The sequence below is a fragment of the Quercus suber genome, unplaced genomic scaffold (genome assembly GCF_002906115.3).
Source record: "Quercus suber isolate HL8 unplaced genomic scaffold, Cork oak 2.0 scaffold_1010, whole genome shotgun sequence".
In the NCBI taxonomy this organism is placed as follows: domain Eukaryota; kingdom Viridiplantae; phylum Streptophyta; class Magnoliopsida; order Fagales; family Fagaceae; genus Quercus; species Quercus suber.
The window spans coordinates 87,947-156,610 of record NW_027070423.1 but is presented as its reverse complement, the minus strand read 5'-3'; the positions used below and the strand labels follow the sequence as shown (position 1 = coordinate 156,610).

Genomic DNA, 68,664 nt, shown 5'->3' with positions numbered 1-68,664 from the left:
TTATGTCATCGCTTACACGTGCGATGATGTGTGATTGGTTTTTGCATGACACTTGGCAAATTTCTATTGGTTTCTGAATAGCAATAGTAAAACCTAGCAGTAGCATGTGGCGCTTTGTAATTGGCCGTATTTTGTGGACTTGATAGTGTGACGTGTCAGCTTGTGATAGGTCGGGAATTTTCCCTGTCTACAATAACCTCTACAGTGAAAGTCACGGCAAACCTAAGTAGCTAAATATACAATCAAAATTTGTCTTGCTTCCTTACGAGTTGTTTGCACAAGAGCAAGAAGATTATGTGAGAGAGGAAGAAGATGATGGCGTAGCGAGGGAGAGTTAATGCCCTTTTTCTTTTTCTTTTTCTTTTTCTTTTCATTTGATAAGAAGAGTAACTGCCTAAATCACTAATTTCTAGAGAATAATAATGATATTACCTTGAGTGTGTTTTTACCCTTAAATCTAATAATAATCAATGGTCCAAAAAATGTGTAATTTTTTTGAAGTTACACTAGGTGTAACTTGAATCCATCTCTCTCTCTCTCTCTCTCTCTCTCTCTCTCTCTCTCTCTCTCTCTCTCTCTCTCTCTCTCTATATATATATATATATATATAAGAAATTTTATTTATTATGTTAATAAATAATTTGTGAATCTTTTAACTTAAAATTGGTAGTAGATTAACATTTTCTTTTCTACTCTGTCTTTACTGCTAAATTATGAAACAAGATCCTAGTAAGGAAATCGAATATATATATATATATAGAGAGAGAGAGAGAGAGAGAGAGAGAGAGAGAGAGAGAGAGAGAGAGAGAGATTTAACAGTGTTACAACACTCAACAAATTTTTTTTTTTTTATTGAATACATATTTTGACAATCTGCTATTTGATTAAAAAATTTCTCTTATACCTTATCTACATGAAAAATATCAAGACAATCATAGATCAATAATTAACTCATCAAAAAATACAATATACGAAACTCAAAAAAAAAATTGAGTTTAATAAAGAAAGTTGTTTAAATTTCAAGCTTTTTTTGTATTTTAAAATTGGGAAAGGTTTTGTTGTATACTAGTATGCAGCAATTGCTGCATAATGGGTTATGAGGCAGCAAAAAAAAAGTAACATACATGCAATGCACATGATCAAGTGGGCTCCTGGATACATGTTACTTTCTTTTTATTGCCACATAATCCATTATGCAGCAATTGTTGCATACTAGTATGTAGCAAATCTTTTCCCTTTAAAATTATACATAAGAAATGGGCTTATGGATCGAATACTAATTAAAAAAATAGAGTATGTAATCCAATAGTGACATTTTCATTTTTCATAATATTAATATATATATACTTGTTTTAAGTTAGGCTAAGTCTTCTTTCTCAAAAAAAAAAAAAAAAAAGTTAGGCTAAGTATTCAATAGGAGGATTTTGGAAAGCCTGGCCCAATATTTAGTTGCACAAACTAGGCTCTCACTTTACCAATTGGGTCATGTTATATATATAAACAAACATGATTGAAGTTGGATTAAATCTTATATTAACGGATTTTGGAAAGCCCAGCCCAACATTTAGAAAGGTTGGAAAACAAGACCCTCAGTTTACTCATTGGGCCATTTTACAGTCAACATCTCTCTCTCTCTCTCTCTCTCTCTCTATATATATATGTGTGTGTGTGTGTGTGCATGCCAAATCTGTTTTAAGTTGGGCTAATTAAGTCTTCAATGGGAGGATTTTAGAAAGCCTTGCCCAGCATTTATTTGTGCAAACTAGGCTCTCAATTTACCTGTTGGGCCATGTTATATATATAATCAAACCTCTTTTAAGTGGGTTAAGTCTTCAATTAGTAGATTTTAGAAAGCCTAGCTCGACATTTAGAAAGGTTGGGCAAACAAGGCCCTCAGTTTACTAATTGGGTCTCGTTACAACCAACATCTCTCTCTCTCCCTCTCTCTCTCAATGGGTGGATTTTAGGAAACCACTAGCCGACATTTAGAAAGCCCAACCCATCATTTTCAAAAATTGGGCAAACGAAACTCTCAGTTAACTAATTGAAGAAGTGATTTTAGCGTAGACAATTATCTTTTGAGAAAATTGCATTGACCTTGTTTAAGGCTTCCTAAAATTACATTAACTTATTTCAAACTGTAAATGGACTTCTATTTAAAAAAAAAAAAAAAAAAAAAGAAGGGTAAGCTACAGTCACCTCACCTCCCTTATAGCTTAACACCGTTAAATCTACTAAAGAAAATTGAAAAAAAAAATCTAAATAAATAAACTAACATTTTCGATGCAAAAATAATAACAGATATGAAAGAGTTGAAAAATGCAAATGCTTTAAAAGTGGAAACGAAAAATAAATTAACAAAAAAACAAGAAGCAAAACTTATGGCTTGTTTAGATGGAGGGGGGAAGGAGGGGGAGTGGAGGAGAGTAGAGTAGAGTTTGTTAAAAATAAGTTAATTTTGAGTTAAATCTACTCTACTCACCGCCCCTCCCCCTCAATCCAAACGGACCATTGGAGTGAAGGTTAAGAATCCCAAATCATTTCATGCAAAAGTGGGGATTGAAGGAAGCCAAAGGGCAAATGAGCAAAACCCACTAACTAGGAAATGAACCATATCGCTGATCGAGTGTGAGGTTGAAACTTGAAAGGTTGTGACAACAATATGGACAAGGAATCATCTATGGCTATGCTCTAGAAAGAGGTATGAAATGGAGGGTGGGAAACGAAGAAAAAAATACTACAAATTTAGAGAGCTAGGCGGCTTCCTGTTCAAAACATTTATACTTTTTACTGTATTACAAAGTAATGTTTCCGAAAGAAATATGTTGAAACAAAAAAAATTCAAAAATCTGATATTTCCAGTTAACTTCCTTCAAAGTGAACTTTTCCTTTTACCCTCCTTGAAAATTGGGTTAAAATTACATCTTGTTTAATGTTAAACAATGTTATAGTGTTATGCTACTCAACAATCTTTATTGGATGTGCATTTTTAGAAACCCACGGTTGGACAACATTTCTCTTTTGATACCTTTCATTCTTGCAAAATTTCAAGATAACAAAAAATTGATAGCTATCTCATTTATAAAGTTTTAATTTTAAGTTTATTTTTATATTATGTATAAAAGATGAGATTATGAATCAAATAATAATAAGAATATAGAAAATAGGTTATAAAGGTTATTAGGTTATTAATATAATCGATTCTAAAAAATAAAAAAAAGTTATTAATATAATAAAGATTATTAGGTTGTTTAACATTAAGAAAATAAAGATTATTAGGTAGTTTAACATTAAGAAAAAGTTTTTTATTTTTTAATATATATTTATATATATCAACAAATTTGAGCTTCCTTGGTTGCGGTGTTTTGTTACACCTGGTCTAACTAAATCCATATAAAACAAAACACCCCATGATGGCAACCTTTGTGGCACTGTTTTGGTTTGGTCACAATAGATCTAATCTTCCTTGGTGGAGACTTTGACTAGCCAGCCAATCCCATGGTGTTGCGAGCTAGGCATGAAACCGGCCACCTTACGAGTTATGTTGGTCAATGAATTTGGTGAGAGATGCCAAGGATTTGTGATTGTTGTTTTGACAGATTGATGGTGCAAGGTTTGATGGTGATAGTCGTGGTAGTTGTAGTTGACTAGTGAGGTACAACATGATTGCATGGGTAACTAGTTTTTTGGTATATTAAAGCATTGACCAAGATCGAATTTGGCTATGGTACTGTGTCAAGGTTGTTGAGAGAGAGAGAGAGAAGCATGAGCTAGAATTTTACGTGATTCTTCTTGATGACCTATGTTTGCAAGACTGCAATAGAAAACCCTTGACAGTTATATCTTTGTTATTGAAGTATGTCTTACAATGAATTTAATGTAGAGTTTATTTGCTCTACAAGTACATAGACTTGCAACAGTATTTGGGCCTTAAATAGTAATATCTCTAGCAGCATGTAAGATATTAGAAGACAATAGTATTGTCAAAAAAATATAGTCGCTCTAAAGTTATTAAGTGATATGACAATATTGAATTATTGATAAAAGTTACATTATATATAACTTGAACTCTAACTTATGCTCGTGGATAATTACTATATATACATACACACCCTAATATTAATTAGGAGAAAATGTGTGGGCTGAATTTGTTTAAAAATGAAGGATAATAGTACAATATTCTAGACATGGTTGTCTACACTTAAAAAAGAAACGTAACACTAAAAAGAATGGGAATAATAGGCTCTATTTGATATAAAAGGAGGATAGAAAAGTGAAAGAAAAGATATGATATCAATTTTGCAAAAGTGAAAGAAAAGAGATTATATCAATTTTGCATCTTGTATCTTTGACAGCGAATATAGAAAAGTAGTGATCAAGGCCATTGCATCTTCTGGGTTCCAAGCAAACACCCAATTGGAAAGAACTGAAGTTGATGTTTAAAAGTATCCATGTTAATATTAATTATTCGAAGGTTCCAGAAACCTGAAGGACATGTTTTTCCCTTTATAAAATTGGCAGTGTTTGTTTCTAGAAAAAAAAAAACTGATACATGTAAATAAGAAAGTTAATCCAGTGTATTTTGGAGAGAGACGAAACTCTCAAAGAGAAATTACAAACCCAATCCATATTACAAGAATCAGCAATACAAGAGCAGAGTAATCAAACCACAAAAGAGAAACAAAATACAAAACTGAAACAGAACAAAACCATGCTCTCTAAGAATCCATCTCCAGGGCACTGGCCTCTCAAGGAGCAAGGTTGTCAAAATGTAGGATTATAGGAGGTAGGTGGGATTGTGGATCGTAAAATTAGATTATGGATCATAAAATCCTACATTATTTAAGGAAAAAAAAAAAACAAAAAATACATATTAGCATGTTAAATAATCACATAAATTATACATTTATTTATAAAAAACCAAAAATTTGCATCAATTTAATGTAATTACCATATATCACTACATCCATTTGTAAGCACCATTTAAAGACACCATAAACCTCAAAACGTGACACTCTATTGGAATGTTATTTTTTATTTAGGTCCAACTAACACTCTATTTCTCTACATGAGAATAACAAAACTTGGCCTATTGGGATGTTATTTTTCATTTGAGTCCAACTGAGTCTTCTGTCAAGTTAAAGAATAGGGTAAATTCCATTAATCTCCCCTGAGTTTGGGCAAATACCACTCAGGTCCAAAACATTTCAAAATTGACCAATTAAGTCCGTAAAAGACATATTAGTCCCTAACACCCTTAACACCATTACCCCTCCGTCATTTTTCTTTCCCTCACTCAAAACTCTCTCTAGTCTCTTCTCTCTAGTTCCTCTCCCTCTTTCAATCCCAACCAAAGCCATAACAAAAAAAAAACCCAAATCTTACCACAAAACTCAAATCCAAATTTGAGTTTTGTTAACATAAAATTAAAAAATCATTCACTTTGTTTTTTTACTAGAACGAACTGCCAAAACAAGGAAAAAATGTATGATGAACTATGATTTGATTCAAAACAAAAACAAAGAACAAAAGTCACAAATTCATGTCATTAACAAATCCAAACCAGCAACATCTTTTCATTTCATTTCCACCCTCAACGCAAACAACAAAAAACCCAAAAAAAAAATATATATATATATATATATGAGGGTGGATATTGTAAATACCATGGAAAACGAGGGGCAGTGAGTGAGTGAGTGAGAGTGAGAATTCAGATGGGCTTGGCAGAAGAATCGTAGGAAGCGGTGGAAGATGCAACAACAACAACAAGATCATTAGATTTAGAGGTGATGAGAGAGGCACGAATGTTTTGTTGTCGTCTGGATCATAATCGGGATTGAGGGAGCAATCGATGCCTTCGTAGCCTTGTTCAAGGCAAGGCTTGCAAGCGATCTCAATGGCGATCTAACCCAGCACCACTCCTGCTTTTGCTATCAATGCGCTTGTTACTGTTGCCATCTGATCTATCTCTTTCTCAAATCTACATTTTTCTGAGTCCTTGATCAATTTCAATTGTAGTGGTGTTTTCGAGTTTTTAGTGGGACCCACCATGTGTGACCCTAGCTTGAAAGAGGGAGAAGAACTAGAGAGGAGACTAGAGAGAGTTCTAAGTGAGGGAAAGAAAAATGACGGAGGGGTAACGGTGTTAATGGTGTTAGGGACTAATACATCTTTTAGGAACCTAATTGGTCAATTTTGAAATGATTTGGACTTGAGTGGTATTTGTCCAAACCTTAGAGGAGGTTAATGAAATTTACCTTAAAAAATATTATAAGAAACCAGGATCATTTGGGATCGTCAGAATCATAAAATCCTACCAATCCTAAATGATCGCAAAGATCCTTGAAAGATCTGGATCTTTTGGGCAGATGAGATTGTAAAATCGTAGAATCTAGATCTAAATTTTGACAACCATACAACAGAGACACCAAATCTTTGAGATGAGATAAACCAACCCCTCCTGTGTAGACATAGGGACTCAACAGCCAAGAGGAACCTTTATCCATTTGGAAACGATCAGGACTCAGCAACCAAGAGGAACCTTTATCTATTTGGAAACCCCGTAGTTTCAATAGTTTATTTACTTAGTGTATCAAAATTTATAGTTTTTGATAGCTTTTATGTTAATTATGTGACAAAAAGTTGAAAGTTAACCCCCACCCGTCTCATCAAAGCAGGAACGACTCTAAACACCACTGACTAGGAAATGAGCCATACCGCCAATTAAGTGTGAAGTTGAAAGGCTGTGACAACAATGGGGACAAGAAATTGGGCAAATGGAACTCGTAACCACATGGTTGACAGTGTCTCTCTTCCCATTGAAGAAACTACATATGGCCAAAAGATCAATCGATATGGTACCATCCTCCCCTGACTAAGAACTTTCAAAGAGCATGTATTGGCGTACTTAGCTCAGCACTGTCCAAGAGAGGAGGGCAAAGCTTTGGACACTCATCAGACATACAGAAACCTGTGGAGATATGCTGATCTAACACCAACATTAGTTACAAGAAAATGTGCTTGCCTGATTTAATTAAAAACCAAGGATATAATACAAAAGAAAACTGGTTGACTTTACATCTTCCGGATTCAAAGCAGACACCCAATCGAAAAGAAATTATGTACATTTAACAGTGTCAATGCTGCTATAAATTAATTCAAAGGTTCTAGAATCCCACAGGCTAACATTTATATTTTATAATACTAATTGAAGGAAAATATTTTAAAATAAAATTAAATACAAAGCAAATATACTAGTTGTAGATATGAAGAGAAAATATTTTGGAGATGCAAAGGCTTTAAAACTGAAACGAAGATTAGAGTTTTTTTAGAGTTCCAAGGGCAGAACCCAAAACCTGTTGTAAATGCTGAATAGTAAATAGTTCATAAGCAAACTCTTTCCCTAGATTGGATTTCACTATCATTTTCCTTCCATTTTGCCTAGCTTTGATCTGAACAAGGGCAGAGTCACCGTGCAAAAAGATCACGTGAGTACCACCACCCTCACTTTTCAGGCAAAACCAAAATCCAAAATGTAAAATGTGTTCTGAAACAAAACTAGGCAATAATGAATTGTAGTCATAAGTAAATGGTCTCATATGCCCCAATGTCTCAAAAACAGTAAAACAAAGCATACCAATTAAAAGAAAAGAAAAGAAAAGAAAAGAAAAGAAAAACTACAGGGGAACATATGAAGAGCAACCTGAAATTTACATTTTAAGGCATAAAATTTTAAAAATACAGGAAATCCAATTATTGAGTCATTTTCCTGCTTAGACCAAAGAACCCAAAAATGTAAAAACCATTGAGATTGTTATCGTAGGGCCTTGGAGAATCTCACTTGCCACCTAAGGTTGGGAATTGACTAGGATCTTCAATAGATGGGGCTGCCACATTGCTTATTGTTGTGTTTCCACTGAACCCTCCTCTTGAACCACGACCACGACCCCGACCCCGACCACCGTCAACAAAAAACCCAAAAAAAAAATATATATATATATATATATGAGGGTGGATATTGTAAATACCATGGAAAACGAGGGGCAGTGAGTGAGTGAGTGAGAGTGAGAATTCAGATGGGCTTGGCAGAAGAATCGTAGGAAGCGGTGGAAGATGCAACAACAACAACAAGATCATTAGATTTAGAGGTGATGAGAGAGGCACGAATGTTTTGTTGTCGTCTGGATCATAATCGGGATTGAGGGAGCAATCGATGCCTTCGTAGCCTTGTTCAAGGCAAGGCTTGCAAGCGATCTCAATGGCGATCTAACCCAGCACCACTCCTGCTTTTGCTATCAATGCGCTTGTTACTGTTGCCATCTGATCTATCTCTTTCTCAAATCTACATTTTTCTGAGTCCTTGATCAATTTCAATTGTAGTGGTGTTTTCGAGTTTTTAGTGGGACCCACCATGTGTGACCCTAGCTTGAAAGAGGGAGAAGAACTAGAGAGGAGACTAGAGAGAGTTCTAAGTGAGGGAAAGAAAAATGACGGAGGGGTAACGGTGTTAATGGTGTTAGGGACTAATACATCTTTTAGGAACCTAATTGGTCAATTTTGAAATGATTTGGACTTGAGTGGTATTTGTCCAAACCTTAGAGGAGGTTAATGAAATTTACCTTAAAAAATATTATAAGAAACCAGGATCATTTGGGATCGTCAGAATCATAAAATCCTACCAATCCTAAATGATCGCAAAGATCCTTGAAAGATCTGGATCTTTTGGGCAGATGAGATTGTAAAATCGTAGAATCTAGATCTAAATTTTGACAACCATACAACAGAGACACCAAATCTTTGAGATGAGATAAACCAACCCCTCCTGTGTAGACATAGGGACTCAACAGCCAAGAGGAACCTTTATCCATTTGGAAACGATCAGGACTCAGCAACCAAGAGGAACCTTTATCTATTTGGAAACCCCGTAGTTTCAATAGTTTATTTACTTGGTGTATCAAAATTTATAGTTTTTGATAGCTTTTATGTTAATTATGTGACAAAAAGTTGAAAGTTAACCCCCACCCGTCTCATCAAAGCAGGAACGACTCTAAACACCACTGACTAGGAAATGAGCCATACCGCCAATTAAGTGTGAGGTTGAAAGGCTGTGACAACAATGGGTACAGGAAATTGGGCAAATGGAACTCGTAACCACATGGTTGACAGTGTCTCTCTTCCCATTGAAGAAACTACATATGGCCAAAAGATCAATCGATATGGTACCATCCTCCCCTGACTAAGAACTTTCAAAGAGCATGTATTGGCGTACTTAGCTCAGCACTGTCCAAGAGAGGAGGGCAAAGCTTTGGACACTCATCAGACATACAGAAACCTGTGGAGATATGCTGATCTAACACCAACATTAGTTACAAGAAAATGTGCTTGCCTGATTTAATTAAAAACCAAGGATATAATACAAAAGAAAACTGGTTGACTTTACATCTTCCGGATTCAAAGCAGACACCCAATCGAAAAGAAATTATGTACATTTAAGAGTGTCAATGCTGCTATAAATTAATTCAAAGGTTCTAGAATCCCACAGGCTAACATTTATATTTTATAATACTAATTGAAGGAAAATATTTTAAAATAAAATTAAATACAAAGCAAATATACTAGTTATAGATATGAAGAGAAAATATTTTGGAGATGCAAAGGCTTTAAAACTGGAAACGAAGATTAGAGTTTTTTGAGAGTTCCAAGGGCAGAACCCAAAACCTGTTGTAAATGCTGAATAGTAAATAGTTCATAAGCAAACTCTTTCCCTAGATTGGATTTCACTATCATTTTCCTTCCATTTTGCCTAGCTTTGATCTGAACAAGGGCAGAGTCACCGTGCAAAAAGATCACGTGAGTACCACCACCCTCACTTTTCAGGCAAAACCAAAATCCAAAATGTAAAATGTGTTCTGAAACAAAACTAGGCAATAATGAATTGTAGTCATAAGTAAATGGTCTCATATGCCCCAATGTCTCAAAAACAGTAAAACAAAGCATACCAATTAAAAGAAAAGAAAAGAAAAGAAAAGAAAAGAAAAACTACAGGGGAACATATGAAGAGCAACCTGAAATTTACATTTTAAGGCATAAAATTTTAAAAATACAGGAAATCCAATTATTGAGTCATTTTCCTGCTTAGACCAAAGAACCCAAAAATGTAAAAACCATTGAGATTGTTATCGTAGGGCCTTGGAGAATCTCACTTGCCACCTAAGGTTGGGAATTGACTAGGATCTTCAATAGATGGGGCTGCCACATTGCTTATTGTTGTGTTTCCACTGAACCCTCCTCTTGAACCACGACCACGACCCCGACCCCGACCACCGGGGGTGAAGTGCTTTTCTCCTTCAGTAGGCTTCAAGAACTCATTGATGCTGACCGACTATAACCACCATACCACATAATAAGAGAGTTCAGTATTAACCTCAAAGAAGAAACAGAAACCCAGAAAGAATGAAAAACAAGAAAATTTATTCAAGATAGCAGCAATAGCAAAACATAGGAAAGATGAACAATGATGTCTCAAAAGGCATTAAGCCTGAATCTGTTTTAGCCTAGCTCTGTTAGTTGGCTGACTGTTGGTTTGTTTGCATCTTTGATGCTTGTTCTGTAAACCTGTGTCTTTAGTTGTCCGTAAATAAATTGAAAAGACATGTTAAATACCTTGCAAACATAGGCAACTTATCATCAAGACAGTAAATTGTAAAATTAGCAAAGAAGAGGAACATCTTTCCTTTATTTTATTTTTTTGATTCGTAAATTACTTGTGCACCCAATGGCTCTGAATCCATGGCCTTATGCCCCACCCATTCTTATAAGGGAAAGTGTCATTTGAGTAAGATCTCATTGTCCATAAAAGGTCTTTATTAATACATTACAACGTAAAATTGAAAGTTCCTAGCCACATTAAATTCAGAAATAGACAAAAAATCAAACATTAGGTTGTCCAGTGCACAAGCCACAAAACACCATTTTCAAAGAAGAGGGCAGCCAACCAAAAAGAATCCACAATTGATGAGCACATATTCAAACCTCGTGTACAATGCTTTCTAAAGTAGAAATTAGACGGAAAGAGGGAATCTTTGAAAATCTTTGAAATGAATTTTAATCTGATATAGCAACAATTTGGGGTATGAAAGAAAGTAGGGGAGGAGTTATACATGACATGCTCTGATCCAATACAAAATTTTGGCAAATCAATATGCCAAAACAAAAGAAGAAGCCAATTAAGCTCTACTACCTAAAGTCTAAACTGAAAACATAATGAATTGGAAATGAGAGAATAAGTGGGCAAAGTATGATTACCTTTTTGGCTTTCTCTTCCTTCTCAAGAGCCTCTCGCCGCTTATCCTTTTCAGAGCCCTGAAAAGATAAAAACATCAAACGGCAAAAGATAATTAATATACTGGTGCTGATTACATAGATCAATTAAAACTGAAAAACTTCTTATGAGGGTATAAAGATTTCACCAATTTAATAAAGATGTCATTATTTTCCTTCTTGTTTGAAAGCTGTTGCATGGATTCAAACTCTTTAGCATCAACCTTTCTTTCCTCAGTCTTAAGTGTCAGCAGGGCCTTCCTCTTCTCTTCCAGCACCTTTTCATACTCCTCCAGAGTCATCTCCTATTATAATGGAAACAAACTATAAGCTATAGCTTTCCCTTTTTACTATTAAAATTTTCTTATTGGTAAGTATGACTGTAGCACCAAGAAGTAGCACAATTATCCAAGGACAAAATTCATTGGTTCGAATCTCCCCATTCACATATTTTGGGGTCAAACTCACTCATCCAAAATAGAAAAATGACAAAAGGCCATATCTTCAACAGATGGGGGGAAAATACACTTACAATATCAACATACAACAACAACCCAGACTTAATCCCAAATTTGTGGATCAAGATAAATAGTAAAAATGCCAAATCTGTTTGTATTTCAGAAAACTGAAGTTCTGGCAGCAAAAGATTTCACATCAATAAGATGTGAATCAATTGAATATAACAAGATCTATAGATGAAAAACAGCACATTTTAGAAGCTACTTTATCAACCACAGTAACAAATACTCTCCAAATCAAATTATGAATGTTTATGACAAATACATGAAATTCCCGAGTAAAATACACTCACTTCCAGGATTCCAGTACAAAAGACAGATCATCTACCAACCTAAAGAAATCTGGCGATTTCTAATCGATGAAAATTAACTGCTAGAAGTTATATTTCTTGCAATTATGAAGAACTCAAAATAGAGCACCAGAATTCTTTCAGATAAAGAATATATAATATCTAAATTAGGATAACAAGAGACTATTGACACATCCTTTGTTGTGCTTTTTAGTAACAGTGAAAAGATACAGAAATCATCCAAGGAAACTACAATAAGGTCTACACTCTACATGGTAGGCATTGAGCATCCATATTAAAACATGAATACAAAAGGAACAGATATTGACTATGTTTTGAATTGAAGAAAATCACCTTCTCCTCGGCTTCTTTTTCTTCAGTTTCGTTAGCAGGAGTCTCCTTGCTGGCATCTGCTGCCTCTCCCTCTCCCACTGGCTTTTCATCACCCACATTCTTCTCAGTTTCATTGGCTTCTTCAGCTACCCTGAGCATAACAAAACGTGGCAAACAAGCAATGTTACTAATTTATAAAACTAAACATATTTATCTTAACAACAAATTATAACTTAATCTTAAAAGATGGCTATTTAATCATTTAGCAACCAAAGACATGCTGTAAAGAATGAACATACGGAGCAACTTCATCAGTCTGAGTTCCCCAGTTCCCACGACCAGCTCCATCACGTTTGACCTCACCTCTACACAGAAATACGTTAGGTACAAGGCAGTTGTTATGGAGAAACATTTTGAAGACAAACATAACATATACTAAAATGAGAAGTTCTACTAAAATGAGATGTTCAAGAAGTATTCACCCGCGCCCAGTTCCGCTACGGCGTTCAAATGCCCTTCGAGGGCGTTCCACATCACCAGCTTCTCCATTACTGAAACCAACACGGCGACCACCGCCGCCGCCGCCACTGCCAGCACGATAAGGTCCTCGAGGTCCACCATAGCCACGCCTCTCACCAGACCTCCCAGAATCCCCTCCTTCAACGGCACCTTGACCGGCAGGAGCCCCACTGTCAGGGAACGATCCCTCATTGTTGGCAGAGTCACGACTGTATCCACCGCCACCACCACGGCCGCGTCCATATCCGCGTCCACCACCACGACCACCTCCACGAGGCTCACTCCTTGCCTCCCTCACTACAACAAAGACAAATACCCAAATCATTAAATACACCAAGAAGTACAATTTTAATAAACACCATGTAAATATAATAGCAATAAACAAACAAGCCTTAGTCCAAAATATTTAGATTAAGCTAACGATCCTCAACACATAAGTAAGAATTAACCATTCGTATACTTTTATAGCATTCTATTCTATCCGAAGTCAATACTTTTACTAACGTTATTTTGCATCTTCCCCTACCTTTTTTTTCATTTCCACAAAATTCAAAACCCGTTGTAAATTTAACAAAATCATTGAAAATACAATCACCAACCCCAACATTATATATACAGATAAACACATCAAAACCCAGAAACATCCACAACCATTCCACAGCAAAATTCACATTTCTCATTAATAATACCCATTTCCCATTTCAAAAATAGCAAATTAATCAAATCAAAAACAAAAACCACATACACCGCATCAAAAACCCATTACACTTATCGTACGTATACGTATACGTAGACTATAAACCAAACAAAACCAATCTAAATAAAAAAGAGCGAAAAAGCAATCAAAACGACGACGAATCGAGAAGGACAAACCAGCTTGAGCTGGAGGGAGAGGCTTGGAGGGAAGCTTAGCGGCGGGCTGAGCCACCACCGCGGCCGGCTTGGACTGAGCCGGCGACGGCTTCTTCGACTGCGACCCCGCGGCGGCGGCGGAGGCGGCAGCTGGCTTAGGCTGGTGAGCTGCGACCAGCTGCAACGGGTCCTCGGCGTCGTCGTCACCCAACAAATCAAAGGGATTCATGGTCGCCATTATTCTCTCTCTCTAAAAAAAATTAGAGAAAAAAATGGTAACAAATATAAAGAGAGAGAGGTTGGGGTTTGGGGTTTGTGTGAGATTTGGGGTTAGGACAAAAACCCTAGCGTAACAACTCCTTCGCCATCGGAGAATATAGATCTATGAGAGTGTGTGTGTGTGTGTGTCTCTCTGAGAGAGTGAGAGAGAGAGAGAGAGAGACAAAACCCTAGCCGCAAGAGTGAGAAAGAGAGAGAGAGAGAAATGAACCTAATCTAAATGCTCAATTTATTGTGACAATGGTGCTCGTGTGGTGTGTGAAAAATTATTTTTTTATTTTTATTTTTTGTTTTTTTGTTTTTTGCGTTTTACTTTTTGTGTTGTAGAACAATAATTTTCTAGAAAGAATTGAAGAGATAGGAAGGGACTTGGTTTTTGGGTTTTTTACCAATGTGCACTTAAGGGCGGCCGGCTTTATAGCCACTAGGGTTTTTTGATTTGTAACCCCCTCAAGACCAAGGGTTTTGGGCTTTGGGGTAATAATAATGTCCAAAACCCCTCTCTTTAATTTTTTCTTTTTTATACCAAAAAATATACTAATAATATGGTATTATTAAATTTTTATTGGAGCAAAAAATCTACCTATAATCTATCTATGATATCCATGTCTATATTTATTTGATAGGAAAATACTTCTTACCATCTTATAAATATATATATATTAGCATATAGCATATTCTTTAATGTTATAATATAACAATAATGTTATAATATATAGTTCCATAGATAAACACAGTCATAATAAATATTTAATACTAAAATATGAAAAATGCTAGAGATACAAATTGTTTTACAAATAGTTATTGTAGTCAATTTTAATTGGTTCTCTCATTTGAGCCCACCACTATCACTAACATCATTTTTTTTTTCATTTATCAATAATCACTCACCACATTAGTAATTTGTAAAATATTTTCTAAAAAAATTTGTATCTTTAGTATTTTTCCTCGCGAAATAGTGTTTGTTCATCTTAAATTATATTCTAAATTTAAATCCCCCTTTAGAATCTTACCTTATCATGTTTTCTTTAAATGGTAGACTAGATTCTTCCATATACTAAAACAATAATAATAAACGTTTATTAATAATACATAATTATCATATTTCATATTTAGACAAAAATAAAAGAGTGCCAAAAATCATATTTTGTTGAATTTTTTAAAGCATTGCACAAGTTATCAACTACTATATATACTATAACAAAGACATTTGATCTTTGCCAAAAGTCTTGTAACTCAACTAATTGGCATCTCTTAAGATACATTTGGTAGATTATAATAGGCACTATAATGTAATAGTTATTCCAATAACTTAGCTATTCGGTAGTTTGATTATGTTTTTATTATAAGGAATAGACATTCATTATGAATAGCTATTTTTTAAAATGTTGAATAACTATCCCTCTCTAAAAGGGTCATAATAGCTATTCATTACTAGGTGTAATAATTTCTAAAATTAATATATTTCCAAATAAAAAAACTTTCCATATATACATAATAATTATGAAAATAAAAAATATTAAAAAATAACTAATATCTCTCTCAAATTAAACTTTTTTTTTAAGAAATATAATTGTATAAGTAAGATATTTCCTAAAATATATCTTAAGTTTTATTCTAATGTTACAACTCACAACCAAACTTAAAAATAGGTTTAGTTATTCCATTACAACACATTTTATTTCTAGTAATAAGGATTACCATTCTTGTCATAATCCCTATTCAATATTTCCAAAAAAGACATCTAGGATTCAAATCTATCCACCACTATTATAATTATCAAATTATCAACAAAACAAATGTTTGAATTTTGATTGACCTCCTAATATTTCGTCTCATAAGCTTTTAAGGGAAAACAAATCGTATCCCACTTTGTACTCCACCAATCATGGCAAGCTATGTATTTGATTTTTTTTTTTTTCCCATTTTAAACCATTAAGGCCTTATATCTTTTCACGTCGTTATTATAATATATATTTGAATTGATTTAAAATTTATCTTATATTTAAACTCATTGTTAGTCATTTGTAAATTTGTTGTAAAATAATTTATACTTGTAGCATTACTCTTTTATTTAAATTGTAGAATATATATGTAGGGACTCAGTTTGGATTGACCCTGAGTATGAATGGGTTTTCAGCCCAACAAGCTCAAACAATAAATTTATAGAGAGTGGCTTAAAGGTTTAGGCGCTGGCCGTCGTTCATCAAGCATCAACTCTCATTTATGAAAAGATACTTAGAGTTTCTTTACAACTGGGAGGATGCTCCTCGGCCATGGGCCGAGGAGGCCTTTTGCTTCTCTTTTTTTTTCCCCCCCCCCTCTTTTTTTACTTTACTTGCTTTCCTTATATAGTCTTCATCTTCCTATCTCCTTATTCCATCTGTTGATCATTCATTTGCCTCTCTTCTGGCCGTCCGTCCCATCAGAGGCCTTATCAGTACTCGAGTGGTTCACTTTGATCAACATTGCCCTGCTAAGGGGTTATATCCCCATTAATGCTCCCCCTCTTTTTTTTACTTTACTTGCTTTCCTTATATAGTCTTCATCTTCCTATCTCCTTATTCCATCTGTTGATCATTCATTTGCCTCTCTTCTGGCCGTCCGTCCTATCAGAGGCCTTATCAGTACTCGAGTGGTTCACTCTGATCAACATTGCCCTGCTAAGGGGTTATATCCCCATTAATGCGACCAGGGGGGGTTAGGTGAATGCATTAAATGCGAGAGTGACAGCTTACTTTGGGCCTGGTCTTTTCCGAAAATCACCCTTGTCAGGCCGAGGACGAGGAGGTTCTCGGCGTGGATTGGGAAAAGAGGCTTTCCCCAATTTAGCCTTGAATAGTCAGTGTTCCTCGGCATGGGCCTTGGGCCTGCTACCCGATGGGCCGAGGCTATCAGGCCCACGGGCCCCACAATATATTTCCATATGTAAACATTATAAAAAATGTCTACTAGTAGTAATAATTACTATACTTATCCAACTAAAAAAAATCAACAATAATTATCAAATTTCATATTTTAAAAAAATAAAATAAAAGAGAGAAAGAATTATATTTGTAAGGATTAGATTTGAATTCCTAGCCCAACAGGTGGATGGATTTGGGTCCAAAAAGCCCAAAACAATAAATTTGTAGGGAGTAGGTTGAAAAACTGGGTTTTAATGAATTAGACAGGTGCTTAGGTAGATTTGGATGACAAGAGAATGTGATTAAACTAGTTTACGCTAAAGTAAATCGTCCTCGGCAAAATCTAAGAAGATCTGTTCTTATATATTTCTCACAGGTTCGATTACACAGTTAGTTCTTGATTCTATAGTGTTTTCTATGTGTTTTTCTCGATCCCCTTGTCTCATTGCCCCATTCTTCTTTTATACTATCTTTCCTCTTCATCTTCGCCTTCCATATGCATGCTAGATGGTTGGTGTTGATACTTGTCTCATCAGCGCCTCCCATAAATCCTCATGTAATAGTTGTAAGGCTGAAAACCACTGTTCAGATATTACTTCCACATTAATGCGGTTAGAGAGTTAGCTGCAGAGCATTTAATGCGTTGGCAGCAGTTTTCTCCTGAGATATTTCAGGACTTTTCCCTGTCTGTTGTCTCTACAATGCTTATCAGTAGCAATGAGATTTCCTGGAACGTCACCTTGAGTGATAGACAACCTATTTAGACCTCGGCATTGGTAAGCCGATGATGCATTTATCCTCGGCCCACCCTCTTGAGTCATTATGATCAAAACTAACTTGTATTTACTAATACAGTCTTTTTTTAATAAAGATTTCTTTTCCTTGGACGACCCATCGTCCTCGGATTGGGCCACAGTCCTGAAAAGCAAACAAATGATGAACTCCTGGACCCAATATTCCTACAATATTTTATGGAACTTTAGCATGCATTGCATGGGTTATTGAGTAGTTAACATGCTACGCAGTCTATTATATCTCTTAATGTGGCAAGCCAAATTATAAGTCATTTATGCCAATTTTTAGGGTCTCACTCAACTCCCAACCTTAAGGAGATATCTTGATTCCTTGAATTTCCTATCATGCTAAGAAAATCAGCTGCCAGGCTGCTATCCTTTGCATGCATAATGGTGCTTATGCAAGCAATCATTTCAGCCATCCCCTCATGTGATGCAGAGCACTGTGTTACCTAACAAAATACTGAAAATTGTGAATAAGGTCAACTGAAACTTTACAACAAATGTAAACTTTATATGGTAAGTCCAAGAAATAAGGTGGATTGGGAATCCATCCGGCTAAAGGTAAGAACTTAACCCTGCTAAAAATGGAGGTTCCACAAAGAAAATCAAGCCGAATGGGCTTAGCCAGTTAGGTCCTTGTGAAAAAGTATCTGAAACTAATGAGGATAGTTTTTAGCCACAATATAGGCCTTCCTTGCTCTTGAACTTGGTCTTTCATGCACTAGGTTGAGGATGTCTTTCGTATATGAGTTAAATGGCTTACTGGAAATCATATTACTCTTAGATTTTGGAGAGACAAATGGTTTGAGTACCTTTTATCAATAATCACTCACCACATTAGTAATTTGTAAAATATTTTCTAAAAAAATTTGTATCTTTAGTATTTTTCCTCGCGAAATAGTGTTTGTTGATCTTAAATTATATTCTAAATTTAAATCCCCCTTTAGAATCTTACCTTATCATGTTTTCTTTAAATGGTAGACTAGATTCTTCCATATACTAAAACAATAATAATAAACGTTTATTAATAATACATAATTATCATATTTCATATTTAGACAAAAATAAAAGAGTGCCAAAAATCATATTTTGTTGAATTTTTTAAAGCATTGCACAAGTTATCAACTACTATATATACTATAACAAAGACATTTGATCTTTGCCAAAAGTCTTGTAACTCAACTAATTGGCATCTCTTAAGATACATTTGGTAGATTATAATAGGCACTATAATGTAATAGTTATTCCAATAACTTAGCTATTCGGTAGTTTGATTATGTTTTTATTATAAGGAATAGACATTCATTATGAATAGCTATTTTTTAAAATGTTGAATAACTATCCCTCTCTAAAAGGGTCATAATAGCTATTCATTACTAGGTGTAATAATTTCTAAAATTAATATATTTCCAAATAAAAAAACTTTCCATATATACATAATAATTATGAAAATAAAAAATATTAAAAAATAACTAATATCTCTCTCAAATTAAACTTTTTTTTTAAGAAATATAATTGTATAAGTAAGATATTTCCTAAAATATATCTTAAGTTTTATTCTAATGTTACAACTCACAACCAAACTTAAAAATAGGTTTAGTTATTCCATTACAATACATTTTATTTCTAGTAATAAGGATTACCATTCTTGTCAAAATCCCTATTCAATATTTCCAAAAAAGACATCTAGGATTCAAATCTATCCACCACTATTATAATTATCAAATTATCAACAAAACAAATGTTTGAATTTTGATTGACCTCCTAATATTTCGTCTCATAAGCTTTTAAGGGAAAACAAATCGTATCCCACTTTGTACTCCACCAATCATGGCAAGCTATGTATTTGATTTTTTTTTTCCCATTTTAAACCATTAAGGCCTTATATCTTTTCATGTCGTTATTATAATATATATTTGAATTGATTTAAAATTTATCTTATATTTAAACTCATTGTTAGTCATTTGTAAATTTGTTGTAAAATAATTTATACTTGTAGCATTACTCTTTTATTTAAATTGTAGAATATATATTTCCATATGTAAACATTATAAAAAATGTCTACTAGTAGTAATAATTACTATACTTATCCAACTAAAAAAAATCAACAATAATTATCAAATTTCATATTTTAAAAAAATAAAATAAAAGAGAGAAAGAATTATATTTGTAAGGATTAGATTTGAATTCCTAGCCCAACAGGTGGATGGATTTGGGTCCAAAAAGCCCAAAACAATAAATTTGTAGGGAGTAGGTTGAAAAACTGGGTTTTAATGAATTAGACAGGTGCTTAGGTAGATTTGGATGACAAGAGAATGTGATTAAACTAGTTTACGCTAAAGTAAATCGTCCTCGGCAAAATCTGAGAAGATCTGTTCTTATATATTTCTCACAGGTTCGATTACACAGTTAGTTCTTGATTCTATAGTGTTTTCTATGTGTTTTTCTCGATCCCCTTGTCTCATTGCCCCCTTCTTCTTTTATACTATCTTTCCTCTTCATCTTCGCCTTTCATGTGCATGCTAGATGGTTGGTGTTGATACTTGTCTCATCAGCGCCTCCCATAAATCCTCATGTAATAGTTGTAAGGCTGAAAACCACTGTTCAGATATTACTTCCACATTAATGCAGTTAGAGAGTTAGCTGCAGAGCATTTAATGCGTTGGCAGCAGTTTTCTCCTAAGATATTTCAGGACTTTTCCCTGTCTGTCGTCTCTACAATGCTTATCAGTAGCAATGAGATTTCCTGGAACGTCACCTTGAGTGATAGACAACCTCTTTAGACCTCGGCATTGGTAAACCGAGGATGCATTTATCCTCGGCCCACCCTCTTGAGCCATTATGATCAAAACTAACTTGTATTTACTAATACAGTCTTTTTTTAATAAAGATTTCTTTTCCTTGGATGACCCATCGTCCTCGGATTGGGCCACAGTCCTGAAAAGCAAACAAATGATGAACTCCTGGACCCAATATTCATACAATATTTTATGGAACTTTAGCATGCATTGCATGGGTTATTGAGTAGTTAACATGCTATGCAGTCTATTATATCTCTTAATGTGGCAAGCCAAATTAGAAGTCATTTATGCCAATTTTTAGGGTCTCACTCAACTCCCAACCTTAAGGAGATATCTTGATTCCTTGAATTTCCTATCATGCTAAGAAAATCAGCTGCCAGGCTGCTATCCTTTGCATGCATAATGGTGCTTATGCAAGCAATCATTTCAGCCATCCCCTCATGTGATGCAGAGCACTGTGTAACCTAACAAAATACTGAAAATTGTGAATAAGGTCAACTGAAACTTTACAACAAATGTAAACTTTATATGGTAAGTCCAAGAAATAAGGTGGATTGGGAATCCATCCGGCTAAAGGTAAGAACTTAACCCTGCTAAAAATGGAGGTTCCACAAAGAAAATCAAGCCGAATGGGCTTAGCCAGTTAGGTCCTTGTGAAAAAGTATCTGAAACTAATGAGGATTGTTTTTAGCCACAATATAGGCCTTCCTTGCTCTTGAACTTGGTCTTTCATGCACTAGGTTGAGGATGTCTTTCGTATATGAGTTAAATGGCTTACTGGAAATCATATTACTCTTAGATTTTGGAGAGACAAATGGTTTGAGTACCTTAAAGAGTTTGATGCAGTGCCCTCTTAACAGAGGAAATAGAGACCTTCTAGTCAGAAATGTATATTACTTTGAGTGGTTGAAACTGAGACTTAATTTATGTTACTCCTCCAAAGAATGTCCTAACAGAAATGAAGGCTAGTCCTATCATCTAAGCAACGTGTTGGAAAATTGCCTCAAATTCCTAATTTGACTTGGCTTAGGTCTTTTTGGCATGAAAAAAAATGTTTTTTTTTTTAAATACTCTAACATAATCTAAGTGTATATGTTTAAAGCTCTCTCATAGATATTTGAATCCCGACCTTTACCCGTCCCCCCGTCCTCCATATTCCATAAACACTTAAACTTATAGAGTGATCATCATGCCAATTGTGCACAGTGATGAAAAGGTTTTTCTTGGTGTGGAAAAAAAATGATTCTCCTTAATATAAAAAGAAAAAATATTCCTTATTGAGAAAGTAAAAAAGTGTTCACTGTCCATTAAGGAATATGATTAATAATTTAATACCCTATATATAGGTACTATTGCAATGAGTTTGACTACTTGTTCATTAAGGAATATGATTAATAATTTAATACCCTATATATAGTTACTATTGCAATGAGTTTGACTACTTTTGCCAAAAGGTCCTCCCACATAGGGAGGAGTGAAGATTAGAAGACTTCTAGAAGGACATGAGTGGGGGTTTTTTTTTTTTGAAGAAGAGTTTAAGGCTCCGCTTGGGAGTTCATAAGGGAATGGAATGGAATGGAATGAGATAATCATAATGGAATAGAAAGGAATGGAATGGAATGGAATGTATTTAAGTAAGGGAAAGGAATGGAAAAGAATGGAATGGAATGGAATTAAGTAACCTTGTTTGGATGTTTTAAAATAAAGGAATGGAAATGAATGAAAATGAATGGAATGTAAGTAATTCTATTTGGGAGCAACATGGAGGGAATGGAATGGAATCATTTTATGACAATATTACTATTAAACCCCTGTTTTAAAATAAAAGGTTGAATATATAGGGGTATTTTAGGAGTTTTAGTAAAAAAATCATTAAATCTAATTTCATTCCCTCCCATTCCTCCCAATTTCGGGGGGAATGAAAATTTGAGATTTTAAGGGAATAGAAAGGAATGGGTGTTCCCTCCTGCCCATTCCATTCCCTCCCACTTAAACTCCCAAACAAGGGAATGAACTTTCCATTCCCTCCATTAAAACTCCCAAACAAGAGAAGGGAAGAATATTCTAAATTTATTCTTTTTATTCCTTTCCATTCCATTCCATTCCCTCCTCCCAAGCGGAGCCTTAGGCTCTGCTTGGGAGTTCATAAGGGAATGGAATGGAATGGAATGAGATAATCATAAGGGAATGGAAAGGAATGGAATGGAATGGAATATATTTAAGTAAGGGAAAAGAATGGAAAAGAATGGAATAGAATGGAATTAAGTAACTTTGATTGGATGTTTTAAAATAAAGGAATGGAAAGGAATGAAAATGAATGAAATGTAAGTAATCCTGTTTGGGAGCAACATGGAGGGAATGGAATGGAATCATTTTACGACAATATTACTATTAGACCTCTATTTTAAAATAAAGGGTTGAATATATAGGGGTATTTTGGGAGTTTTAGTAAAAAAATCATTAAATCTAATTTCATTCCCTCCCATTCCTTCCAATTTCGAGGGGAATGAAAATTTGAAGTTTTAAGGGAATAGAGAGGAATGAGTGTTCCCTCCTACCCATTCCATTCCCTCCCACTTAAACTCCCAAACAAGGGAATGAACTTTCCATTCCCTCCTTTAAAACTCCCAAACAAGAGAAGGGAAGAATATTCTAAAATTATTCTTTTTATTCCTTTCCTTTCCATTCCATTCCCTCCTACCAAGCGGAGCCTAAATGTTTGTGGAGACTTATTGGGTGTATTGTAAGTTTGTGTGTGAGGCTTGTGAGAGGTTTTGTTTTTATGTTAGTAAGGTTTGCGAGTATCGTTTATGTGAGTTGTGAATGTTGTGAAAGTTTGATTGCGTATGGATGTAATCCATATCATTGATAGTAAATTTTGGTTGGTGTTGCCCATGTACATAGGCATAGAATTGTGAATCTTAATTAAGGAACTAGGTATTGTGAGCCTTTAGGAAATGAGGTATTTCAACAATTTAACTTGGAAGAATGGAGATAGGGTTCGACTCAATAATAGTAGTTTGCTTCAGGGGCGGAGCTACATGTTAGAGTGGGGATGGGGGGGCATTTTGAAATTTTTTTTACTATATAAAAATATTTAATATTTTAATAATTAGCTCTCAAAAATGGGACTTGGCCCCCCCAACTATTTGAGTTGGTCCAATAATGTTCTTTAAAAAAATTTTCCAATTTGTCTAGTAGTTATAGAGAACATATTGTTTCTCAAATTCATTTTTTATGGTAAAATGTGTTCTCGTATTTTTTAAAGTTTTGAATCATTTATGTCTTTGAACACTTCATTAATTCAATTGAAATTTTTTTACTTACAATGGTAGACAATTTGGTAACTTATATTGAAAATGAAAATTGTAAGGATTTCACTATGGAAGATGCTGAAAGATTAATTTAATTCTATGAAATATTTAATTTTAAGGATTTATTATGAAAGATACTAATTTTGTGTGTGTGTATAGATACATATTTTTGTGTATGTGTATAAAAGTTTGTATAGACTAATAAATTAGCAACACAAATCAACCTCCCTAAACAAAAATTTTTGGCTCTGCCCCTGGCTTGCTTACCAGCAATACCGAAACTAATGCCAATTTATCTTCACTTGTTGATGACTGCCAGCATTTGATGAACCAATTCCCATAAATCTACGTGAAGCATTGTTACAAAGAGGCAAATAAGTGCATGGATGCACTAGCTAGGAGGGGAACTAATCTAATGTGTGATTTCATTATTCTTCTTATTCCATCCATGGATGTATCTTTTCTTTTGAATCTAGGTTGTAGTGGAAACTATATGCATAGAGCTTGCTCTGTCTGCAATGACTGTTTAGTTTCTATGACTCTGCTTAATTTATTTCCCAAAAATAACAAGAAGTCTTCTTTGGAACAACATTATTTTCACATGGGTGAAATCGCAAATACCATTTTTTTTATGTACTAATCACAAGTTACGTCAGTAATTATGAACAAATCCATGTCACTAGATTTATTATCTTGAAAATCTAAAATTGGGCCTTGTGGAATTGATTGTAAGCTATCTTTTTGCCTTTATTTAGTCGATGATACGAATTAAGAATTGAGATGAATTGGTTAATAATATTATAATGTGAATCAAGTTGTGAACTGAGAGCCCATTTGGCCTTACAATGGTTGTTGTGGGTGTGTTCCAAGTACTCTGGCTTTTGTTGTGAGTCTCATATTAAGTGTACTCCTTGTGTATGTAAACAATTGTGGATCTCCTCTTATATATCTTAATATGTGAGACCTAGTGTAGCATTGGCTTTATTTGACACACCATCAAAACACTTTCTCGTCAGTTCGTTTAATGCTTTATCGATTAGAAAACAGTGTACTATTCTTGCTCTTCCACAAATTTTTCTCTTGATCCAATGGTATTCTTACTTAATCAGTTGAAAGAAAGATATTATTAAAAGGTTGTTTTTAAAACTCTGTGTGTAGAAGTGTGTCCAATACAAAAATCAACGCGATAGTCTAATTTAAGGGGTTGTTTGGCTAGAGAATCTATTCACACAGAGTTTTACTTTGGGTGACATAAATCAACCTTTAAAAAAAAAAAAGTTTTTTGATGGTTCTATGGTTTTGTGAGATGTTCATAAACTTATCTCTATTTTCTATTCTTAAATTTTATTTGGATTACACTTCTTCTTGATTAAAAAGTTATTTATTCACTAAAATATTTTTAACAAAAATTTCATGGGAAAATTGATGATTTTAAATGATAATTTAGATTCCTTCTCAAAAAAAAAAATGATAATTTAGATTAAGTTAGTATTTGACTTTTATATATGTTTTTTTAAGAAGATTGTAAACGTTGGATAAAAATTGAGTTTCCACCGCAGTTTTTTCCCCCTCCAAAAATATCATTATTTCACAAATTCTACCAAAAGGAAGTTTTCAAATAGCAAAGCCAAATGGATACTTAATCATTGGTCTATTTTTCTTCAAAAGAAAATCATCGTTGTTTAGAATTGGATTTCAGACCCCATTTTGTTTACAAAAATATAATTATTCACAAATTTTTAAGCCAAATTAATNATACCGAAACTAATGCCAATTTATCTTCACTTGTTGATGACTGCCAGCATTTGATGAACCAATTCCCATAAATCTACGTGAAGCATTGTTACAAAGAGGCAAATAAGTGCATGGATGCACTAGCTAGGAGGGGAACTAATCTAATGTGTGATTTCATTATTCTTCTTATTCCATCCATGGATGTATCTTTTCTTTTGAATCTAGGTTGTAGTGGAAACTATATGCATAGAGCTTGCTCTGTCTGCAATGACTGTTTAGTTTCTATGACTCTGCTTAATTTATTTCCCAAAAATAACAAGAAGTCTTCTTTGGAACAACATTATTTTCACATGGGCGAAATCGCAAATACCATTTTTTTTATGTACTAATCACAAGTTACGTCAGTAATTATGAACAAATCCATGTCACTAGATTTATTATCTTGAAAATCTAAAATTGGGCCTTGTGGAATTGATTGTAAGCTATCTTTTTGCCTTTATTTAGTCGATGATACGAATTAAGAATTGAGATGAATTGGTTAATAATATTATAATGTGAATCAAGTTGTGAACTGAGAGCCCATTTGGCCTTACAATGGTTGTTGTGGGTGTGTTCCAAGTACTCTGGCTTTTGTTGTGAGTCTCATATTAAGTGTACTCCTTGTGTATGTAAACAATTGTGGATCTCCTCTTATATATCTTAATATGTGAGACCTAGTGTAGCATTGGCTTTATTTGACACACCATCAAAACACTTTCTCGTCAGTTCGTTTAATGCTTTATCGATTAGAAAACAGTGTACTATTCTTGCTCTTCCACAAATTTTTCTCTTGATCCAATGGTATTCTTACTTAATCAGTTGAAAGAAAGATATTATTAAAAGGTTGTTTTTAAAACTGTGTGTGTAGAAGTGTGTCCAATACAAAAATCGATAAGATAGTCTAATTTAAGGGGTTGTTTGGCTAGAGAATCTATTCACACAGAGTTTTACTTTGGGTGACATAAATCAACCTTTAAAAAAAAAATGTTTTTTTGATGGTTCTATGGTTTTGTGAGATGTTCATAAACTTATCTCTATTTTCTATTCTTAAATTTTATTTGGATTACACTTCTTCTTGATTAAAAAGTTATTTATTCACTAAAATATTTTTAACAAAAATTTCATGGGAAAATTGATGATTTTAAATGATAATTTAGATTCCTTCTCAAAAAAAAAAATGATAATTTAGATTAAGTTAGTATTTGACTTTTATATATGTTTTTTTAAGAAGATTGTAAACGTTGGATAAAAATTGAGTTTCCACCGCAGTTTTTCCCCTCCAAAAATATCATTATTTCACAAATTCTACCAAAAGGAAGTTTTCAAATAGCAAAGCCAAATGGATACTTAATCATTGGTCTATTTTTCTTCAAAAGAAAATCATCGTTGTTTAGAATTGGATTTCAGACCCCATTTTGTTTACAAAAATATAATTATTCACAAATTTTTAAGCCAAATTAATGCTTATAATCTTCATCAAAAAAAAAAAAAACTTAATCATTGTCTACTTCCCCCCCCCCCCAAAAAAAAACAACCATTGTCTCTTTTTCTTTTTTAATTCTTTATAAGATAAATTTTATCATGGTCTTAGTACAATGTTCTACTATATCTTTTTTTTTTTCTTTATTATTTAATAAAGTTCCTAATAATACTTCAATGAAAAATAAATTTTTTGTATTATGTACAAGGACGAAGTCAAGACTTTGAGTTAAGGGGGCAACTCTTACCTCTAGCTCAGTAGCTTCTTAGCCACTGCAGTTTGTTTTTTTTTTTTTTTTTTTTTTTTTTTTTTTTTTTTTTTTTTTTTGATGTGTGCGTCTGATAAGTGAAGGCAAAATTATTCTATTTATAACTTTTTAAAGGCCAATTGTTTCTTTGAGTAAAATTGGTTAATTTGACTTAAATTTTTTTAGCTTTGCTATTGGGGATTTTTGTTGTTGCACAAATATTTTTGGGCTAGTATTTGTTGTTTTAAATTTTAGATATATAAATTTTTTTTAATGATCTTTAAAATGAAAATTTTTTTTTTTTTACTTACAAACCAATAAAATAGAATTGATAATAACCTTACTTAAAAAAAAAAAAAAAGGAGTAATGATAATAATATATTAAGAAATAAACAAAAAATCGTTCCAATCTATTTCAGTCTTTCAAAGAGAAAATCTAAGAAAGAAGAGAGGAGATGACCATAGACCCATCCTAGATATAAAAATAAAATTCTAACAAGACAGGATTAAAAGCAATTTTCAACTCCAAGTATTAGGCATAGTTTGGTTCTAAAAGTGATATATTCACTTTTCATTTTCTCTTTTCTGCGTTCAACTTCTAAAATTAAATATAGAAAAAAATGACCCATTTTTTCATGTGAGGGTGTTTGATAAGTTATTTTGAATACATAATTTGAGTAAAAAATTTATCATACACAGTTTGACATTGTTATTTTATTTTTTTTAGTTACTTTTTTCACTTACACACACTCACATTAACTAGGTGGGGCCCTTTGTGTTTTCACAATATTTATGGAATTGCCATTGTATTCATTTTCTATGAAAATGAAAACACTGAAAATGTGTTTTTATTTTTTGTATTCAAATCCAACTTTTAAGATACTAAAAATAAAAACTGAGTACAAATTTTTAGGCCAAACAAGTTTTTTTTTGTGGTGTGTTTGGCTAAAAATTGAAAATCAAAACATAAAACACTACTTTTTTTTTTTTTTTTTCAGCTAACCAAACCCCTTAAGATCTTACTTTTAATTGACAAATGAGAATGCATCTGATCATATCATCTACATACATACGGTTGTATATATTTTTAAATTTTTTAGTGATTTAGTTCAGACATACAGTTTTCTCAAAAAAAAAAAAAAAGTTGAGACAGATAGATGTTTAGTCTTCATAAGTGTCGTAGAAATTAAGAAGGCATTTGGATAGCGATGAAAGCATCCAGCGTCTGCGTTTTTTTTTTTTTTTTTAAGAGACCATCGCCTTCATGAACAGTGTAAACAGACAAATAAACATGAATGAACAGTACAAACAGACAAATGAACCATAACCTTTTCATGAATAATAACTTTTTTATTATTTTCAATTTTCAATTTTTAATTTTTAACAAAATAAACAATATTCAAACAAAAATAAAAATAATTACAATACTTTGGTAGGTCCGAGACACTTGGAATATTAGGCTAATATGGATATGGATAATTTCATTGTCAAAAGTCTGTCACACGTCATTTGGCCTAATTGATGGTGTTGTCACAGTCATCAAGGTGCAAAAGGGACTCACTTTAGCACCGAAGTGGCTAACCAGTGATCCAAAACAAATTCACACATGCAGTAGAATAGTCACGCTTCATTCCCAAGTCCCAACTCCACTTTTGTGGGCATAGTGCTGTTAGTTACATATTTGTGTGTACAGTGTGATCCAAAACAAATTCACACATGCAGTAGAATAGTCACGCTTCATTCCCAAGTCCCAACTACACTTTTGTGGGCATAGTGCTGTTAGTTACATATTTGTGTGTACAGTGTGTATACACTATCTAAGTTGAAATCATGAGTTTAAAACATTTATTTCAGTTAAACAGTGAAATTGCACTTTTTAAAAGCTATTTTACCATTTCAAAATTATAACTACACAGGATTCCAAAGCTACAAGTACGGGATTTCGGATATGTGTGCAACAAATATAGGTAGTATGCACTACTACTTTTTTTTTTTTAAATCAACTTTGCTGCTAGGAAGGATGGGAAGAGTTTATGCCAACTAAAAGAACCTAGTATTCTGGGCTAAAGACTTCAATCCATGATTGCCAAACATGCATGGAATATTCTTACAAATGAAAACTATTTATGTGTAAAACTCCTGAGAAGTAAATATAGGTGTAAGACATGACTGACTCAAGATTCTTAACTCAAAGAGAAGTCTCCTGGATTTGGGGATATTTAGAAAAGTTGTAGAACTGGTGATTGGCAGAGTGAAATCCTTCCAACTTCATGTGTTCACTGTTCTTGTCTTCTAGATATTGAATGCTTAAGCTCCAGCTAAGTTGGTGAATTATAATTAGGGTCTGTTTAGATACCGCTTATTTTGCTGAAAATGTAAAACCAATTTTTTTTTTAAATAAAAAGTATTTGTGGTTCCCGTGAACAATGCACAAGACCCGTTAGAAAAGCAAAAAAATGCTCTTCTTTTCCTTCACAGGACCCATAGTGCACGTTCCTTAAAAAAAAGAAAAAAAAAGGCCAAAACATAGACTCTGACCTTTTTCAGTTATATCCAAACGGTTACTTAATTGTCATATGGGCTAATCACTTATATTTATAATTAACAATTTGTCATTTTAGACAATTATAACTAAATTTAATTTTTAACTAATTTTAGCTTAGAATAAAATTTGGAAAAAAAAAAAAAGCTTTGCATTTCCAATATATATGAAGACAATCCCAATTTATTTATTTTGTTATATTTTCGTATGTTCTCCTAATAATTAAATATTGAATCTTGTAATTAAGTGACGTTGATAATCATGAGTCAAATCTCTTTTTTCTTACTCTTTATAATAATTTAAAAGAAAAATTAGGAAAGAAGTATTATGTAAATAGGGGTTGGGTGGGGGCAAAGATAGGGTTTATTTATATATTTTTCTTTAAGTGAAGTCAACCAAAATGTATATGTGTTTTTAGTTTTGAATTACCAACAAGGGCACATGCACCATTTTTTTATTAAAAAAAGAAAAAGAAAAAGAAAAGAATTTTGTATGTGTTCATTGTCCCAACCTACTTAAACCTTGTATATATGGCTTGGACATGCACTTATTCTTAGTTTTTACCTTTATTTATTTATTTTTTTTTGGAGAATAAAATAGAAAATTTTATTCTTTTGGGCATGCACTTCTTTTTAGTCTTTTTACTATTGACAACATTGACATTGGTGCGATTGTATCTCTACTTTAAAAGGCCACACAAAGGGAGTAAGATCAAACTGAGCGCACCCAAGTACACAATGCCAGCCAACCTGTCCCTAGACAAATACAATTGGAGTAACGCCTGGGGACACATATAATTTCTCACAACTTTATCCCACAACTTATCATACAACTTATCATTATGTGTTGTGAGAAATTATGTATCCCTAGCATTATTCATACAATTTGGTCCACAATTAATTTTTTTCCAATAAAGCTCAACGCCATGGCTTGCCATGCCCACAATGTACATACTTCCAAAATCCATGCCAACTGGGTATTTTGTCCTATAATGATGACAATAACCATTTCGGTAAACATTTTGAGTGTGATAGTGACACATACTAAATTTTGTGTTTTGGGATATGACCATTTCACCCCTTTTGCTTAAAAAAAAAATGTTTAGGGCCCCTAGATAATTGAGAAGGAAATGGACACCAATGTACTCATTAGTATGGGGATACTCGAACCCGAGATTGGAGTCTTATTGATATATCGTATAAGTCCCTTGTCACTAGGCCACATGTTGGATTGACGTTGCATTGTAGTCATAGAGTACCCAAATCCACCACCGCATACTTTTGTCATTACGTTGGGGTTTTGAAGGGGAAATGAGCACACCACCATCACCTTCCATTTTAAGAAAGACCGAAAGCAAGTGTGAATTTAACACTACTTGTTTATTTCGATGTAAAACATGTTGAGAAAAATGTCTTTTTGTCATTTTCAAGTATTTGAAACACCTAAAAATTTTGGCCAAATCGAGAATTAGTAAAACCCTCCTCACCCCCAACTCAATCAAGTGCCTTGGATTTGCTTAGAGAAGACTTCCACAACACTCTCAATCATGTCTCGGTCTCACACCCACCCCAGCAACCCAAACAATCCAGCTATTGATCTACCGCCCACCGTCGAGAAATCTTTTTTTCAAGCTATCAATCGCATTAGGCTTCTTATTTTCGCTTTCTTTATTTGATGAATATTCTTTTCCTTTGATCGTGTACCTATAGAGATGAGATATTTAAGGTTCAAATCATCCCTCCAATTGTAACTATTAAATTATTATTTATTTTATATTAAAAAAAAATTGCTAGTAGGAGACAAGGTAGCCAATTTATATATTTCGTGGAATATATTTTCCATACGAGTTAAGCATTGACAAATATTTTTAGGAATGCAATCTACCAACGGAAAATACAAGTCATTTTTCCTAAAAATGTTTTTCGAAACAAAAAAAATTACATTTAAACAATTGAAACTAAAAAGAAAAAGTAAAAAAGAAAGAAATGATTGATGAACATATACCACCTTCCATTCGTGCGTACTTAGAAGCACTATTTTCCCAAATTCATGTCACAATAATTTGACCACTTTTAAAGCAGATGGGATTAAGGATGGATCATTGGAAATGATTATATAGGCACCCAAAAAAATGATTGAATTTTCATTAAATTGTATAATTCAATTCAATTCAAACTTCAATCTTCATTTCACTGTGTGCTTTGTACACCCAAGCCTCTCTCCAATAAACTACTGAATAGTCTGACAAATTAATGATAAGCTTGGGGAAAAAATGTTACAATTCTTTTTTTACAAGATGCAGTAGGATAAATAGAATGTTTATGCACAAGCAAAATACAAAGAATTACATTCTTTAGGCTCTCTCTCCCTCGCTCTCTCTCTGTCCTGCTACAACAATGACATCGCTTTATATAGATGGTAAGCCGTTGAACTCAGAATCCTGGCAAGACTGAGAGGTCTGCTATCCCTCTTGGAAGGTCAGCAATATCTCTGAGCAGAGCAAGCCTGTTTTTTCTAATTCTTTCTTCTTCCTGAAAGCACAATAATATTTTATAAACAAATGAATGTTGAAGTGAAACTGACCACATCTAAATCGACAGAGATGAGCTGCAAATGGAATGCACAGTTTTTTTTTTTTTTTAAGTGAACTAATGACCAAAACCAATTAGCATAATCTTTTCTAGCTCTACATATTGCCTAAAATCAGATTTTAAAAATTCAGAATAGCACTTTTACAAAGAAAAATGCTCTATGAGCTCAAATCGACGGCCTCTAGATCAATTTAGTTAATATTATTAGCAAAATTACTACTACTACCACCGTTACTCGGAGCATTTATTTTATTTTATAATTAAATAAGGGAAAAACCTGTTACAATTTGAAATCGTGACTTAAAGTCAAGTTCAGTGCATTTTGGGCAGTGTGGATCTACACGTGTAATAAACACTGCCCATTAAATAATGCTCTCACGTTTTTGCAGAAGACCTGGCTGTATCCTCACTAGAGCAAAAGAACTTTTAAGCACCAGCAATAAGCTTGTGACTAAAATCCAAAAGGTGTATGTTTGACAAAATCAGCTTTGCTTTTTAACAAGCTGGTAATAAGTAATTGTCAAAACTTTTGAATTTGTCTGTCAGAAAATAAAAAGTGATCTTGAAGCGTTTGATATGTAATTGGAACCAGCCTTGTGTCATAGAATCTATGGAAACTAAAGCTAATAAACTGTCTTGTAAGAAGACCTTGCATATGCATAACTATGGACCGAGAACAGGCTGACTGTCCCTCAGCTCTACATGTTGAATTAATGTCTCAAAAGCTTAAGCTAATAGAAAACAGCCAAGCACCGTATATCAAGATGAAACACAGTAACACTCCTCTCCCTCCATGTGCATGCAATGACCTTTAAGTGAATGTAGCCTTGAATGTGCAGAAAAGAAGAACTCACTACAAATGAAGATTGTCACTAATCTAATTGAGGAACTCAACAAAAGATAAGGATTTGATACCACGTGGGGCTGAATACGTGAGATTTTTAACTATTTAAAAGGGAGATAAAGTGGAGATAGGGTTTGAACTAAAGGCTACTGCTCTAATACCACCATGATAAACTACTACTTGTCTTAAAAACTTAAGCTATTAGGAAATGGTGAATTTAATCACGTAACCATTATTTTAACAAATCCTGTAGGAAACAAAACCAGTAATGTATCAAAATAAGCAGCTGACACTGGGATTTTTGAACTCAACAGAGATGCTCAACATACAAATTTAGTTACAAGCAGGTTGGGTCTGGGTAAGTTTCCGCAACTTCAAATCAAATTAAAAAAAAATTAGGGTCCGTTTGGATACCGCTTATTTTGCTGAAAACTAAAAACTAAAAACACTGTAATAAAATAATTTTTAAATGTGTAAATAGTGCCGTGGGACCCATTTTTAATGAAAGTTTTGTTGAAAAAAAAGATTTGTGGGTCCTGTGAACAGTGCACGGGACCCACTGAACAATGCAATTTCAGTGAAAATTTTGCTGTCAAAAAGGTAGTGGGTCTTATGCACCAGGGTGCACGGGACCCACTGACAGACAACATCCCACATGATGTGTATGGGACCCACTGACAGACAACATCCCACGTGATGGAGCGCTTCTCAATAAATAAATAAAAAGAAGAGGAAAACACAAACGCACAACCGACAGCCGCAATCCAAACGCATACTTAATGTACATTACTTCTCAGCTATTCACCAAAAGGATTTGGTCCAGTCTTTTATACCTTGTTGCAAAATATAAACAATTTGAATTTTGACAGGAACCTCACAACCACAAGAATTAAGTATAAAATGTGATGGATAAGTATCTATATAAGCAATAAGCTAAAAAGGTAACATAATTAAGCATCCAACTATTGATCTACATGAAGGCATATGAATGTAATGATAAATTACATGTAACACATGGTTTCAATTGCTCATACTATATTTTAGAACAAATATGCAAAATGAAAAAACACTGCCAGAAAATAACACACACACACAAACACGTGTGTGTGTGTGTGTTATGCATGTAAATTTCATTATATCTAATGAATATCTAAATATGTATGCAACAACTACCAAGCTTCAGTCCTGAAATTTTTAAGATCAACTATAGATCTTCAACAAACTACTCAACATCAGCCAAATGTATTTTACTATACATTTATGCAACTAGAACATAAATAGAACTCGAAACTCATTAAAATCTAGAGATATGCAACAAAATAAACAAATATTTGTGTTTCAAAAGATATGCAACTTTGATCTAAACATCAAATTTAGGTTCAATTATAGTCTTCCATAACTCTTGATACCTAAAGCATAGCTTGTGAACTGCCATAAAACCTATTTATCAGGCTACTCCAGGTATGAATGACATCGTTTCTTCTTATCAAAAAATAAAAAAAATGGATGGCACCGTTTCTCATTCTTTCAAGCCCCAAGGGTGTGATTTCCACCTAGTACATGTTGACTTCTAATGTTACATGTGTTCATTCATGTAAGTGACAGGTAAGATAACATACCACCATCACAAAGACAAGATTAAAGAATTCTTCAAGTGGTTGTACTAGCTGTGAAGATATTTCAACAAAATCATCTATCTCAATCCCTGTAGGAGGACAAAAATGGTAGATCTTATAGTTAGTTAAATAAATTGTGGCTGCCAGTTATCCATAAAATCGAAAGAAACAGGCATGAAAAAAAAAAAAAAAAAAAAACTCAACTACACAGAAAATGGAAATATGACAGAAAGAAAGAAATACCAGGATGGATTTTGTTTTTAACTGACAAGAAAGCGCTCCATAGAGCTCTCTCTTCATTTGTCTCGAAGGCAGTCTCATCAACCTAATAAAGACATATACACCCATTATAAGGGGATAGGCTAAAAATAAATCCTTATAGTATAAGATATATTTCATAAAGAGCATTGTCCCAATATTGAGAAATTGATTTAAAAAAAAAAAATAGTAATGAAACTTTATTGAAGAAAAGGAACTACTTTATGCACACAGGATTCTACAAAAAACAGTCCTAAAGAGAGACAATAAATGAAAGTTACAGTCTAAGAGAAAGAGAATCAATGAAGTTTACAAAAGAATGCATCTCACTATGGCCAAAAACACAGGACCATTCAAACATAATTCTTAGGAAATATGATTTCAGCTGAGTTACCGAGGGCATCCACACCCTCAAATGCACATTGATTCCCATCTCGCTTCATGAAGTCCACAATAGGCAAAATGGATCTAAGTTCCAAAAAAATTAAGAATGACCAAACCAGTTCCCCCACAACCAGAAAGTAGCTCAACAACACTCTTGGGGATTACCATTGCTTCTGCACATGCAACATCAATTACTAGAGTGATCTCATTCTTATTTAGATTGTCACCGGTTAAAATATCTCCCGTGCTGCTGCCAGACAAAAATGTTTCCCATTTTGGAGCATTTTGTGCACCAAATACTTTTTCCAAGGAAATGTCACTTCCCTTGTGCCCCTTAAAGCATCATAGCATGAGCAAACATCAAATTGACCATAACTAGTCAACCTCCATTTCATTCAATCCACCCTCATTATTGGGAAATAAGATACAAACCGAACAAACATGACTCATTTACAAACTAAGGTAGAGGTATACGAGTACATGGGTTGACACAAACATGACTCATTTAATAATTGTGTCAACATGCCTCAACCCCAACACAACGTGTGTATTAAGAGAGTTAACACAAGACAACCTACATAACATGCTTAATAAACAATCCTTGTTGAGTTGACTCAAAACTGACATGTTTTTATATTTTATAAGCACATAAATTATAATAATTATAAAGAAATATACTTCATACTAATTCTATTTCAAAATAACATCAACTAAAGTACTAATAACGTATAATTGAAAAGTTCTTATTACAACATGGTGAACTTCCATCCTAATTTAGAAATACACAACATAAAAAAAATTAATAATAGATGAAAGCTTTTTTTTTTTTTTGGGTTGGGAAAAATTTTAGGAACTTTAAGGATTCACAGTAGAATTTACCAATATAGACATTAAATTCATTTAATTACTCAATTCTATATTCTAATGTGTTGGATAAAAAAGACAATTATAATATGGGTTAAACAAGTTTGTGTCAAAACAGGTCAACTTGCGTTGACACAAATAATGAACTAGGTCATTTCAAGTTAATTGTGGGTTAAATGACACAAAATTGACCCATTTCATGATCGTGTCAAAGCAGGTTGACCCTCTTTGACATGAACCAATTTACACTAAATACTAATTCACAAAAAATTGTGTTGTGTTCATAGATCATGTCTAACATTGTCACCCTTACAAATAACATGACTCTTCTACTTGAGAATATAAAATCACTCAGAATTTGGACTAGGTCTCCTGGAGCTATTTAGAGTGTTAATCAGCATACTGATAGGGAGATTATTGCTCCACCTTGATATTGTTGTAGCTCTAGTACGCTTTAAAAAAAAAAAAATAGATAGTTAAACTTCAACTAAACTAAGCAACTTTAAAACAATCAACACTAACTAACTTATCCTTTTTTTTAATAAAAAAAATCAACATTAAATAAAAAGAAAGTGATTTCCATTATAAACAACCTGGCCTGCAAATCTACTAAAATCTCGAGGTAACACCCCATCAAGCATAAATTCTTAAACCATCCTCTGCACAATAAAGATAAGAACATTTGAACCCTAACAAAAATCATTGCATATTTCCCACAACATGCTCCACATAACTGACCAAAGGCAGCTAGATTCAATGATAAATGGAGCAGGGAGAGTTCATGAATTATACTATATCATCACTAAGTAATATTTGTTTTCAGAGAAGCAGAGAAAGAAAAGAAAATAATCCAAATTGATTAATAAAGACATGTCGAAAATGTAAAAAAGGAAAAAAAAAAAAATATCTATTACAAAATACAGAAAAGATGTCAGTGCTTGAGCACTAGATGGACGGATAGCCACACACTCACACCATAGAACATCTTAAACAATTAAACAAGCAATGATGAGCACTGCTACACATGTCAGAATGTAAACAAACAAAAACAGACCTATGAAAATACAAAGTCAGGAACTAGATAAATTTCAGGCCCAAAAGATAAGGCTTCTATGTTAGAAAGAAAAAGGTACCTCCATATCAGGGTCCACTTCCTTTCCACGAACAATTCTTGTTGGACGAGAATATGCTTCAACCACCTTTGGAAAAAGATTGCCTCTTGACAAGGATGCCATCTAGAACCAATTTTTTTAGACCATTAAAAACTAATACATAGTTCAAGAAAATTGTAAAAATGTAATAGAAATATCTCCCATATAAGTCCTTTTTCTTTAAAATGAATATTTAGAAAAGGCACTGAAGCCATGTATATGCAATAGATTTTTGTAATTAAATCTTTTACTCAAGAAAAAGAGACAAAAAAAAAAAAGGAAAGAAAGGAAGAAAAAGAAGACCATTTTAGAGCAAGGATTGCAAAAGATGGTAGATAAAGAAATTTAAGGGTATCATTATCAATATCATATCCTAATCCAGCTCACATATCAGTGCCTCCTGGCAGCTTCTGGTATCTATCTAGGGTATTTCTGAAAATTACAACCAGATTGATCTAAGAGATTTATTATTTTCAAATAAAGAAAAGAATTTTTTTTCAGCATAACTTTGATGTGGTGGTTGAATCTATTAAGTAGTTATTTGCAGCAGACACTGGTCAATATATACAAAAAAGGACTATAAAAAACGTCATTTACCTTATTTGCTGACTTTGCTGCCAGAGAAGGCAAGTTTGCCCGCTCTGCAAGGATAGAACGAACCACTTCTGAGCTTATTCCCTTATCAACCTGTAAACAAATCACAGCCAATTTGTGTAACAGTGAGCTCAATGTCTTGTCAGAATATATTACATGTCCTCAAATAACACACTCTGATTATTGACAAAAATTAATTTACAGGATTAAAAATTGCAATGAGTAAATAATAACAGTAAAGCCAAACAGATTATCTGACATAATACAGTTAAAAAAAAAGCTTATATTACCGGAAACTACCACAATTGAACACAGAAAATTTGGGGAGTAGAAAACATGCACATCTCCCTTTTCAACCAAAAAAAGGAGAATACCAGATCTAATGATTGTTTCAATAAGTAGCTGGAGATGGCTGTAACCTCTTAAACAGTATAAACCCTATGAATTCAATCTATTGTAAAGACTTCAAGTCTGGTTAGTTTCCTCAATGGTCTTCGAACCAAATGACATCTCCTGTCCTTATGAAGAAGGGGTGGAGGTTAAGGTTACTGGTTCAATTTACTATAGGTGTGACTGTGTGAGTAGTGTTTACCTAGCAAGATAAGTTGGATCAGTACATCTTTCTTTCTACACACTTATTCTAGGTGGCGTGCCCATTTTCTTTTATATTTTCCAGATGAACATGTGGAAAATCAGCTATAAAAATTCAACTTCAGAATTTGCAGTCACTGGTCAAGCATTAACCACATTTTTGTTCAAGATCAATGTATTCAGACAAACTATGAAGAGCAGGCAAAATTTCTGTTAAGTATTGGTACTAAAACCATGCCTCTCAGCCAATGCTGTCATAGCTCAGCAGAGAAGGCAACAAGAGCAGAACGGGGAAGGAGTCTCAGGTTTGAGTCTTAACACTATGCCCCAATAGTACCATCCTTGTTTTCTGTTGAATATATTATTTTTAGCAGAAAATAAAAACCTAAAAAAATAAGGAAAACATTCTGGCAAGTGAAAAGATGCATAAGTTTTGTTAAGCAAAGAACTCCATAATATAAAGACTACAAACCAGAAATTGCTCCAGTCCCCGACTAACAAATTGAAGTACCTGAAAGGAAAGATGCAACAATCATAATTGGATGCCCATAACAGCTGTAAACAAATTTATAAGCATGATGATGAATCCAAAGTAATTACAAGGGATGGCATATATAAAAGTTGATCATATATAGTAGCAATCAAGAAACACATGCAGAAGCAGAGTAACAAAAACCTACTCAAATAATCAGTTGAATGCCATTATGTGGCATTGGTAATTATAGTGGTAACCATAGGAACAGTGATGATAAATTTTGATACAACTCTAAAGGGTGTTTGTTCTTACATCTTCTATTGTACTGGCATCTACTTGAATGGGTTGGACTTCAGCAGCGAGTTCCAAAGCTTGTTTTAGATCCAGATTTTTATCCTTTTCTACCAACAGTTGGACCTAAAAGAAGCAAATTCAGCACAATCGAGTGTAATTATCAGAGCCTCACAGCATTCAGATGATAATAACTTACAAGACCATAAGAGATTCTTCATAGGCCAAATGGATCATTGGTGGAACCAGGCTGACAACCAGCAGCAAATAAGCCAACAAGGCTATCTAATCTGCAGAAAACATATTACATGAAGACAAACTGCAAGCAGAGTATCCTTGTTGAAGAGTAAGCATCCGGTGCAGTTTAATAATCTTCTCTTACAAACTCATGTCTAACCCAGGACTAAAACTACCCCCTCCCCACCACTCACCCCCCCAGACCCCTTTCCAAATGAAAAGGATGACAATACATTAGAGAATCCATGCATGCATGCCATACAAAGGAACTGTGCCTGTTCTAGGGTATTAGGCTATTTGAGCAAGATCTGATGACTTTATGGATCATCTTTTGCCCTCTATGGAGAGATCTTCAGCTGTTTTTGCATATTAGGGTGTTAGATAGTTGAGCAAGAAACTGAAATCCCACTTCTTTTTCCTTTTAGAATAATTTTTGATAGAGACAACTCAAATGCTCTTATCAAGTCTTCTTCATTCAACTTCTTCAGTGACCTAGAGAAAAAGTTTACCAAGTGGAATCAAATACCAAAACAAGCCATGCTTTTCTTGCCAGATTGCGACTCCATCCAGTTGGTTTTGCTTTTTTAATCTTTTGCTCCCACTTTTTTTATAAGTACTAAAAATTTTATTAAAGGACAAAATATAAATACAGAGGACAAAAATGCTACATCCTTTGAAGAAATTACAACTGAATATTCAAAAATGAAATCCTAGAAAGAATCACAATGTAAACCGCCCAAAATGCACCACAAGTCAAACAATAAATGCAGGAAAATGGTTTTAAGTAAGTTTCTTCTTTCTTTTTTCTTCTTTAACTAATACACCACATGCCCAAAAAAGGAGAGAACTACATGCCCTCTTTATTCAGTTTTAATAATTTTTCAGCATCCTTGAGCGAACACTTAAAACTCATATGGCACACATTTAATTTATCCGAAGTAAAATTTTAGGTCAAACTACAATTTTGGTCCTTAAACTATGCATCTGCCTGAACTATCAATAGTTTCAAACTTCTAGAAGTTCTGAAAATGTCTCAATGTGCCCTTACCCTACCTTTTATCACCATGTGAATTGCAATCACTGATGTAGCACATGTGTTTCTACAAGCCGTTATAATACTCATGTGACATGTTAGGCCACATGCAGATCTCACATAATCAGAATATATTGAGATATGTGAACTTAAAATTAAAGAATGTAAAACAAATAGAAAATATTCGTGGTCCCTAAACCCTGATTTTGTGAGCACCATGTTGCTTAACATATTATATCAACATTATTAAGATATACAAAAAAATTTGTCACATTAACAATTGTCTTTGGTGTTGTGATGGAAAGGTAGGGTAAGGATAATATTGACTTGATTTTAAAATTTCAATAATTAAATTGAAACAATTGATAGTTTAAAGATTAATTTCATATCTAACACATCAAATGCCAATATTGCATTTTGACCTAAATTTTACTTAGCAACCAATGAGCCTGAAAGGGATAAGTAAATGAACTTATGATTAGAGTGTCACCTGTCAGCAATTGCCAAAACTATCCCCGCATCAGTTGCTGGAAGAATGTCCCAGAAAATCTAGGAAGTGTGATTTCATACAATGCCTCTGCAACCTGCAACACACAAAGCACAGAAACTGAAACAAAAACAGAGTATATTCTATTAAGTAGCACATGTGAGGCAATTATACATAAATTCCTATAAATAAAAAAAAGGAAAAAATACAGATATGAAACCCGAAAAGAAGAAATAACAATTAAAAGTAAGATGAACCTGCTCTGGATAGCCATCTCTAATAGCATAATGGCGGGCCATTATTCCTGCGAGAGAAGTAAATTCTGTGACAACTGCAGTAGCAAGATCTGACATAGCAAGAGATGCAGCAACCTGAAGAACTTGAAGCATAGCTTCATCAATTTGCAGAGCCGAACTTAGTTTGGTAACCATATTCTGAATGCGAGTCATCTTGTCCAGCATTGTTCCTAGTTTCTCCAATTGTATTTCAAGTTATCAAGATGTAAGAGCTATTAGAGAAGGGAACAGTGTCAATTCATCATCAATCAGATATAATTCCAGCACTTTCAATTATCACTTTTGATCTTAAAGTTTCCCCCACCCCCTTTTCTTTCAGGGGGAAAAAAATCCACTATGAGCACTACAAGCTTAAAAGAGTTTGTGCAATTATTATATAAAAGAAACAGTGTCTAAAAAAAGTTACATGCTGAACTTTCTAATTCAAAGAAGGCAACAGTGAAATTCTCTAATTGCCAAACATATCATCTCTCCTTTCTCATGGATTAAAAAAGAAAGAAATAATCTACATGGAAAAGAATCCCTTTCAATTTACTTCGGAATTCTGAAAATTTTTTACGTGTATCTGTCTCATAAAAAAATTTGGCATCTTCATAGCGAGCTCTGCACAAAAAATGAAACGCTTTGTCTCATATGACACTTCAATAAGAGAATAAGATGGAAGGCATAATAACAGTGTAATTCCAAATAAATATGCAATCACTCAAAGTAGATTCGTGAGAATTGAAATTTCATGCAAAAATGGTTAGGCTCAGAGACACCACTCCAAAACCTTGTTCCTGTGGGACTCACACTAGGTAATGCCATAAAAATTAAAATACCATTTTAAAACCTTATGCCGGCAGGACTCACAATAGGCAATGGCCTTAAAATAACATAAAGACAGAAACTTGGACCTAATTTGCCTTGTTGAAACATCTACAACTTCTGATTTAGGGGGAGAAAAAAGAAATCACTTCTAAAAAGATCTATAGAATTTTTCCTTTGCCAAAAGAAATTTAAGGAGCTATGAGAAGTTTAACAGATCATATCCTCCTCTATTGACCAAAGGGAAAAAAAAGGTGAACCAGTGAGAACCTTGTTTACCTGAGTACTGCTTCATTTCCTTTTCTCACTACAGTCTCATCAATTGCACCATTTGCCACCTAAAAGAAAACCTCATGTCACCACACTACTTACAAACAGATCAACCTTGACACTTTAAGAAGGAAAAAAAAAAAGGTAACTGCTAAGAATGTCTCACAGCAATGAAGTATGGCAATAGCCTTCCAGTGTCATCACTAATAGCAAAGTATTTTTGGTGCTTCTGCATAACCTGCATAATCATACATAACAGTCAACAAATTATGCACAAATTTCTAACCCCACATTAAAAGTCTGATAAACTTTTAACATCTTACCATAGTTAGAAGGTCTTTTGGAAGCTCTAAGAAGGACCCTTTAAACTTCCCAAGTACTGGAACAGGAGCCTCAACAAGATTTACAACCTAAAATATTATGCAAACAGATATACTAAGAACTTTTTTTCCCAGAAGTAAGCACAGTTCAAGTACCAGCCTATTGAACAAATTTCACCAAAAGAGAACACATCTATAACCTCATCAAGTAAGCCCTCCTTAAAAAGAGTGTGTCCATTGACACTTTTTGCTAACACATTAGACTGCTCCAAAATCTTTTTCTTACGTTCCTGTAAGAGAAAACAAATCATTCAGAAATTAAGTTTTGCTAATTCTATACTTCCTTTTTTTTTTTTGGTAAAAGAGTACAAGAAAAACGAGACAATGTTTTTAGCCATCCATAGTTTTGCAGAAAGTAGAAAAAGCAAGTTACTTCATAATACCTCAATTTCAACATTGATTCCAGCATTCCTCATAACTTTAGCATAAGATTCTGCACTTTTTACCTGTGAGTAGTTTTGTGGAGCTTTGACTTAACCAAGCATCTTAGACTTGGAAAACGAAGAGCAACTCCTAACACAACCCACCCCCCGCACAGGACAAAACGCACCCACACTCACCTTTAGAAGTCCAGGAATATAAAATCCATAAATTAAATAGGTATACTAAGAAATCATCAATATGAACAGATAAAAGAAATCATAATGTGGGAAATAGAGTGATATAGCTCTCAAGCAACATTCACAAATACTGTTAAGATAGAATCTACCAAAGGGAGGAAAAAGAGACATATGACCAAAATTTGTACTAAAAAAGAATTAAATGATTTGTAGCCACTTATTTGCAAACCTAATAGAGTGCCAATTAAAGGTTATAATAAAAATTGTGAGTTTAGAACAAAAATCTTCAGATCTGTATAAAACAGGACAATTGTACAAGCGAACAAAATTGGCCACAGCTCAATCAGTTGTACTTTCTTTGATAAGTTTTGGCCCCAAGAGCAGGAGGAAGGGGAAATTTGAACTAGTAACCTAACCTCCACATCATGAGCCGTTGTGTCCTCAGCCGATTGTGCTACCCTTTGTGGTAGCCAATTTGTTATCTCTAAAGGAAGAAAGGAAAGATATCTGCATTGATCTTTGTGTGTGTATTGACTATGGGTTACATGATGTACACAAGATAATGCAGTCAATCCTACCACAATTTTTCTATATTCCCTTCAATAAGAAAATTGATTCACTTGAGATTTGGGTTGTTAGATTGACCTTTAGGGAGTGGGCAATAATTATTTTTGTAACATATACATGAATACATACACAGATAAATAAACCAAAAATGAAATAGATACCTAAGTAGTCTAAGTAAAACGCATAGGAAGCTGATTTTGGAAATTGAAAAATAAAAAAGTGTAAATTTTAACCACATACCATGAGAGTAGCAGAAGGAGTATTACAAAGGCCATAAGACAGGTTGCCACTACATCCAAAAAAAAAAAACTAAATTTGTAAGTACACTGTATAAACACACGCAAAAGGAAAAACCAAATCCACAAACAACTTTTATATGCATTCCCCCCTAATGAGCCAAACAATAAGATGCATTTTAGCCAGTGATTTAAACACAAAAGGAATAACTCTAGACAAAACAAGCCATGCACCACAAAGTTCTATTCTGCCCTTCTCTTTTGGCATTGAAACTGTCCTTTCTAGAGGAAACATGCATCTATTGTCAGCACATAACCAAATCAAGCAACTTGTTGACCAACATGAACTTTCTAAATAGTCTACAAATGCTTTTTTCTTTAGTATTTTTTTATAATCCTGTTAGCTTTTTTTTTTTTTAAACTTGAGTATTAGCCCATGGACTAAATTTACATAATAGGTTGGGCTGCATCAATCTACTAGTTACCAGTATGAGAATCTCACCTAGTAAAAATTTCTCCTCAAAATAACTAATAAAAAAGAAACCTTCAGGCACCCATAGATGAACCCCACATTTCTAAGAAGGGAGGATGGATGATAGTTTATAGGTTTCCAAGCTACCTTGGGAGTTGTGGGGTGGGCTAAAAATGTACAATTATGGGCCTCATCCTCCCCTTCTCTCCTTCTCAGAATATTTTTTTTAAGTAAAACATTTCATTGAAAAAAAAAAGATCCCCCCCCTCAAAATTATTTGGTGAGAATCAAATTACTAGCATCAGTGCCTAGATCTCCAAAGGTAATTCATTTCCTCCATTGACAACAACTCATTTGTCAATAATGACAATGCAATATCCCCAAATGCAACAATGCCCCACTTAGCGAATCAATTTCTTAAGCCCATAATGAATTCCCTTTCATCATAGATCTTCAAAATGATAAATAAACATGTTTCTAACAAAGACAGCCGATTATTGATTCAGGGAGATGTAATGCCATCCCTATAAGGAACACTATACTTCAATGCCCTTAAATAAAAGCTCATGTTGCGACAATGGAAAACGTAGCCCAAGACAAGCCAAGCCAAGCCACTTTACTCGAAATACAATTTTGCAATTATATATCAGAGAGAGAGAGAGAGAGAAAGAGATATGAATACACCCACGATCACCTCAAAACTCTAGCAAACATGAATGGCACAACTACATCTCCGTGTAGGGCCAAAATCCAACGAATAGGTTTGCTAAACATGATCTACATATTAATAGCAAGGGCTTGATTAACAAATCCAACGAACTAAAAATATGAATATATTGACCAAAAATATAGAATAACCACGACAAATAATTTTATTGCTCATGAAAAAAGTGGAATTAAAAATAAAAACATACACACCCACGTGATCTACATATTAACAGCAAGGGCTTGATTAACAAATCCAACAAACTAAAAAAATGAATATTTTGACCAAAAATATAGAATAACCACAACAAATAATTTTATTGCTTATAAAAAAAGTGGAATTAAAAAAACACACACAAAAATTGAAAATACTAGGATGGATCCAAGTAATCATGTTTTTACCTAATTACAATACTAAGTGAATTGCCAGTCTTTTATTTACAATAAAATTGTTGGCATAACAATTGCACAAGGATTACATATTGTAAGTCCTTGACAACGACATGCTGGACGAATCAAGCACTAAATCCCAGAGTTATTTTCATCCATTAAGGAGGTAGAGCGCTTGCAGAAGGAAAATCCAACATATGATTTTACTTGACACTGAAAAAACTAGTGACCTGTGACGCAGAATGTAGTGAGGCAAGCAAGAAAATAAAAAAGGGAGAAACCCTAGGCTTCACCACCAAAGGGTGCTTGAAATCACCACCAAGCGAGAGAGAATTTCTCATCAGAAAATTCTTATTCAAAAGGTAGTCCCTTCACAATTACAAGAGCCGCTATTTTAATAGGGCTTATTGGATCAAATCAATATGAAAGATTTATTCATGCCACAATTAAATCCCACAAAATCCTTAATCACAACAAAACCAAACTAATTCAAAATTCAAATACATAAAAGTAATAAAAGTCTGAAATTTGATGTCTCAAATAAGTAAAAATCAAGAACAAATCTAGTGTCCACACCAACTCCCCAAGTTGATGCAGAACGTAATTAGGGAATGCAATAAAATAAAAGCAAAAGAGAAAAAATCTACGCTTCACCACCTAAGGGTGCTTGGAATCACCACCAAGCAAGAGATAATTTCTCATCAGAAAATTCTTTATTAAAAGAGCCACTAATTTAATAGGGCTTCCAAGATTACATCAATCTGGAAAGATCTAATCATGCCACAATTAAATCCCACAAAATCCATAATCACAATAAAGCCTAAACTAATACAAAAAATTCAAATGCAAAAAAGTAATAAAGTCTGAAATCTGGTGTCTCAAATAAGTAAAAATCATAAATAAATCTGGTAGCCACACCAAGTTGTCTCACTGATAATCCAAAAAAAAGCCATTTCAATTTAATGAACAAAAGATTAATAATTGATTTTATTTTTTTAATTTTAACTAACAAGAAAAGAGGAACACATGCAAATCAAATGTTAATAGCCATAAATAGAAATCAAAAATTAAAATTGTACAAACCTGAGAGTTCCAGCGCATTGACTTTGGAAATGATATTTTAGCAATGGTACTGGGTAATTCTTCAGACAACACCTATTTATAGCAAATTAAAAACAGCATTTATCTACAGATCCTTATGGGTAAAAATTGTTAAATTAAAAAAACCACAAAGTGATGACAATAGAATCAAAAGGCAAGCCACATGTCCACTATTCTAAAGCAGCAATCCTAGTAAGTAGCCATTAATTCCTAGAATCTTAGAAAATCATTGAGCAAATTGTCACCTTAAGGAGATAGATAAGTAATCATTATTAGGATACCAGAAACATGGTATTCCATTATTTATCTGTACCTTCATAATTTGCACTCACCAATAAGCTCCAATAGCTAACAAGCCTATTTATGTAAGAAATAAAAATAGAATAATTGACACACACATTAAGTGATGTTCATATATCTGCACATATCATTGGAAATTACGTTTTCTTTCAATCAGTATTAATTTTAAGCATCAGATATTATTGCATCTGTCACCTTAATAATAGAAAAGGAGCATGGTAAAAAAAAATGAAAGAGCCCTAGTCTTCATCAATGCTTCCTTGAATTCCTCCCCGGCTCTTCTTGATTGTATCCTATTCCTGAGTTCTACAAATAGTACATGAGATAAACTTTTCTACTAACATTTTATGTTGGAAACTGTTACTGTTAATAAAGTTTCATTCAGTTAATCAAAACATTCAGTCATTGTTTTTTTTTTTTTTAGATATAAAGGAAATTAATACTATATATTCAGTATTTGTCTATATTAAAATTAGCACATATTGAGATCTTATCTGAATCAGTACACATCTGCAATTGTACATCCAAATTTGATGGGCACTTCATCTAACCAAATACATTCACAATAAAATAACTAAGGAAAAAAGTTCTTTTTTTATGAGAGAAGTTCATAAATACAATTAGCAAAGAGAAAAAGAGGCACTAGAACCTCAACAGCAAGTCGGGCAGATTCCATTATACAAGCATATAGATACTCTGTTTTCCCTGCATTTTGAAAAAAAACCCTCATGAATACCCATTATCAAGTGCATTATGTGTAGCAACTTAAAAACAACAATATGTGAATTTTCTGGAACATGGCCTAAATTTCTGATGGCTAACCATTCAAATGTGCTAAGCTTTAAAGGCCGAACTTACTTGCCCTCAAAGTAGCAGTCAAACAGCAATAACTGGCCCATCAATAAATGGGCCAGATTAAGGTTCACTTCTATTAAAAAAATGGCAGCACGAGAACCCTAAACCCTACCAGGGTAGAGTAGTCTCAATTAAAGACCCAGTATGCCCAGCCAAATTATGTAGCATAAACAACTATAGTACAGCTTAGTTGATTTGGCATGAGGTGTACTAGCAAATTAAATTGATTACTTGGTCAAATGAAGATCAAATAGCATAAGATTTTCTATACTTAAACTGAATATTAAACATTTACAGATACTGAAAACAATCTTCCGTCAATACAATTAGGTATATCTCATACGTGATTTACTGGAAGTGTATGGGTAAGCTCATCAACCCACCTCACAGATGAGTAAATTGTTTCCATAAATTTTTGCCAATAAGCTCTAGCTCAAATGACACTTCATGCCCCCGTAGAAAGGCTTGGAGGGTAAAGTCATGTGTTCAAACCCACCAGAATTGCCAGATGCATGTTTACTTGCCAATCAAAAAAAAAAAATTTGTTTCCATATTTTTTTACTAATTATCTGCAATCTCCAAACATAAACATGTCTGCTAGTGTTCTCATATAAGGTGGAAATTTTGGAGAAAGAGAGAGTTCCCTAAATGAAAGAGATCATACTAGTGTGCAAGCAGAGTTAAGTGCTTAGAGACAGCTGGTCAATGGCCGTGGAGCTTGGAATTTCTTGTTTAAAAGTGGAAATGATGCTGATAGTTGTCAACTTAGTCACTGGGCATTTTGCCACTAGCAGACTAACATTTTCCCTTGTTGATAGCAGATAATTGCTATCCACCCTCTCTTGCAGTAGTCTGACTACTGCGATGCTCTTGCTTAGCTAGACTATTCACAAGATGAGGATTTTGTGTGCTATGATAAGCCTCCTTAAAATATAAGTCTTCTTTTGTGTAATAATAATACTGATTTTAAAAAGGGGTCAACTTCTAAATATAACCATTGCAAGTTGATTTTTAAAAGGGGTTCCGTGGAGCTTGGAATTTCTTGTTTAAAAGTGGAAATGATGCTGATAGTTGTCAACTTAGTCACTGGGCATTTTGCCACTAGCAGACTAACATTTTCCCTTGTTGATAGCAGATAATTGCTATCCACCCTCTCTTGCAGTAGTCTGACTACTGCGATGCTCTTGCTTAGCTAGACTATTCACAAGATGAGGATTTTGTGTGCTATGATAAGCCTCCTTAAAATATAAGTCTTCTTTTGTGTAATAATAATACTGATTTTAAAAAGGGGTCAACTTCTAAATATAACCATTGCAAGTTGATTTTTAAAAGGGGTAAACTTCTAAATATAACCATCGCAAGTTATTTGCAACATGATAACTTCACACAGTAAAAACTAATAACTATACACAGTTCTAAGTCACCTTCTAGTAGTAGTTTTTTTTTTTCTTCTTTTTTTTTTTTTGTTTTTTTTGGGGGGTGGGGAGTTATTGAAATAATTAAACCATCTCTATATCCAAAATCATATAAAAAGTACAAATAAATTTGAAGAGATGAACAATGAAGTAAACTTAGATCTCAAGACCTTCTGCTTGTAATGGCAACTATTTCACTTTCTTTTTTTCTTTTTGTAGGTAAACTTTGCACACTCACCATCAATCTTTCTATTCAATGAGTCCAGTGGTATAGAGTATCTATGGCAAAACCCCTCAGCAGCCTGACATGAAATAACAAGTTAAATATTATATGGCTATTCATATTCAGATCAGGTACCAACCAATTAAAAATGATGACCTTTTAAGTTACACCAGTATACAATGACATCTCAATAATTACACTAACAAGTGAGGAATGTATTCTAGCTTTTTGCCAAAGTCACAGCACAAGCTGGGAAACATAAAATTCATGTAATACTTAATAATCCCGTCCATGAAGGAAAAACAAATAAAATAACATTAATAATAAAGCAAATGCACTCATGGTAGTTACAACCTACTTCCATTGCTGTTTTCAAATAATCTCACCACACAAATCATTTGGCCAAAAAAGCAAATTTACTTAAGCTCCCAGGAGAAAAAGAATAGCAAACCTTTGTGGCATTTCCTTGATTATCAAATGCTTTTGAAACAGGAGGTCCTCGAACCTCAACCTCCTTCTCAGCTTGTTTACTGTAAAGATTCTCAACACAAACCTGGAAATGTGACAAAAAGGCACACATCATAACCATTCAGTGTGACAAAATGAAACTAGATAAGGTCCTGAAATCTCAGTGGACGGTTAATTTTAGTACTAAGAGCCACATAGGGTTCTTTTTTATTGCATGTGAAACATGGTTCTTTTTTATTATTAAGTATAAGATGGAAGAATTGAACCCAGAAACAAATCCCATGGAAGAATGCAATTAGGCCATTAAGCCATAAGAACAAAGAATAACTTCTCTTCTATTTTCTCTATTTCGAAAACAATGTCAGCATTTTGCAAAGGGAAATATAGTTATCACTGTACCAGTAATCTGCGAGGTGTTCCAAATGCTTGCACTTTACCATGGCTTAATCTTTGTTTTTCCAACACCAGCAATATTAAGTCCTTGAGCTGCAATGACCACCATTTCAGTCAGTGAACAACTATAGATGGAAAATTAGGTGGAAAAAGTGGGGTTGACAATATCTAAAAGGTAAAGAGAGCTTCAAAACCAACCAACCAACCAAAAAAAAAGGAAAGGAGATAGCTATAATAAGACAAGGATCAACATGCTTCTGAAGAAAAAGAGTACTTGCTGGCCTGCATCAACTACATCTTGAGGCGGCAGCTCTTCAGTCCCAATCCCAAGAACAAACAACCTTGAATCATCATTCACCTGTGACATAAGTCAAAGAATAAACCCATATTTGAAAGTAATAATTATATGTACACATAGTAGTTGTTAAACCGTGACTTATTCTGGTCAAACAATAAAATTATAATGTTAAAAAGCTCACATAAATTTAAAGTTCTAGCAATATCTACCTAATAGAATTTCAATGACAAGGTGTCAATGGTAAATTGAACGCCATCCCCATTCTCTCTTACACACACATATATATTATATGTCTAGGAGTGTACAAATACAATTATATAATTGCTTAGATCATTTAGTTCTCATGCGTATTATGATGTCTTTAAAGCTACAAGCATAGGTAAAAAATCAAGGACTCCTATGTACACCTGGTGATCAAACCATATCAACAAGTGCATGCCACAAAAAGGGATGTAACAGTAAATCCCAAAATAATATGAGTCTATTCATGTAGGCTTGATCATTCATACATATAATTAAAATGATAATAAATCAATAAAAAATGAAAGCTAAATTAACCTTAAGAAAACTGCTATATCAATACTACACACAATGAGAGAAGTTCAAGTCAGCTGCATATGCAAACTAACCTTCTTGACGGCTGTATCCAAAAGCTCTTTAGGACACACAACATGAACAGGGTCAGAAGCAACACCCAGTGGATGTCCAAGAGACTCCCTGGTATTCAACCAAAGTTGTGCACACTGACGAGCTAAACTGATTGAAGAGAAAAAAAAACACACACACAAAAAAGAGGATAAGATAGACACAGAACTCAGGAGGATTGACCTGAAAGAATCATATGCTTAAAAACAAATCTTTGTTCAGGCCTAGACCAGCAATTTATTTGCATTCAAATAATCTGTCATGCATGTCTCTGTTCTGTATTATCAAGCTGCCAACCATTTCATTGATAACATAGACACCAATATTGGCCCTTCGTTTAATATGAACATTCAGTTAATGGAACTGAAGTTGGTAAATTTGTTTAGCTAAGCAATGATAACCAGTTGCAAATTATAGTGGCTAGGACTGTTAGTTTCGATGGTCCTCCCTGCCTCTCATTTTGTTGTCTTGTTCCTTTATAAATTCAATATTAGTTGAGCTGCTTGAGCAGTATATCACAAGTTGCAGACTACATATTAATCTTTCTCCTGCTGATCCGAGCATATATGTCCCCTAAGATTTTTCCATAACATGTCATTGGCACCATAATTAATAGTGCATGGTAGGTCATGTTATCACAGATAGGGCTGAGACAATGATGACTACAAAAAAGATATCTGCCCAACTTTAAGATTGAGAGATTATCAGATTAAAAATAAAAATTTATCTCTATGATTTTCTAAAAGTGGACCTTAATACCATTCTACAGCAAAACAAAATTCATAACTTCCATTTTACCAGTACATACATGACAGTGTTTTTCTATTTTCAGTGCAAAGTTTTCCAGGCCACAATAAGGAAGAATCCTTACCTTCTTATCCGACCAAAATATCGAGCATGCTCTGTTACCCCAACAAAGCCTCTAGAGTCTAAGATGTTAAAAGCATGAGATGTCTTCAGAAGCTGATCATACCTAGCATGTAGCACAGCAAATGTTAAAGAAAAACAGAGAAAAGTTTTCCACATAATGCACTGAATAATGGAACATAAATAAAAATTAAACAACATACGCAGGGATAAAAATTAAACAACATATGCAGGGATTGCAAGGCCTAAAGCAAGCAAAGAACGCGCCTCTTCTTCAAAAAAATCAAAGTGTTTCTGAAGATGATGAACACTGGCATGTTCTAGATAATATGCACTCATTTCCTTCCTGAAAAAGAAGTACGAAATATATTGATTGTGGACATTTAGAAAGTAAATGGCACAGTGAAGCTTGATAATGCTTATATAACAGGTGGTGGAAAAGAGCAAAATAAAGAGAATGGAGAATAAAAAGGTTAATGGAAGTCATCTGAATATTTGAACTTCATATCAGATGGCATACCATCCAATCTTCAATTGCCAATCAAGCACGAAAGCACCTCAGAGTTCTTTTAAATTAGCTTCCAGCAGTAGTATGCTTCAAAAAGAGGCAAAGCTGCTTACAGAGGAGAAAGTACTTGACTAAAAATGGGAAGGAGGCAAAAAGTTCAGCAGTTAACTTCTACAAAGAAGACTAAAAGAACACAGTGGAGTAGAAAGGTGGGCGTTCAAATATCACTAACTCGAAAAGTTTATTTGCATAAAGTACAAAATGTTTGGGGTGGCAATTCCATAAAGACCATGACAAAAATTTAGAAAGACAAAAGATTACCAGCATTTAGGAAGACAGTACGAAACTTAACTCAAATGACTTTTTGAGGGAACACGCAATGGCATCACAAGGAAACAATTTTTTTGCATATAAAATGAGCCATAATAATGGCAAATTTAGAAACATAATCCATCATTCAAGAATACTGAGTGATGTACATTGACAATCTTTGGAAGATTATAAGTATTTGTGACCACACAGTTCTAGCACTATTTTGCCTTAAAAGAAAAAGAAAAAAAAAAAAATATATATATATATATATATATTTAGGGGAAACCTACTCATTCTCCAAAAACAGCTCCCCATATGTAATTCCATCAGCATATTGAATTTTCTTAAAATGATCAACTCCCTGCCAATTAGTTCAGACAAATTTAATAAAATGGACAATGAGGTCAAAGATTATTAAAAGAAACAATCAAAGACAGACCTGTGGTAACATGAGGATACGCTCAAGACCATAAGTGATTTCAACAGATATGGGCGACAATTGCAGGCTTCCAGCCTAGAGAATAAGAATGGGAAAAAAGCTTCAAGTGAAACCAAATAAAACTTGGCAAAATCATGAAAAATCAACAGTACCTTGACCAAGGGAAATAGTTATTAACTTATTATTACAGTAAACATGAAAGCCATATTTTCCAAAATTAGTGAAGATTCTTAGTTCTATTCAATTTCAAAGAAGTAACCTGCTGGAAGTAGGTGAACTGGGTAATCTCCATCCCATCCATCCAGATTTCCCAGCCTAAACCCCAGGCACCAAGTACCTATAAGCATGTTTGGTCAGNCTTGCACTTTACCATGGCTTAATCTTTGTTTTTCCAACACCAGCAATATTAAGTCCTTGAGCTGCAATGACCACCATTTCAGTCAGTGAACAACTATAGATGGAAAATTAGGTGGAAAAAGTGGGGTTGACAATATCTAAAAGGTAAAGAGAGCTTCAAAACCAACCAACCAACCAAAAAAAAAGGAAAGGAGATAGCTATAATAAGACAAGGATCAACATGCTTCTGAAGAAAAAGAGTACTTGCTGGCCTGCATCAACTACATCTTGAGGCGGCAGCTCTTCAGTCCCAATCCCAAGAACAAACAACCTTGAATCATCATTCACCTGTGACATAAGTCAAAGAATAAACCCATATTTGAAAGTAATAATTATATGTACACATAGTAGTTGTTAAACCGTGACCCTTGTGAGGTTAGGTGGAGGGTCTGGTTAGATTTCTAGATACTTATAACTTTAGATGATGTTTGTGGCTACCCTCGTACACTTCCTGTGTACATGGAGATCATTGCCTTCATTTCTCTCCAATAAATTTTTTTAATTACTTGTAAAAAGAAGAAGGTGGAGCATCAAGTCATGGGTTTTCAAGACCACCATATACGTATTCAATTACCATTAAAAAGAAAAAGACAGAGGCCCTAATGTTCCTGCATAGATATAACACAGAATGTAAATGGTGCTTATTCATTTTAATTGTAAAGGAATAACCACTATCCTTGGAAACTATGACAGTATAAAAATCAAAGGAATTACTATATATGGGGACAAAAAATAGAACATGAATTGCCATAGATATATGATAGTTAAATTTTCTTTTTTCTTTTATAAGTTATATGATAGTCAAAATAATAAAGTGATCTCATAATCATCAACCTCCAAGCCAAAGAAGGTAGTGATCATGATTCTCAATCAAATTGGTAGATTGAGGTAGAAACGCATCTCGTTAAATCTAACAGAGACAATAATATTAACCACTTTGTTTGTTTATTTATAGTGATTATTCTACTTGAGCTTTAGATTGATCATATGGAATGCAATTTTATTAAAGCTGGAACTAGATATTAAGTGATGATAAAATAGATGGACAAATAATGCCTAAGAGTTATCATTTTCAATATCTTGGCTCAATCATTTGTAAGAATGGGGAGATTGAAGAGGTATGTAACATGTTATACATACTGTTCTTTTTTTGGGGGGAGAATTGGTTTGGGAAGCACCAGTCAACTATCTAGAATATGATACCATGTTGTCTGCTGTGGTTAGCTTGGCAGGAACTTAATAACCGTATCTTTGAAGATAATGAGCAATCTTTAGATCTTTTAAAACATCTTCTATTCAGTACTTTATTTCAGTGGGCTCATATTTGGGGTCTTACACAATGTATTTCAATTTTTGCTTTCTACAATCTGTTAGCTATTAGCTTTAGCTCTTGAGCTTTATGTATTTTCTTCATGTCCAGTGTTCATCATCATAAACACGATGTTCATTTTTTCAATAAAAGTTCTATTACCTATCAAAAAAAGAGAAGTTATACATATAATTAGAGTTGGGAGACATAAAAAGTGAATTGGGAATCTTGCATGATTGAAGATTACCATTAAGTTGAAGGGGGCATTTTATATGATTGATATAAGACCAGCCATACGTCAAAGAAAAAAAATGTTGGGCTACTAAGAAACAACATGTTCATGAAATGAGTGGAATACCTAGAAAATACCTAGAAAGAACAAATGATGATGCAAGGCCTAGTTCATTTTCCAACTTGAAAGGAGAGCTCGTGATTATCTTATTAGGGAACCTCTAGATACCCAACTTCCTCCCATTTATGCAGAAAATGGGTGTGCCTTTGCATCTTTGTCAAGAAGAACAACCAACAGCAACATTGTAAGGCCTAGTCATTTTCTTATACAGCATAACTTCTAATGAATTTTTTCCCTTTTTTAAAGGGAAAAATGAGTTTTAGCCCATCTTTTATGGTTAAGATGTGGCTCAATTGCTAGTTTTCTTCTTGTATTGATAAGGGCGTCAAGAATCAATAAGCACAAGACATGAAAATGGACAAAGGGCACCAATGAATTCTTCTCAACTTATTTAGATAAGTAATGATATTTTATTGAAAAAATACTACTTGATGTACAAGAAAAATGAACACAGAAGAATCTAAAGAATTAAAATTCTTTTCAACTTTAAGAAAAATGCAGAAATTCCTTTAAGCTTATAGAAATTTAAAGAAAATATAGGCAGAGTCACTACCTAAAGCTGATAGGCTACGAATAAAAAGGTCTTGTGAATTTCCAGGATCAGGCTTTAATATAACCTGAGATCAAATTTGAATGCAAGCAGTAAGGTATTGTAAAACAAAGCTCCCTAAATCATCCAGAAAAGAAAAATTTTATCTATAAACTCAAATTTAACCTGAAATTGAGTGTGTCTTTGAAGCCTGTTTGGGTTTTCACCATAACAACTATCATCTGGCCGAATGCTAGGCTCCGCATACCTTTCATATGAAACCCCATGTTAGCAGTTACCTAAGAAAACTCTTCTCTTTTTTTTTTTCGGGGAGGGATGGTTTCCAAGTATCAATGCAATTGTCAAAATGTAAAATAGTAGTGACAGAAAATCTCACAACTTTATAGCATGTTAAATTAGCTAATCGAACAATATTTTGAAGATTCCAGCAAAAAATCAAAGCAATCAAAATCAAGATTTCAAATTTTCAAATTTTTTCAAGCATAGTTACAATAAGCAAATGCTTATAAGAAAGAATTTAATTTAATCCCAGAAAAGTCTAATTCACACAGGCCTCATCAACCAGCATGCATTAAAAATCCAGATCACCCCAAAATTGATCAGCCAATTACCCCATTATATGCAAGGTCTATCTGTTCATTTTTTTTTAAAAATGTATGGAAACTTTTGGCAGAGATATCTTGTTATTGCAAATGAAAATGAGAGTAATTTTGGCTGCCATAAGTTAAAAAGGTTGATTCCAATCTGCTATTTGTTTATTTTATGTCTTTTCAACAAACAAGATAGGCAAGTATGGTAGCATCAAAGTCAAATTATAAAGAGGGGATTTTTTTGTGGGTGGGGTGGGGGGGGGGGGGGGGGGGGGAAGAAGAATATATTGATTTTTATTATTTTATTTTGCACCATCTTCAGTTTCATTTACAACAAGAACAACTTCTTTATAATTTACATACAAAAAAAGGGACCAAGGGGTATTTTTCAGAATGTTGCAAACAATTGAACTGGAATATAGTTAATTTAAGCCGTGGTTTCTAGGAAATCATTATTTATATATTTAGTTCTTAAGTGAGTGTGCACTGTACGTGACTGTATGGCCATTCTGTTAGAGAAGTATTGAACTGCTTCCTTTTTTAATAATGAAATTTTATTGAAAAAAAAAAAAATGGAACTGCCATATGTTCGCAGGAATAAACAAAATAGCCCTAAAAAAAGTACAAGATATCCAAACAGTGAATGTTACAGTCTAAAGGAAGGAGAATCAATGAAGTCTATAATAGAATGTATCTCAATATGATCTATCATCTATGATCCAAAACAAGGATCCATTGAAACAAAGCTTGTTGGAAAGTTGATTTTGGCTGAATAACCAAGACATCCATGCCTTCAGAAGTGTGTTAATTCCTTTCCTTCCATAAAGTCCTCAAAAGGCATGAAAGAGGTAGGTTCCTCACAAACAAGGAATGTTTAACAAACCAATTCCTCCATCCAGAAAGTAGTATGTCTACAACCCTCTTGAACATTAAGGTAAAGTGTCACAAATCATATGCAATGTCACAATGCAACAATAGATGATCTACAGTCTCACCACTACATCTACACATGAACTACTTATACAAAACCTTTGACCCTTTTACATGCAACTAGATCTCACTTGCAAACAAACTAGTATCAACAACAGAAATCCTGCATTGACTACCAATCACTTTTCTTCTCTTAATTAAGCCATATACACCATAATCCCAAGGAAACCATCCATGTTCATTCATTATTTCAATTACTACATGACTCTAAACATCATTTTCCTAAAATTTCAACACTTTCTTGCACAAGAAGATACGTCAAAAGAAGTGACAACACTTGCTTCCACAAAAATATATACATAGTAAAGCATGGAACTTCTAAAAACAGCATACTTACGCAACATTCCTTGGTTCCGGACCCAAAACCCTTAAGAATGTGAGAGGATTCATTGTCCCAGCTCCAACCTGGCCAACAAAGATCATCGTAAATTACATCAAACAGCTCACCAATTGTGAAATGGATTTATATTTAATTGTAGACTAAATTAAAATTATGACCATTAAAAGTTTGACATTATTTTCATTGCGGTCCCTTGAGTTTCAGAATTTTCATTCTGGTCCACCAAATTTGATTCCATTTTTAAAATGATCCTTCAACATGCAAACTAAACAACATCATTTTCTTTTCTTTTTCTTTTATTTTTATTTTTTTGCATTCTCATAATGGCCAGATTAGTCACGGACATAGATGGAAGGACCGTTTTGAAAATGAAATTAAATTTGGTGCAAGAAAATGAAAACAACCCCAAGGGGCCAAAAGTGTAATCTAATCTTAGTTGTACTATCAAACAATTGCATTATATAAAATGGAGAAAGTACAGTGCTACAATTTTTGTCCTAACACTGAGGTAGTTGACAATAAGTAATGGAGAAAAAGTGGACCCAGTAGGTCCACCACTCATAGTCAACCACTTTATCAAGTTGTGTCAAATGTTGTGATAGTAGAAAAACTAATTACAATTGTGTTTGGTTCAACAAAAATTGATATCCAGAAAATATTTTTCGCATTTACTGGTGTTTGAGGCAACAGAAAATGTTGGTCAAATAAAGGCATTTTTCGTAAACCATTTTCCCCCTCAACCAAAACTTATCAACCGAAGCTCCACCCCACCCCAACTAATGTCCCCGGTCTCCTGTGCCTGGGAAATAATGTGATAAAGTAGAAGAAAATTTTCCATATCATTTTCTGAAATGCAACCCAACACTAGAAAATATTTTCCGGAGTTTTTTCAGAAAACGCAACCAAACACTAAATAATTACTTTTCGGGAAAATATTTTACGTGCGGAAAACATTTTCAAACACAGCATTACATTACCTCAGTATTGCTGCATTGCATTACGGCACATCCAACTGAGCCCCAATATTCCTATAACAACACGTTGAGAGTAACAGTATCATAATCAATAACACTAACAAAGAAAAACGAAGAGAAAAGCGTGAATTCAATTGAGTTGAGAAGAAGTGAAACCTGGAGGCGCTGAATGGCTTGCTGGAAAGTTGGGACGGGGGACTTGATAGCTTCGCTGTTGTTGTTGTTGGAATTGGAGTCGGAGTCGGAGTCCGTAGACGGCGAGTGTTGTGGAATACTAGTGGAGGAGGAGGAGGAGGAGGTGCTGATTGCGGAGACGGCGAAGTGGCGGCGAGGGCGGAAGAGGTGGTGGTGGTGGTTGCGGTTGGCAATGCGGAGGAGAGAAAAGCCGGAGGTGTGGGGTTTGAGGAAGGAGATGACTAGGGGAAAGGCGAGGATGGCCATGGCTATGGCTCTGACAGGCTTGGAGAGTGAGGCTTAGCCAGCCAGTTGCAGGGCGTAGGAATAATTACTTGGGGGCCGGGTTGTAACGTAGATATATTTTGCCAGCTTCTCTGTTGAAGTTTTGACTCGCCATTGATTATTTTCTAATTCTTTTGCCGTTTGTTTCTCAATTAGCTTGTAAATATGTCTTAAATAATTCTTTAAATTTTCATAATATTTCACAATAATTTTATGTGGGGAGTTTTGATCTTTCCCTACATGACGAATTAAAGGACAATTCATTCCATCTTTCACTTTTTTTTAATTATTAAAACTTGTTGAAATGAATGCATCTGATCCGGGACGACCTATTGGTTTCTTACTAAAAAGGTAGCAAGGTAGACAATATATCACATCCATTGAAGGTGAGTATTCCAACCAATCTTTATGTGATACAAACCATGAAGGTTGAAATCAACGACGATGAGTATCATCATTGTATGGATAGTTTATATTTTTAAGTTGATATGGACCTTCTTTGAGATAAGCTCATCGGATTTCATCTTGTTTGTTGATAGGAAATTCACATATTCGTTTACATGATCCTGGATCACAATCTATCTCTTCAGATTGAACTCTTGAACATTTAGAGGGGGTGTTCATCAGACATTGAAGTATCAACATTTGTTTCTACAGCCACAAGTGTCCTAATTTCTAAATTGCTAATATCTTTTTTCTTAAAGAATGCATCAATTGTTTTTCGTTTGCTCATAATTCTTTTAACTTTAAGAATATTACTCAAAAATTAACCTGAAAAGAATTTTAAAAAATAAAATTTTAATTAGAAATTTTTACTTAGTTATATGGATGTTATTCATACTAAAAAAACAAAATTTTCACTATAATTTAAACAGTTAGCCCATCAATCATCATCATTCCTATTATTAAAATTTTCATGTATTTTAATTTTTTTTAATGCAACTTTAATTAATAATAACCCCCTCAAACAAAAACAAAAATTAAACACACAAGTATTTGCTAAACAATTTAACAACTCCCACAGCTACATAATATCTAACTAATAAAAAATGGGTAATAAATCAAAATAATTTACCTTAGAAACTTTGTGTTCACAGAATCACAAAGTGCAAAAATGGGTGGACCGTGTGGCAACTGGCAATGCTTATTGCCTACAACTGTAGATATTCTTCCCTTCAAGACTCATCAGTTATCACAAACAATCTCCTTATCTCCATCCTCATGCCTTCAATCATATATTTCTCTAAAAATCTATGAAAATATAAAGAGCATATGAATATTTAGGTGTAGATAGTTGAGAAAAAAAAAAAAAAATATTCCTCCATCCAGAAAGTAGTATGTCTACAACCCTCTTGAACATTAAGGTAAAGTGTCACAAATCATATGCAATGTCACAATGCAACAATAGATGATCTACAGTCTCACCACTACATCTACACATGAACTACTTATACAAAACCTTTGACCCTTTTACATGCAACTAGATCTCACTTGCAAACAAACTAGTATCAACAACAGAAATCCTGCATTGACTACCAATCACTTTTCTTCTCTTAATTAAGCCATATACACCATAATCCCAAGGAAACCATCCATGTTCATTCATTATTTCGATTACTACATGACTCTAAACATCATTTTCCTAAAATTTCAACACTTTCTTGCACAAGAAGATACGTCAAAAGAAGTGACAACACTTGCTTCCACAAAAATATATACATAGTAAAGCATGGAACTTCTAAAAACAGCATACTTACGCAACATTCCATGGTTCTGGACCCAAAACCCTTAAGAATGTGAGAGGATTCATTGTCCCAGCTCCAACCTGGCCAACAAAGATCATCGTAAATTACATCAAACAGCTCACCAGTTGTGAAATGGATTTATATTTAATTGTAGACTAAATTAAAATTATGACCATTAAAAGTTTGACATTATTTTCATTGCGGTCCCTTGAGTTTCAGAATTTTCATTCTGGTCCACCAAATTTGATTCCATTTTTAAAATGATCCTTCAACATGCAAACTAAACAACATCATTTTCTTTTCTTTTCCTTTTATTTTTATTTTTTTGCATTCTCATAATGGCCAGATTAGTCACGGACATAGACGGAAGGACTGTTTTGAAAATGAAATTAAATTTGGTGCAAGAAAATGAAAACAACCCCAAGGGGCCAAAAGTGTAATCTAATCTTAGTTGTACTATCAAACAATTGCATTATATAAAATGGAGAAAGTACACTGCTACAATTTTTGCTACAACTCTGAGGTAGTTGACAATAAGTGATAGAGAAAAAGTGGACCCAGTGGGTCTACCACTCATAGTCAACCACTTTATCAAGTTGTGTCAAATGTTGTGATCGTAAAAAAACTAATTACAATTGTGTTTGGTTCAACAAAAATTGATATCCAGAAAATATTTTCCGCATTTACTGGTGTTTGAGGCAACAGAAAATGTTGGTCAAATAAAGGCATTTTTCGTAAACCATTTTCCCCCTCAACCAAAACTTATCAACCGAAGCTCCACCCCACCCCAACTAATGTCCCCGGTCTCCTGTGCCTGGGAAATAATGTGATAAAGTAGAAGAAAATTTTCCATATCATTTTCTGAAATGCAACCCAACACTAGAAAATATTTTCCGGAGTTTTCTCAGAAAACGCAACCAAACACTAAATAATTCCTTTTCGGGAAAATATTTTACGTGCGGAAAACATTTTCAAACACAGCATTATATTACCTCAGTATTGCTGCATTGCATTACGGCACATCCAACTGAGCCCCAATATTCCTATAACAACACGTTGAGAGTAACAGTATCATAATCAATAACACTAACAAAGAAAAACGAAGAGAAAAGCGTGAATTCAATTGAATTGAGAAGAAGTGAAACCTGGAGGCGCTGAATGGCTTGCTGGAAAGTTGGGACGGGGGACTTGATAGCTTCGCTGTTGTTGTTGTTGGAATTGGAGTCGGAGTCGAAGTCCGTAGACGGCGAGTGTTGTGGAATACTAGTGGAGGAGGTGCTGATTGCGGAGACGGCGAAGTGGCGGCGAGGGCGGAAGAGGTGGTGGTGGTGGTTGCGGTTGGCAATGCGGAGGAGAGAGAAGCCGGAGGTGTGGGGTTTGAGGAAGGAGATGACTAGGGGAAAGGCGAGGATGGCCATGGCTATGGCTCTGACAGGCTTGGAGAGTGAGGCTTAGCCAGCCAGTTGCAGGGCGTAGGAATAATTACTTGGGCCGGGTTGTAACGTAGATATATTTTGACAGCTTCTCTATTGAGGTTTTGAGGTGTAACTTATTATTTTCTAATTTTTTTTATGTTTGTTTCTCAATTAGCTTGTCAATATGTTTTGAATAATTTTTTAAATCCTCACAATATTTCACAACAAATTTATATGGAGAGTTTTTATCTTTCCCTACTTGACGAATTAAAGGACAATTCATTCCATCTTTCACATTTTTCTAATTATTAAAACGTGTTGAAATGAATGCATCTGATCCGGGACGATCTATTGATTTCTTACTAAAAAGGTAGCAAGGTAGATAATATATCACATCCATTGAAGGTGAGTATTCCAACCAATCCTTATGTGATACAAACCATGAAGGTTGAAATCAACGACGATGAGTATCATCATTGTATGGATAGTTTATATTTTTAGGTTGATATGGACTTTTTTTGAGATAAACTCGTCGGATTTCATCTTATTTGTTGATAGGGAATTCACATATTCGTTTACGTGATCCTGGATCACAATCTATCTCTTCAGATTGAATTCTTGAACATTTAGAGGGGTATTCATCAGGCATTGAAGTATCAACATTTGTTTCTACAGCCACAAGTGTCATAATTTCTGAATTGCTAATATCTTTTTTCTTAAAGAATGCATCAATTGTTTTTCGTTTGCTCATAATTCTTTTAACTTTAAGAATATGACTCAAAAATTAACCTGAAAAGAATTTTAAAAAATAAAATTTTAATTAGAAATTTTTACTTAGTTATATGGATGTTATTCATACTAAAAAAACAAAATTTTCACTATAATTTAAACACTTAGCCCATTAATCATCATCATTCCTATTATTAAAATTTTCATGTATTTTAATTTTTTTTAATACAACTTTAATTAATAATAACCCCCTCAAACAAAAACAAAAATTAAACACACAAGTATTTGCTAAACAATTTAACAACTCCCACAGCCACATAATATCTAACTAATAAAAAATGGGTAATAAATCAAAATAATTTACCTTAGAAACTTTGTGTTCACAGAATCATAAAGTGCAAAAATGGGTGGGCCGTGTGGCAACTGGCAATGCTTATTGCCTACAACTATAGATATTCTTCCCTTCAAGACTCATCAGTCATCACAAACAATCTCCTTATCTCCATCCCCATGCCTTCAATCATATATTTCTCTAAAAATCTATGAAAATATAAAGAGCATATGAATATTTAGGTGTAGATAGTTGAGGAAAAAAAAAAAAAAAGACATTGAAAATAGATGATAAGATGAAGGTCTAGTGCTTAAATAAGAAAAGAAAACTCACCAGGCAATCACCAAGTTCCAAATCCTAAAATTTTAATGCTGAGTGATTTGTTTTAGAAAGCAAAAAGAAAGAAAAAATTGGTTAGGATTTTTTTTCGGACCGGAGGACTGATGCTACTAAGTTTGGGGGCTGGTAGGCGAGACTAGAGACAAAGAAAAGAAAAGTATAAGAAGTAAAGTGGGAAGTGTATCAGAGAAGACAAAGAAAAGGAAAGAATAAGGATTACGTGGGGACTGTGGGGTGGGTTTTGGAGATAGAGAAAGTGTGGTTTTGTTGTTATGTGTTTGGATTTTAGTATTTAAATGTTAGTGGGCCAATTTTGTGTTTTATTTAGAGTATGAGAGGCCTAAAACTAAAGTTGGGGACCTGGGAGAATAGAAGCCTACCACTAAAGCTGGGAGTGGGAAAAATAGTGGGGATATGGGGGGGAGGGGGGGCCGGATGTCCAACTGTTGGGGGGCCCAATCAAATTTTATACCTACTTTGTTAGACTTTTTTTTTTTTTTTTTTTGGTTTTGCAGGGGCCACGGCCCCCCAAGGGGCAACGTGGCTCCGCCCCTGGCCAGTTGGGGTTATCAATGGGATTTTTTGTAATTTGAAAGTATAGAACTGAAATAAGAGAATTGACGTGGTTTTGCTTTTGCTTTTATTTAGGGTGGGTTTAATACGGTTTATTTTGTTGAAATTGAAAATTTATTATTGAAAGTGCTGTAAATAAATATAAAAATTAGTTGAAATAGTACAATAAGATTCATAAATAGTGCTAAAAAGTGTAGTAAAGCTATGAATAGTAGTAAAAATAAGTTGAATAGTGAAATCATTTCAATTTTTAATCTTACTCCAAACGTATACTTAGAGTAATACATTGTCAAATTCTTACTTGATTCTCGTCTGAGTCTACTATTAATATTACTTTTTTTTACTTATCAATAGCCTGTTCACCACATCAGTAGTTTGTAAAATAATTTTTCGCTTTAGCATTTTTCATTATCTAATGCACAAATAGTTGAAATCGTGTTTTTATCTACACTACTATTTAAAAGGTTTCTCTTATTTGGACTGAATTTTTTTTTGGTTTCAAAATACTCCTATAGCCTACGTTTAAGTAGGGGCAAAACTTGGTAAAAATACTTTTTTAAATTCCACGTAAAACACTATCTACAAAATAGGACCAACTCCCAGTAAATTCAAGTTGGTTTTCAAATTGAAATTGCTTATTCTTCAATTCTTCAATTCTCTTAATTCTATACTAATCTTCTTTTCACCATTATCATCAATTTTTTTTTTTTTTATAATTTGCTCTGCTCAAATTTGCTCTTACTCAATGGTATGTGTATGTCAATGTACTGTGGTCTTTTCTATTTTAGTTTTCTAATTCATGAACACTTATATTCGACAAAGAAATCAAATATTTCAATCTCACCTTTAATTTCTTTCGCATTTTTCTTTAAGGAACGTGCACTGAGGTGTCTATCTTAAAATTTTTCGTATCTAAACTTCAAGAAACGTGTATTTGGGTGTTGATCTTCAAGATTTTTGTGTGCTCTATCCTCCAACTCTAACAGATTGTTTGGACTTTGGATTTGAAGTGTATACAACGGCCAAAATGTAAGTATCTTTAATCACCTCTATTTTGGATGCCTCATGCATGTTGGGTTCTCTATGTTGGTTTATATTTACTTTCACATTTTCTTATATTCCTATTGTTTTGTTCACAACTCATATTACAACTCTTCAACGTGGATTAAATTCCATTGTCAATAGTTTACTCTACTATATAAAACTCTCATTAATTAGTTTTTAGTTATTAAGATAGTTTACAGTAAATTAAAATTCGACTTTAACCAAAAATTGCAGATGGTTTTCTTAGCCACCTGCAAGAATCCTAATGAAAAGAAATTGTAGATGATTTTAATCTTGAATACAACAAGAATCCTAGATGATCTTAATTTTCTAAGCGTGTAAATTCTAGATAAACTTTTTTTTCCCGATAAGTATAAATCAAGATTGGAGTCTACAAAAAGGGAAACTCATTGATTCCCTATGAAACAAGATTATACTTGGTTCCAGATTCATTGGATAGCAAATATCCAGCCCTTATTCTACTACCGAAGTGATAGGATGGTTGTTGTTGCAACTTGCAATTACGTAGATCAAGATCAAAGTATTTAATTTTCTCCAAAAAAAAAAAATTCTTAAAAATTTTTGTATCTAAACTTCAAGAAACGAGTACTGGGGTGTTGATCTTCAAGATTTTCATTTGCTCTGTCCTCCAACTCCAACGGACTATTTGGACTTTGGATTTGAAGTGTAGTCAATAGCCAAAATGTAAGTATTTTTGATCACCTCTATTTTGGATGCCTCATGCATGTTGGGTTCTCTATGTTGGTTTATATATTTGCTTTCACATTTTCTTATATTCCAATTGTTTTGTTCACAACTCATATTACAACTCTTCAATGTGGATTAAATTCCATTGTCAATAGTTTACTCTACTATATAAAACTCTCATTAATTAGTTTTTGGGAAATGCTAACGAGTGCCCTTAGGGCACTCGTTAACAATCCATTTTAAGAAAATTTTGACATTATTTTATGGGAAATGAAAAAAGCTGTTAGGACATTAATTATTATTATTTTTTTTCCATAAAAACTTTTCTTAATTGGATTATTAACCAGTTCTCTAAGGGCACTGGTTAGCATGACCCTTAGTTTTTAGTTATTAAGATAGTTTACAGTAAATTAAAATTCGACTTTAACCAAAAATTGTAGATGATTTTCTTAGCCACCTGCAAGAATCCTAATGAAAAGAAATTGTAGATGATTTTAATCTCGAATACAACAAGAATCCTAGATGATCTTAATTTTCTAAGAGTGTAAATTCTAGATAAACTTATTTTTTACCCGATAAGTATAAATCAAGTTTGGAGTCCACAAAAAAAGAAACTCATTGATTCCCTATGAAACAAGATTATACTTTATCCCAGATTCATTGGATAGGAAATATCCAGCCCTTATTCTACTACCGAAGTGACGGGATGGTTGTTGTTGCAACTTGCAATTAAGTAGATCAAGATCAAAGTATTTAATTTTCTCCAAAAAAAAAAAAATCAAAGTATATTTCATATAAATAATAAAAAGTAATTTTATCATGAAATACTAGCCTCTAAGCAAGCATGTGAGCTCTTCTATTTTTTGGGTAAGGGTTAATTTAGAGCATTTATTATAATTTGAAATTACTACATTTTTCAATCACACAAAAAAAAAGATGTTTATGGGTGAAATTATATTTGATGAATTCCATTGCATAATATAACAATTTTTGTTCAATATAATTTTTAACCATTTTTGTTAATCAACATTATTCAACTGTAACTAAGATATAAATCACTTACTTCACTGACTACACAAATTTTAGAAGTTACATACCCTCCCCTTTTATAGATTTTTTTTTCAATATTTAAATCTATTAATAAAGTTGATTATTATGCATAAAAAGGAGGAAACTAAACTTTTTTTCCTCTAAATTATATCTCTTTTTACACTTACCCTCAGAAACTATCATAGCCTCTAAGACTCTTTTATTTTTTGGGTAAGGGTTAATTTAGAGCATTTATTATAATTTGAGATTATTACATTTTCCAATTACAAAAAAAAAAAAAAAAAAAAAAAAAAACTAGGGGTGTGATGAGTATTATGTGGTGAAATAATTTTTTCATCACACTTCTAGGTTTTTTTTTTTTTTTTTTTTTTTATGTGATTGAAAAATGTAGTAATCTCAAATTATAATAAATACTCTAAATTAACCCTTACCCAAAAAATAGAAGAGCTCACATGCTTGCTTAGAGGCTAGTATTTCATGATAAAATTACTTTTTATTATTTATATGAAATACTTTGATTTTTTTTTTTTTTGGAGAAAATGAAATACTTTGATCTTGATCTACTTAATTGCAAGTTGCAACAACAACCATCCCGTCACTTCGGTAGTAGAATAATGGCTGGATATTTCCTATCCAATGAATCTGGGATAAAGTATAATCTTGTTTCATAGGGAATCAATGAGTTTCTTTTTTTGTGGACTCCAAACTTGATTTATACTTATCGGGTAAAAAATAAGTTTATCTAGAATTTACACTCTTAGAAAATTAAGATCATCTAGGATTCTTGTTGTATTCGAGATTAAAATCATCTACAATTTCTTTTCATTAGGATTCTTGCAGGTGGCTAAGAAAATCATCTACAATTTTTGGTTAAAGT

General features: G+C 33.6%; 2 protein-coding genes and 1 pseudogene across 3 annotated transcripts; all 3 read right to left on the bottom strand.

Moving 5' to 3' along the window:
• Positions 1–7,558: 7,558 nt before the first annotated feature.
• Positions 7,559–14,358, bottom strand: LOC112008472 (RGG repeats nuclear RNA binding protein A). Of its 2 annotated transcripts, XM_065768867.1 has the most exons (8): positions 13,853–14,358; positions 12,943–13,276; positions 12,760–12,825; positions 12,482–12,611; positions 11,469–11,624; positions 11,305–11,361; positions 10,279–10,381; positions 7,559–7,925 (listed from the first exon to the last, which is right to left on the bottom strand). In XM_065768867.1, exons 1-8 carry the CDS (start codon positions 14,067–14,069, stop codon positions 7,837–7,839), a joined length of 1,152 nt encoding a protein of 383 aa, XP_065624939.1. In that variant the 5' UTR covers positions 14,070–14,358; the 3' UTR covers positions 7,559–7,836. The 2 variants fall into 2 exon arrangements, with proteins under 2 accessions (XP_065624939.1, XP_023896568.2); XM_024040800.2 differs by lacking the exon at positions 7,559–7,925 and having other exon boundaries at positions 9,921–10,381; positions 13,853–14,352.
• A 17,723-nt stretch (positions 14,359–32,081) lies between these two features.
• LOC112008482 (glycine--tRNA ligase, chloroplastic/mitochondrial 2-like) lies at positions 32,082–63,141 on the bottom strand (annotated as a pseudogene).
• Positions 58,744–60,027, bottom strand: LOC136065541 (glycine--tRNA ligase, chloroplastic/mitochondrial 2-like). The gene is made up of 2 exons (XM_065768865.1): positions 59,551–60,027; positions 58,744–59,448 (listed from the first exon to the last, which is right to left on the bottom strand). The coding sequence occupies exons 1-2, from the start codon at positions 59,833–59,835 to the stop codon at positions 59,389–59,391; spliced, it is 345 nt and encodes a 114-aa protein (XP_065624937.1). The 5' UTR covers positions 59,836–60,027; the 3' UTR covers positions 58,744–59,388.
• Positions 63,142–68,664: the final 5,523 nt, after the last annotated feature.

Coding starts and splice junctions, on each gene's coding strand:
- LOC112008472 (XM_065768867.1), bottom strand. CDS start 14,069: ATGGCGACCATGAATCCCTTTGATTTGTTGGGTGACGACGACGCCGAG. Junction 11,362..11,468: donor ATGACATCTTTATTAAATTG/GTGAAATCTTTA, acceptor TTATCTTTTCAG/GGCTCTGAAAAGGATAAGCG. Junction 7,926..10,278: donor TGGTTCAAGAGGAGGGTTCA/GTGGAAACACAA, acceptor GTGGTTCAAGAG/GAGGGTTCAGTGGAAACACA.
- LOC136065541 (XM_065768865.1), bottom strand. CDS start 59,835: ATGGCCATCCTCGCCTTTCCCCTAGTCATCTCCTTCCTCAAACCCCAC. Junction 59,449..59,550: donor AAGCCATTCAGCGCCTCCAG/GTTTCACTTCTT, acceptor GTGTTGTTATAG/GAATATTGGGGCTCAGTTGG.